The sequence below is a fragment of the Caloenas nicobarica genome, chromosome 18, assembly GCF_036013445.1.
Source record: "Caloenas nicobarica isolate bCalNic1 chromosome 18, bCalNic1.hap1, whole genome shotgun sequence".
Lineage (NCBI taxonomy): Eukaryota > Metazoa > Chordata > Aves > Columbiformes > Columbidae > Caloenas > Caloenas nicobarica.
The window spans coordinates 6874670-6945883 of record NC_088262.1 but is presented as its reverse complement, the minus strand read 5'-3'; the positions used below and the strand labels follow the sequence as shown (position 1 = coordinate 6945883).

General features: G+C 44.7%; 2 protein-coding genes across 2 annotated transcripts; both read left to right on the top strand.

Annotated features, from left to right (window-relative positions):
* The first annotated feature begins 27884 nt into the window (after nt 1-27884).
* On the top strand, nt 27885-28214 carry SMIM36 (small integral membrane protein 36). The gene has a single exon (XM_065647528.1). It carries the CDS (start codon nt 27885-27887, stop codon nt 28212-28214), a length of 330 nt encoding a protein of 109 aa, XP_065503600.1.
* A 20868-nt stretch (nt 28215-49082) lies between these two features.
* MMD (monocyte to macrophage differentiation associated) lies at nt 49083-67141 on the top strand. The gene is made up of 7 exons (XM_065647794.1): nt 49083-49310; nt 55486-55567; nt 61869-62029; nt 62338-62412; nt 62819-62920; nt 63736-63805; nt 64898-67141. The coding sequence occupies exons 1-7, from the start codon at nt 49282-49284 to the stop codon at nt 65096-65098; spliced, it is 720 nt and encodes a 239-aa protein (XP_065503866.1). The 5' UTR covers nt 49083-49281; the 3' UTR covers nt 65099-67141.
* The last annotated feature ends 4073 nt before the right edge of the window (nt 67142-71214 follow it).

Below are 71214 nucleotides of genomic sequence, written 5' to 3'. Positions count from 1 at the left end.
GCAGGAGCAGTGAAGTGCTGCCATCTCACATCCCGCTTCTGAGTGCTGGCAGGATTATGTCCTAAACCCCGCAGGATGACTGCTAGCCCCGGAATACTGTTTGTTGTGGGGTTGCTACTGGAGTCTGTGGTATAAGGGAGTTTCTCAGGCATGTTGGTGAGTCATCTGAGACAGGAGCTACACGTTGCCCCTTTGCCCAGCAGCCGATCCTGGACAGTGGCTGCTATTTAAATCGACAGCAGAAGTGTCAATGTATCTGTGACATTTTTTTAAAGATGGCTGAGGAGACCAGGAGCTGACAAATGATTCTTCCACTTCTCCTGGCTAATTTTGGATTAGCTACGTTTACAAACAGGTGCTGGTATGTCCCAAAATTCCCGAGTGTGTCTCTTTGGGGTTTCCAACACCCATACCTGTGGAGTGGAGGGCGGTGAGCTCAGGTGTGTTGGTGTTCCAGCCTTTGCAGTGTATGCAGGTGTGTCATGCATCATCAGGCTTGGTTTTAAACGCCTCCTTGGTTGATCTCTTAGAAGGAAGCTAAGAATCTTCCTACCAGCTGCTCTCTTCTGCCCATGTTTTTGGTGTAAACTGTGGGTTTTGTTCAGTTGTGGCTCAGAGCTTCATGTAAAGGTGCCCAAGATAGCCCGGAGCCTGATCCAGCAGGGAATTGTACTGATCGCAGCAGAGCCTGCGATGACGGAGAGATGACCGTGAGCTCAGCCTGTGCACTGCTCTGTCAAGCTAGTGGGAAGTTGGACGTGGTGAAAAGGCTTTTACCACAGCAAGGCAGTAGAAAATGTTACAGGTGAGGATGTGGATAAGAACTCAGAACTTGGGGGAAAATACGATGCCCTTGACTAGCTTGTTTTCCGTGCTCCTTTACTGGATATTGGTTGAAGGACTCTGAAGAAAAACAGTGCTTTAAATCAACATGCTATCAAGTAACAACACTGCAGAAAACAGAGCTCCTCAGAGCTGCTGTGAGCTGAGCTGCCTTGGGAACTGCACAAGCCTAAGTCAAAAGCACTGACCTGAATTAGAATGAGACCATTTTGGGCAGCTGAAATTTAATGTGGAGCCTGAATAAATGGCCTTCCAGTTCACTGGGAGTAAATGTGAATAACTCACTGTTTCTTGGCCGAAATTGTGGTGTTAAGAGCAGACAGCAGCATTACACAGCGCGCTTTTCATTACTGATGTCAATTTTGATACAGTCCCAGTGGGACTATAGAAAACTCTGCCACATTATGTTTCAGAACAATAGGATCACTGCAAAAGAAAGATACCAAGTGAGAACATGCCAAGCTGATTCCTTTCCAGCTTCAGCTTGAGCAAAAAACCTTCAGGAACGATCCCCCTCAGATCCTGAGGTGGACAGAATCAATATTCAGCTCTGTGTGATGTGGCTTTTTATGGCCTTGCTTTGTTTGTACCCTAGTTTTTGCAAGGATGATGCATCACTTTCCTGCTCTTCTGAAAGGCCATTCCGTGTGTGCGGTGGAGCCCTGGTGCCGTGTGAGGGCTGGGTGCCAGCAGCACGTTAGGAAGGGCTTTTGTGGGCTATGACACCGATCCACTGCGTCCCGTCTCCAGTAGTGGTTGTGATGTGAAGATATAAGGTCGATTTTTAGTGATGTTTGGATGAAGATGTTCATTCATAGCGTACATCTCCATGGACTGCTTTCTAGGATGGCACGGTTGTCAAGGAAGTGCTGATGTCTTATTGACCTGACTTCAAAGACGCATTGGGGCTTCACTAATTTAATGGCTGCTTTAGAATTAAAGTCAGACTACTCTTCCTGTACCCAGTTTCACAGAGAAGTTAACAGTAAATGATCAGGACACTATTAAAGGTGTTTAACAACTCTGTAAATGGTGAGTTGATCCTGAACAGGCAGTTGTTGCCAAGCTGCTGACTTGGGGTGGGCCACCAGGTGTAGTGGGCATTGCATTTGTCCCCTTTTTTTTTTTTTTGTATGCCATTGGACAAGAACTTGCAGCGTCTGTCAATAAGAAAGTAACCAATGGGAAAGATATAAAAGCTTTCTGAATACAAGCAGTCCTCATTTAACTATATCAGGAGGGTAATAACTACATCAGAAGGGTAAGCACCAGAGAGGAAGAAGAGCTATTTAAACAGGACAATGTTGGCAAAAGAACAAATGAGTGGAGGCTGGCCATAAATTTATTTGGGGTGGAATTTGGAAGAAGGTCTCTAGCCATCAGAGAGAATTTCTTTCAGTTAAAGGAGTGTGGGAGAGAAACTGATTATTTTTTTTTCTTCCCCCTAAGATGAAGCTTACTAATTGTATATGAGCAATTACATGACACAACTGCCGTCTGCAATTCTGCAGATCCCTTCCTGATCTGTGCTCCTGTTTCAAAGAATAAAGGCAGATTTCCATTGCCCTACTTCAGTTATTTTTTGTAAAGAAGGACTTCCTGTGCAGTTCCTTGAAAACACAAGCAGTTGTAATACCAGCTTTGGACAAAATATTCAGATTTCCAATGACTTTTTGAGCCTATTCAGAACAACTGAGAGCACCAGCTGAAGAGCGATGTGAAGAACAGCCCACAGAGCTCACTGGCACCATTCTGCACTTGACTCTTCCAGTGCTACGAACAGCAAGTCATTGGAAACTGCAATTTGCGAGAAAACCTTGTCAATAGATAATAGACTGCAGGCAGAAGGTAGTAAATCTATCATGTCTCATCTCTATAAACCAAATGATGAAACCCTCAACTATTCTGAAGGCTGTGTGTTTTATAGTCAGAGCTGGTATGCTGAAAGGTAGAATTTCATTGCATGATGCGATGCAACTCTGTCCATGTCCTCCTGTTTGCTCTGTTGGACTGGAATGACTTGCTGGGGGGACATGCAAGAAGCAGCTGCCTCTGTTTGCTCTTCTCTGTCTTCTCTTCTATGTCCTTGGTGTTTGCAGTGTTTGTTCCTCCCTCAGCATCACCCAAGAGCTCCTTTTCTCCCCAGGAACAGGACCAAATTCAGTAGAGGTATTCCAGAAGTTCATGACTCAGTATGTCTAGGTCAGGTCTCAAACACATCTTGTGCTTCACAGGCTCCTAGTTCAGACCCAGAGGCAGGTCCATGTCTCCATGTGGCTCATAGCACCCCACAAGTTGCTTCCAGGCCTTTGGCAGACTAGTTGCTAAAGGGGTCCCCCAATGGTCCCTATGAGTCTTATCCTGTCAGTCCAGACAACAGTCCCAACACGTCTTGCACTTTGATTTTTCTCCAAAATAATGCCTTCGGACTGAACCTACCCTAGAACAGGCCAGAAATTTGACAAAGCTAGATTTTCGGTGGGGGCGAGGGGAGAGTTTCCCCGCTTGCCGAAGCTGAAGTTCTGCAGAAAAATGCTGTTTCCAACTAAACTTTCACTGTAGTTCTTTGATCTGGTGTGGAATTTCTGGGCAAAATTGAAGTTCAAGTGAGGCCAATTCTTTTGTTTTCTTTCCTCAAGATATTTGGCTCCTTCGAACTCTTTGTTGCATCCTAAGGGCACAACTGTGTGTCTGTGGATCACCCCTTCAACCTGCTCACAGCTGCTTTTTCCTCTTCTCTGGCTGGCAGTTGTCATACTTCTAGTTGGAATGAGCCTTCCTGTTAGTCCAAAATTATCTTCCTACTCACCACTTCTAATCTCAGCTTTAGAAACTACCTGGTTTAAGACAGAGTAGACAAATGGTGTGGAATAGAGGCTTGTAGGAGCTAAAAAGTCTGCCTCTGGCCCCAGTTTGTGGACCTTAAGGTGAAATCATTGATTATGGACTTCCACCCCAAAAAAACCCCTTTGTTCCATTCTAAACAACTGAGTTTCAGAAGTTGGTGTTTGTGTTTTGTTTTACTTACCCCAATAACATATTTGGAACTGCTATTAAAATTAGGTAGTTATGCTGCTAAGGTAAGCTCAGAGAAGCTATAATAATGTCACCTGACAATCTATACTAATAATACCAGAGGTATAGAAACAATTGTAAACAAGCAGTTTTAAATTGTTTTAAACAGCCTGCTACAGAGAACTGAATGTACAAGCCATGGCAAGCCATTAGGAAAGCTGATAGATTAGAAGATATTTTGGTGTGCTTTTACAATCAGATTTCCTCCCACGATATAACCTGATTTTCCTTCAACTCCTGCCTTTTTGTATGATTTCTCGTAATGATAAATTACCCAGCCTTCAAGAAGTTTATAGTTCTCGGTCATTAAGGGTGGAACAGATGCCAGCGCTCACATCTTCCAGTTGTTCTCCAAAGATGCTGTTACTGGCCATGGGGAAACATTGTCAGAAGGTGATTTGTGCTAATAAATATTTGTAGGTGCCCCTAAGCAATGGGAGATCTGAGCACAGCCTCTGAGATGGATTTTAATGATTTCACATAGTCAATTTTTCTTGCCCTTTTCCCTCCCACCCCCTCTCCCAAATGTACTGTAGGAATAAACTGAAAAGCAGTGTATATGTTATAAGCCCACAAGGAAAGGAGCCAGAGAGTGGTAGGGTAAGTCTGAGTTATTAAAGTCGGGTCATGCCCTGAAGGAGATTACAGTAAGACAAGCCAATATAAATATACAGTATATTTCTGTCATCCGTCTTTGTTACCCTGGGTGGCCTGCAGTCAATTAACAGGGCAAGGGGAGAAAAGTAGAATACATGAGTATTACAGGATCTACTCTAGCTGGTTGGAATCCACTTCTCATTAACTAATTTATATTCCTTCTCTGGACCAGAGTTTGATATTAGTCTGGTGTAAATCTGGAGAAATTACTCTATTGATGTGTTTTACTGAATTCAAGTCCCACAGCTGTCAGAATCTGCCTCTTTTCCTTTTTTCTTGTTGAATGTTCCTAATCCCCTAAATAACAAATGGAGGTTTTTAGTCAAGCAAGAGTGCCTAGTGATAAGAAAACCCATGCTACACTAAATGCAAATCTTGCACAGCCAGTCTGTTTTACAGATTTTCAGACCTTGATCCCTGGATAACCTACAAGGGGAGGAGGCTCACAAAGGGTTTGGAGAAAGATGCACAATGCTGGAAAACATTAACATATTGGCCATGAGTACAGAGAGTCTTATCTCTTAAGATGTAGAGCCAAATTCTGGTTTTCATTAAACTGGTGCAAATCTGGAAAACACTGCTTGCAGTGCTGTCACTCAAGAGTTGCTCTTGGTGTAATAAGAAACAGAGAATTGTTCCAACCATTAAGACACCAGCCCAGACAGAGTTAAATTCTGCTGTTTAATCTGGGTATATGCAGGTGTAAGCCTGAACCTGAGCTGTTTATGTCAAACACAAGACTTCTAAGTGGTGCATGGGGAAGAGGTGCTGGAGACACCCATGCGAGACGGGGCTGGGAGCTGCAGTGCATGGGACAACCCTTGGATGAGCAGGAATTGCACCCGCGCTGGGAGGTGGAGGCTTCTTCCATTGGAAACCACCATGTGTTGGCACCACGGTTTCCTGCTTGAATCCTGGCACACCTTAATGAGCTCAGTCAAGACAAATATGAGTTTTGGGCCACCATGAGCCTTGTGCACAAGGTGCAGCACTGTCCCTTGTCCTTGCAGGGAACCCGCGTGGATGCCCACCAGTGCTATGTGGCTGGGATGGGTGGGCAAGGGGAGGTTCTGCACTCGCCCTGCTCCATCCTATGGCTGTAAAAATAAACACACATGGTGGGGGAAAAACCCTCCAAAAACGTCACTCGTTTTCTTTGCCTATCTTAAATCTAAACACAATATTTTCTCATTCTTGGGCCTGTATCAATTTCTGACAGTACAATTGGAGGCCAGCGCCCAGAGCGTATTGTCTTGAGGAGCTTACCAAGGAAATCGAGAGTTTGGTCAGCAATTGTAAATATCCTCCTGTAACTGAGTTTGTTTGTTCTGCAGTGTGCTCCGGCGTCATGGGCTGTGGGACACCCTGGCACCAGGTTACTGGTGGGAAAGATCCACTGCTCAGATAAGGATGGGAATAAACTCCACCCACAGAAGTGCCACAGAAAAACCCCTGATTTATCCATTAATTGCTTTAAGGGGTGGTGAGTGCAAGAACAACAATGGGGTATTGACAAATCCTCCTTGGCAGGAAAAGGGCTTTCCCCTTGCTCTGTGGCTTTAATGCGCTCATTCTTGGAATTATTAAACATTTGCAAATCCTGCACTGGCTCAGGAATGCAAAATGAAAGACAAGTACCCAGCAAAGAAACCGCATGTTGGAACGGCTGTTTTCTGCTTGGGATGAAGCAAAACGCTCCTCTCATTGTGAAATACCCCCATTGCTGCAGGCTGGGAGTCCACTTGTGATGGAGTTTGTCTCAAGGGATTATCAGTTTTCTTTTTGTGACCTGATCCTTTTTTGTAGTTCATATTGCAGATGGTGTCCTGGGTTCTCAGTAAGTATGAAGGAATCTGTTTGTGAGAGAATGGTTTACAAAACCCAGACATGTTCTACAAGACTGCATGTGGACATTAGCAGGAACTGGGTTTCGGGCACCAAGGGCTGTGGGGACAGTGAGCCTGGCTGCTCCACGTTGGGGTGGCAGAGAGCAAAGGAGCAAGCAGGGAGCTTGACCCCTCAGGGACCTGAGACACTAACTGCTGGGGTTCAAATGAGAAAAAGTGCTAAAAAGGTATTGACCAAACCTCTTCTAAGTCTTTAGGGAGAGCCAGCCCTAGGTCAGTGTTCACACACCAATGTGATGCAGTACATTGGCTGCCTGCGGAGGCTGGGAAACTGAGGCACAGCTCGTCATTGAACCCTCTTGAAAGATGATAAAGATGCCAAAGGATCGAAATCCTCAGCGTGGCCAGGCCTTTGGATATGAGTGATATTCAGCCAGTTAGGACTCTATTGGCTGTATCTGACTGGGGAGACGAGGAGCTATTTTCTGTGCTGCTTGTCTTCATGTGCTTGTAAAAGATGTGAATGCTGCTGGGAAGGGCACACCAGGGGCCACCGCTGGCCAGAAAGGAGCCACCTGGCCCTGTGTACAGCTGACCCACAGTAGCATGTTCCTCCATTAAGGGTTTTCTTCCCAAACCACAGTATAAACAGTCTCTGCTCTGATGAATGCATTAATAAATCAAATCCAGCTTCAGTGGACTTATTAGGGAGGAACTAGGTATGGTACACAAAAAATATCCCTGGGACTCTTGAGATTCATCACTGCGCGCTGCTTGGTGCTGTCGCATCACCTCGGACTAGTCTGCTTAAGGTGCACATACTCCACAGGCAGGATTTTGGGGCTTTTCTTTATGTCTGAAATGGCTTCTAAAGAGACATTCTCTGTTTCACTCTGTCAAGCAGTTGAAAACCTTTCCAATGCCATAGAAGTGGCCTGTTGCAGGCAGCGGGTATCAGGCCACAGTTCAGTGGCAAGTCATGCTGTTTTCACAACAAAGGAAAAAAAATGGGCTTAAGAGGTGTTTACCTACTGGGAACTTAATTTCAATGTATGTTCCCTTGGTAATGAGTCAGAGGTTCAAGTCTGTTCCCTATTATGCAGCATGAATCTAGAAAGCACACCAGATCCTGCTCTCTGTTAAATTAGGTTATGCTGTGAAAGTCAGTGGAGTTGTTCCAAACTTGTATTGACATAATTGAGAGCAGAATAGGGCCCAGCATCCCAACTGACAGCAGCTGAGTCAGTGCAACTTAACGTGATCAAACCAGTGAGACCATGAACAACTGGCTCTTACACTTGCTATTTTATGGCCAGCCTGGACTGCTGTAAATATTCCTTGTCCACCTGGTGCATAAGGTGACTAGAAGATGCTTCAGTCCAGCAGTTTCTTTAAAGCTCTCATGAAAGGCTTGGGCATGATGTTGTGTATATCTGCATATGGCTTGGTCCCAAAACACTGATTGGCATTTATGGAAGTGAGTTGCATGGAGGTCTCCGTAGCTGTTGTCATGGGTAAGATGTTTGGTTTGTCGTGTCATTTGAGCACTGGGAGAAGAACAAACTCAGTGTACAAAAGTACAAACACCTGAGGTCTCCAAACCCACAGCATCCAAAGGGGTGGGCAGAGGTGCCTGACCAGAGCCCACTCTGCTCTTTTTAACAGTGGTGGGAACTGCTCACAAATGGCAGGAAATAAACGATGCTGTAGATGTGACATTGCGGTGCCGACTGCTGAGCGGATAGCGGATAGATATCCGAGGTTTGTAGGGAGGAGAGGTTGGGCACGTTGTGTATCTTTTAAAATGCCTACGGCTCTATTGTTTGCATGTTGTGCGGAGGCTGTTCCCTGGAGGAAATCCTGTCCGAAACAACCCTGTGCCCGTCTGCTCCGTGCCTGTGGAGGGGCTGGATGGTCAGCGTGAAAAGAATTAAATACCACCTCGTAAATGCAGTGATTTATCTGCAGGAGTGAAGTGGGCAAAGAAAGCCCGAGACTTTATCCCTCTTGCTGGGTTTTTAATTGGTGCGGACATGACAGTTTTGCTCCTGCTGGTGTCTTCCAGTGATGGTTTCAGGGATGTGCTCGGGGTCACAGACCCACCAAGCACTTCCTTCCAAGAGAGCGGCCGGTGGGGCTGCAGGCACAGTTTGGGCTTTTTGCCCACTCTGTAACTTGCCCCTTCAATGCCAGCACTGCCAGTTGCACCAGCAGAGCTCTGCATGCGGGGACATGGGGTGTTCCCAGTTTGGGGGGATGGTTGGGAGGTTGGGATGGGAACGGGCCCCGGGGGGCTGGCAGCAGCCACTCTGTTCCCATCGTTTCTCTGTAAACACAGGCAAACGGTTCTCATGCAGCTTTTTCCAGTGAAAAATACAGATTGGGTGACATCAGGATGTTTTCTGAGCCTATGTTGTGTTTGCTGAAGCTTTTGTTTAGATTTTTAGTTTTTTCTCTAAAAATACCTTCAATGTCCTCTTCTAACATTCTCAAAACTAAGGTGGTGCCCCATTTCAGGACAGGGTGCTGGAAACATCTTCAGCATTTCCTTCAATTGAGTAATTGAAAAAAATAAAATTTGAGGGAGGACACGGCGAGATACGAGCCCTTGCAGTTACAGTTTAAGCCCCATTTTGCGAGTGAGGCCACCGGGACATGATTGTGCCCATCATTTTGTCCTGGCCAGCGACTGTGAAGCCGCAGCCCACAGTGATTTAGCTTGGCCCCGAGGGCAGCAATTTATCTGGCCTTGCTTTCCTGGTCAAATTGGTCATCGTTAAACTCGCCTGACCTTAGCTTGCTCTGTTAGCTGGATGCTGGTTCCTGAGCAACGCCAGGGCAATTGGAGAGGATTTGTTGTATTAACAGTTATAAATCACAGCCCCGAGCTGAACTGCCTCACCAGAACTTTCCTAGCGGCTCTTTTGCTCTCCCACCCAGAAAAACAGATGGTTGTCGTCCTCCCCTGTGTCTGCAGAAATGCATCACAAATTACACAGGGTGTGTTTTCGGATGTGTGTGTGTGTGTGTGTGTGTGTAAAAGTCAAGCTTGCTCAGCTTTCAAATTTTACAAGAATCGGCAAGAATTCAGATTATACTTTCCACGGAAGGGGAAAAGAATTCTGTTATTTGCTGCTGTTTGGCAAATGCAAGAGGGTGAGGGGCACTCAAGCCAGCGCTGTGATCCTTCCCTTTGGCTGCACCAGCAGGAACATTGCTTCCGCAGAAGTTTTAAAAGAAATAACTTGTTTCAGCACTTCATTTGGCTACAAGTTCCTTTGGAATGGCTCAAGTCTGGCTTTTAATGAGCTGAGAAGACTTGAAGTCTTCTGCACCCAGGCTTGATATTCACCAGAAGTCCGCTCTTTTTTGCTATGTACTTCCCATGAGCAAACTACAGATGTGAGCAAGGCAAGGTTTAAAATTCCTCGTCGGAGAGTTTGTCTGTGATGGTGCAGAGATGCAGGTCCCACGGGGACGAGGAAGGACCACCGCTGTGTGCTATGGTTCAGGGACTGATGGGACATGTGGGGCTCATCTCCTTCTGCCAGGCACGGACACAGTACCACAGGTCCTCGGTTTTGGCGGTGTATTGTGATGAGGTTGCTGCAAACGCTGACTCATTTGGCAGCTGGACACAGCCCGTGAGTCACCATGAACCGCATCCGTTGCATCTCGGGGTGCACCGTTCCTCTTGAACTCTTTGATGTGAGCTATACGTATGATTCCTTGGAAACAGCTTCCCTTAATTAAATCAAAGGAAAAGCATTACTGGAGTTCAGAGCCTCACTTAGCAGGAAAAGCAAACTCCAAACTTAAGCATTTAAACCCATTTCTGGCAGGACACTCTGAGCTCTGCTTCATGCAGCCAGGAGTTTCCAAATGGCAATGAGTGTTGCAACTGACACGATGAAGCTGATCCCAAAAATTGCTTCAATACAGCTTAGAGATGACCAGAGACAAGCAGCCAGGCTCAGCCTTTCCTCCCACGGCAGGTCCGCAGGGCAGGGCTGCTGCTGGCTCTGGAGGTGTGATCGGGGAGGGTAACTTGGAACCTGTGGTCTGTTCCAGAGGCTGTCAAAAGCATTCAGCAAAATCCCAGTGCTTTCAGTTGAATTTTGCAAAGATTGCAGGCAAATAAATATTCTAATCAACTAATTCAGCAAAGCACTTAAGCACATACTTGGAGCTAGACAACTGTTTAAGTGCCTTTATGAGTGGGAGCCAAGACAACCAGGGAACACAGAAGATAATTCTTCCCTGGCCTAAAATCAACAGCAACTTCAGCACGTCTAATACAACAACCACCTTCAAATCCCATTTCTTCCTCCCCGTCCCGTGCGAACCAGTGAGCTCAGTTCAGAGCCACCAAACTCACCGCAGTTGTCACCTCTACGCTGGAGCTGGAGGCACCTTCCTGCCAGCCTGGCCCCAAAGTGGCCCTGTCACTATTCATCATCCCCCAAAACACGCTTTAACCCTCATTTTATCCATGCTATTGACCCACTCTTTTTTCTCCTCCATGTCTTTCCGATTGCTTGAGGCTAGAGGTCTTTGGCAGGCTTTTCAGATGAGCAGGGCTTGAGATGCTGGGACAGCAACGCCACTCGGGTTGGACCAGGGCAAGAGAAGCCACATTATTCTTTGTGGCTCCCGCTTTTTGAGCTTTGATAAACACCCTGTTCGCTTTCTTTCCTCCATGTTTTTCTTAGTTTACTCCTCTGGATCAGCCCTAGCAGGATCGGGAGAGTTGGGTAAATCCTTTACCAAAAGTCTGTGCCCTGGACAAGCATGGTGGCTGCCCAGTGTTTCTCCTGTGTGTGCATGCATTCATGAATACAAGAAAGAGGGAGCTACACATCTCATCTCAATGAGAAAATGGAAAATAAGTTTTCCTCTTGGATATTTTATTATCAATGATTAGTTTCATTAGTAAGTGCCTGCACTTTTTCCTCTCAGGCAGTGTGTTCTTGACTCAGTGATTTTTTTTTGTTTGTTTGTTTGTTTTGGGTGGTGGTTTATTTTGCACAACAGCTTCTAGGAGGCAGCAAAGGCTGTAAACCAGCCATAAATCCAGACTGTCAGTCCCCTGTGCCCAGTTGTGAAAAGAGAAGAAAAAAAAAAAAAAATGCTGTCTGCTTTGTTGGCTCCATTTTTCCTTCACTTGAGGCAATTTCCTTTTGCAGTTGAGTTAAGCCATCCAAGGAGATGGTTGCTGCAAGAGAAGCTGTTCATTAACTGGGATCAGTGCATCTCTGATCTTGACTCTTCTGGTATTACGAGTTATTGCTTTTAGTGTTTTTTTAATCAGAGGAAAAAAGTACATAAACTGGGGAAAGCCAGTTGGTCTCCAAACAGTGCACACCAGGTGATACTCAAATTATCTTCTCCAACCCACTGTGTCAGTCCATGCCACGGCTGACTTTTTAAAGAGGAGCTTCTCAGGGACAGAGCCTTTCCCTTGTTAAGTGATTTTGCTCAGAAGGGGAAGCCAGAATTCCCTTTTAGCTTCTTGTCCTTGCAGTACAAATCCTTACACAGTGAGCACCTACGAGATCGTGGTCAATGGGGCAGAGTCTGGTTGGAGGCCTGTATCTAGTGGAGTGCCTCAAGGGTCAGTTCTGCGACCAATACTATTCAATATATTCATCAATGACTTGGATGAGGGAATTGAGTGCACTATCAGCAAGTTTGCTGATGACACCAAGCTGGGAGGAGTGGCTGACACGCCAGAGGGCTGTGCTGCCATCCAGCGAGATCTGGACAGGCTGGAGAGTTGGGCGGGGAAAAAATTAATGAAATATAACAAGGGAAAATGTAGAGTCTTGCATCTGGGCAGGAACAACCCCAGGTTCCAGTGTAGGCTGGGGAATGACCTATTAGAGAGCAGTGCAGGGGAAAGGGACCTGGGGGTCCTGGTGGACAGCAGGATGACCATGAGCCAGCACTGTGCCCTTGTGGCCAAGAAGGCCAATGGCATCCTGGGGTGGATTAGAAGCGGGGTGGTTAGTAGGTCAAGAGAGGTTCTGCTCCCCCTCTACTCTGCCCTGGTGAGACCTCATCTGGAACATTGTGTCCAGTTCTGGGCCCCTCAGTTCAAGAAGGACAGGGAACTGCTGGAGAGAGTCCAGCGTAGCCACGAAGATGCTGAAGGGAGTGGAGCATCTCCCATGTGAGGAAAGGCTGAGGGAGCTGGGGCTCTTTAGCTTGGAGAAGAGGAGACTGAGGGGTGACCTCATCAATGTTTATAAATATATAAAGGGTGGGTGTCAGGAGGATGGAGCCAGGCTCTTCTCGGTGACAACCAACAGCAAGACAAGGGGTAATGGGTTCAAGCCGGAACACAAGAGGTTCCACTTAAATTTGAGAAGAAACTTCTTCTCAGTGAGGGTGACAGAGCACTGGAACAGGCTGCCCAGGGAGGTTGTGGATTCTCCTTCTCTGGAGACATTCAAAACCCGCCTGGACGCCTTCCTGTGTAACCTCACCTAGGTGTTCCTGCCCTGGCAGGGGGATTGGACTAGATGATCTTTCGAGGTCCCTTCCAATCCCTGACATTCTGTGATGCTGTGAGATGCGTCAGTCCTTTCCCTCTCACTGGGGCGAATGGCTGGTGGAAAATCCGTGTGTAGGAAGGCAGGATCCTGGTGGGAAAGCCTGGCTGATGCAGGGTCCACGTCTTCCAGCACAGGTCTGTCCCTCGAGGGTGGGCTGGGATCGGGAGCTGAAACTGGACTTCTAAGAAGTGACTCTAAATAACCCCTGCGCCACATATTAGCTTTGGTGCGTGATCTGGCGAGCCCAGACAGAGTCTTCCATCAATCCTGTCACAACAATTGAGCAAACAAACAAAAAAAACCCCCACAATATAAAGAAAAGTGTTTTGTGAGCAAGAGAAAATGAGACAATTTGTTGCCAGTAAGTAAAGGAAAATCAAACCAAATGGGCTTAAGGGATACCAGAAAAACAACTCTCCGCGTTGTTCTTACCAGAGAGGCAGACACGTTGTAGGGGACGGAGGTGTGGGATTCCTACCAGAGCTGGTGTGGGTTGTGTGGCTGTCTCCTGGCTGGCTGTAAAAATCACTTCCAAGATGTATGTCTGTGGGGATGTGTAAATTATGGCAGGGAACACAACCCAGTCGAGTTTGCAGCCCTGATCCAAATTAAGACGTTATTTCCTACTCTGCTTGAATCCCTCTTGTTGCCACTGGTAAAATACTCCTAACTGTTGATGCTCAGGTTGTATTTACTGTGAATCTGGGAACTCAGAGGAGACCCTCTGCCCACCTTGCGGCCAAGAGTGGCCCTACCTGCTGTTTTTATCGGATTGCAATTATGTTAACGTCTTGATGGTTGGATTTAGGATTTCCTGCTAATAAAAGTGTGGTGGTGCTAATGGGCTGGTGATCAGGAGAGAGGATTAAGGGGCATTGCCGCAGTGGCCGTGCAGGGCTGGGACACTGTGCACACCCCGCAGCGAGCCCTGGGCGCCTTGGCTGCGAACCTGCGGGCAGAACATCTGCTTTCTGTAGTGTGGTTTGAGTTACTCGATAATTCCCCCTTCTTTTTGCAACTTCTGGGAAGAAAACCCAGGGCTGGTGGTGCCTTGGGGCAGCAGGGAGATTTCCTTTGCAATTAGATGGGGCTGAGAGGCAGCCGTGACTTTCAAGAACATAATCAACACTTTAGACTTAACTAAACATGAACATATTTTTGGGTTACAGCAAGGTGTGCTTTGCAGGTAGGGCAGCTCTGCTGGTCTGGCTCCATATGTGGCTGTTTTCTCCCAGGGTCAGGAGACCCTGGGCACCACTTTGATCCAACCCACTGAACTGCGTTTGCAGGATCAACGTTGAAGTGAAACATGAGCAGGTCTGAGGTTGCCACGTTAACAGCCACTGTCATCTGCTGAGGGACAAATGCAAACTGTTTGGTCACAGAATACATACTTTTGATACGTGTGCATGTAATTACTAAAATCAAAACCATCAATTTTTGTTTCCTAACATTTCCAAACGTTTTTAATGTCCAATCTGTTGCAAAGTGCTGGTGCTGCAAGTTCAGTCTTTCCTGGGTTAAGAGGAATGAATGCCTTGCACAGGCTTTCAGATGTTCCGTCTCTGTGGTTGTCGAGTTCAGCATTTTTGGTGTGTGTTTTAAGGAGTTATTAACTTATTTTTGCTCAGGGCTAGCTCAGTTTCAGCTAGGAGCAGGCCAAGGAGGATATGGGTTTGGTTTTGCAAAACCTCATCAGTGACTTTCAATTTGCTAATCCAAAGCCGGAACTAAAGGGTGGCTTGCGTCCAAGCTTCCAATTTATCTAAAATGAAGTGACTGAAGACCAAAGCTGAGCCTTGGGAAGATGGATCTCCTTTTAACCCCCTCTAGCTCCATCATTTTTTCTTCTCTTTGCAGAAAGAATGAGCAGGAGACTTTCTAAATGAGCATCAAATGCCAGATGACTTTTGATGGCATCTTTTTTGATGATGTGCTTCTTTCCTGATTGTGACTTTATGTTCCTGCATAGGCAGGCAGTGCTAAATACAACCCTTTTGGCCTCTTTTTCCCTGCCTCCCCAGGGTATGCTCCTGCATAAGCAAGAGCAGAACCCTCTGCGCAGCTCATGGCAGGGAGCAGCTCAAACAAAAGATTTCGTGTCAGAGGATTTTATTTTCACTTCAGCATTTCAGATTTCCGAGAGCCTCCAAAACACAGCGCTGCAGTGTCTGCGAGTGAGCGTGGACTGCACATCTGGTAAAGGTTAGGGTCAAACATATAAATGGGGGAAGCATAGCACATTTCATTAAAATACTGAATCTGTGACGTCAATTGAACCGATCAAGCCCTTCTGCGTTGCAGTCAGGGAACCATTAACTTTATCCAGTGGAGTGTGTTTATATGGAAAATATGAGGCCAGGAAGTTTCTCCTGATTGTGATATTAAGGCTATCAAAGGAGCTCACTTTCCCCCTGCTTTTTTTTATCTCTACGTGTTGCTTTTCCACCCCATTACTGTAACTCCAGCCTCTCCCTTGGCCCCTCTGGGTGCCACTCGCCCTCCCCTGCCAGCCACGCTGTTCCTGCTCCCTTCTGCTTCTCGTGGGCTTGGATGCCACAGGGACCCGTGGAGCCGCTCTCAGTTGTCCCGTTCTGCAGGGAGCCGTGCGAGGCGGCTTCTTACCACACGTGCACCGATTGGCCACTGTCCAAAGTATACTTGAGAGAATTAAGATTAGGTTTAGGAGTATAATAAAAAATAGCTTCCATGGGGGGAAAAAAAAAGGTGCTCTTGCAGTTGTTTAAAAATCAAGACGGTATGTCTACAATGATGTAAAATATCAGGGGATCAATGTATGACACCCTGATGTGCCCACAGAGCACTTACCATTGTTGGTCTGCTGCACAAAACATGAAAGGCTCTATGTTTTTCTCCAGTAATTCTGATTCCTTCAAAGCGTGTTCTCTTCCTGCCAGGCAAGTAAGGGTCTTGATTTCTGTGCTCCAGGAAAAAAAATAAAAAGCTGCCATTGAATGACTTGATTACAGTGTCCGGTTCTTGGAAACCTGACCAGCGGTAACAGTGGAAGTGTTCATTATGTGTCTGGAGAAACTGTTCTCCTCGTTGCGCTGCAGCCCGGCCGTGCTGGGGAGATGTCAGCCCCTGTATTTCACTTGTGGCTGCTCACAGTTGAGCTGCTTAAGTTCCTGTGGTAGCATCCTTTTTCTCATGTCTGTCTATTGGGAAGAGAATTTGATCTCTTGTCTTAAATCCTGGGTATATATTTCTGTTGCTGAAATATTTTCCTGAAATTCTCTTACCTAAAATATATAGTCAGATCTCACCCACCGCACACACCTTGGCAATGTTAGTCATGGGCCAGTTCAGCCTTGGATTTCTTGCAGAGGTCTCCAAAGCAAATTCTTCCTCCTTGGAGAAAGGGGCTCCCTGCAGGTGGGCTTTTTTTGTTTGTTTGTTTTCTCCTTTTTAAACTTGAAAGAGCTTTTGTTTAATTTCTGAGAAAGCCCTTTGCTTTCAGTGAGCTGATCTCAGGCTCACAAACCAGCTGGGAAAACAAGCGAGCTGTGAAAGCAGCAGTCCAGCAAAGACATGGCCAAAACCATGATAAAAATAGGGTTTTTGCCATGCAGCTGGGTGGTCTGCATGGACCCTGAGCATCGCACTGAGTCTTGTGAAACTTAACACATCTCTGAGCACAAATATCTGCTCTCAGGATCAGGCATCTCGTTTACCTCCCGTTACATCCCAAGGTTTTCCGACAGCCATGCGCTGCTGCTTTAAAACTCTGCCCTTTGTGAAGCTGAAGGACAAGGGACAAGCGCTGGGGGATCGATTTCCACCTGAGCCATGAAGATTTGTGGCTTCTTAGGAGGTTTCAGCCTTGGACCTGAAACACAACGTTTGGTGAGAACCCAGCCCAAAAGGAGGGCTTTGTTGCGTCAGGCTCCAATGGCAGCAGATTTTGCCACGGAAGACCTGGGGATGTAACACACCCGGGTGTCGCAGAGCACAGCCCCTTGTGATGGCCCGAGCTTTTGATGGCCTTCAGCACAGCAGATGTGGCCCTCTGCCCTTGCGGCCTGGGTCGGGTCACCCAGATAAACCCACCACCCACGGAGCTGCGCACCCCTTCCTTGCTGTCCTGTGCTCACCTTGCCTCCAAGCGCTCAGATGCAGATCAGTCCCAGCACACGGTGGCTCAGCCCTTCTCCTTCCCTGCTCCTCCAACAGCAGGGGTAAGGCAGGCTCGTCGGTGGGGGACTGACCCCTGCCCTTGGAAACAGCCACCTCAGACACGTACTCAACAGGAAGGAGAGAAGATCTCAAGAAAGTGGTGGGATGTATGGAAAGCCCTAAACCAAAATTGCCGTATCTGCGAAAAAGATAAATCCTCCACGCTTTTTCCACATTAATCTGGCTTTTAAATCCGTACGCTTACAGACACGCACAGTCATCCAAGTGTCACTGAAAAACTGTCCATGTCTGCTCTGGAGCTTCTTGTACGCTGCTTGGTGGTTCAGGGCCATGCAGTTGGGGTTGGGACAACACACCAGTGTGGGTCATTCTAGGCATCTGTTTGTCTCCCTTGAAACGGTGTCACGGGTTGAATGGGCAACTCCTCTCTCCTTACTGCAGCTGTGAAGCTTGAGCATCTGTCTGATGAGGCGAGGCATGAACCTTATTTTCAAGAATATGCATGTGAAGCTCTTGAGGTCGTGGTCCAGGATGGGTCAGCCAATGTGCCGCTTAAAAAGCATTACAGTATTCAAAATGAAATTATTTTCCTCCTTTGAATCACGACAGTCAACCAAAGTGCTTCCAGACAAGAGCCAACTGTTTGAAATCGAATATTTAGTTTGTTTTGTGTAGTTTAGCACTAAGTCTCCATATTGTCTGGCCATAAATAAATAAATAAATAAATCTTTCAAAGCCAAAAGTAGTTGCCAAGCATGAGAATATTATTTTGCACTCTAATTAGCAGATCTTCCAGAATAAGAATGAAAACAACACTTGGCTGCACTTAGTTTTTTGAGGTACTGCCCAAACTAGGACAATACTGATGGTGGAGTTCAGACTTTTCACCATCAGGATCTTGAGCCATCACTGCCCAGATGTAGCCCCCATGCAACTGAAGTGTGATCAGGGAAGTGACACCAAAGAAGTGCTTGGTGTGTACCAGTCTCACATCGCACCAAGTTTTCCTTTGGTTTGGTTATGTCTCTGCACCGAGTTTGTGTGCAATGCATCATGAACTCACAGTCAGAGACAGCACAGAGCTAACAATTTGACTAGAGCATCTCTGTTCCAAGCATTTATTGATTATCTGAGGAAAATTGTGATCAAGAGCTGCAAAACATTAGACAAAAGACAGGGTAATATTAAATTGAAAGTAGACGTCATTCTCAGCCCAAGAGCATAAATTGCTTTATCATCCTCCCTTTTCACAGGATGACCCACCTCTGGCACAAATGGTGGATTTAATGTCTGGAGGATTTAAAGCTTAAGCTCTCGAAATTTCCTCTTTGACCATCTTTGCTACATGAAGATTAAGTGTGTTGCTAATCAAAAGAAGTTGCTGAGCAATTGGCTAAAATTATTGAAGCCGTTCTCAGAAAATCATGTATTTGTGTCAGTTTTGCTCTTGATTTCTCCCCACTGAATGACCCAATACACAGCTAAGTGCTACTGGGTAGTTAAGTGCTTACTTGAAAGCATGAAGAGAAATGTAATTTTATTCACATGCGCACCAAGTTGGCCGTCTGACAGGAGATCTGGCAAACCAGGACCTCAGCAGTCACTTGGAGACAGGAAACGCGATTGTGTTTCCATACAAGGTTTTCTACAGCAGTAAAGCAGAAGTAAATACCAGCAAAAGCAGACGTGAGCATCTGGCTGCTATCAGGGCAGCCTCGAGACCTTGGAGACAAGGATGTACACACCTGCAGGGCTCTGGCCGTATGTGCTCCCCCTTTGGAACCAGTTTATTGACGAATGCGCTGATGTAGACATCTGGCGATATTTTTGTGGGGTCATAACTTATTTCGATGTCTACATTTCAACTTCAGTTCCAGACTGGAGTGGATCTCATTTGTATCCTACCAATATAGAAAAGCGTTAATATAGCCGTTTCTAGGGAAAAGCAACCTGAAGTATCAATGTAGAGCACAACTAGAACTATGGCTATTGAAGTGATTTTTTTAACAAATCCTATAAAACTCTAAGCAGTGCTGGATTTCAAAATAGAATAGTATTTTGGCAGGAGTTCACACAAATGGCTCTGTAGTAGAGCATCACGGGGGTTTCATCCAGCTAGGCTCTGGGGAAAGCTCAGGGCAAACAAGTCCTCATTTCATGTCGTGCTTGTGAACATTTTCATGGTTACCTTCCCACCACCTGAATTTCTACTTCAGCTCGAGGCTTTTTGGTCAGTTGAAGAAAACATTTGACTTGAGTTCAGCTGAGTTTTCACTGAGAGAGGTTGAAACACATTGACAGGAACAGAGCGAAAACAGAACTTTATGAATTAGCAGTAATGACATCAATGATGATGAATGACATCAAATCTTGACTGAAGCTAAGGCGATGGTGATACACAAAGAGCAGAAGACAGATAGAAACCACAGAGGAAGCCAAAAAGGAACAATGCAGCAACGATAAGATAGTGGCCTGGAGAGAACAATGCAAAAATGATTGGGGCTAAATTTGCAGCAGAGAACGGTGCCTGGTGCCAAGAAAGAAACCCGAGGAACGTGGGAGGACTGACTGCAGTATGACTGATGGGTCTAGACACGAGAGAGAGCCCAAGTGTCAGGAGCAAGGCTGGAAGGAGGAGATCAGAGGCCCAGGACTCCCGACAGCATGGGGACGTGGTTCCCTCCTTGTCAGAGATTAAAAACGCCCAGGAAAAGCCCCTTGCTGCAGACTGGAGTCTTGGGAATACAAAATAAAAAGGTGGAAGAAGCAGGGAAAAAAAAGAAGCTCGGTGGTAAACAGAGTGGAAGTGGGTGAGGCAGGGGAACAGGAATCAGTTCAGACAGACACATCAGTTATTTATTACTGTTTGTATCCCGATATCTTACATCTCAGAAGGAAGGCAAAGGCTTTGTCCTCAAGGGCCGGTTATCTGCGCCCGAGGGCGGCTGGCACTAGCGTGGTTCCCATGACGTGGGACCATGTCCCCGCGATGGAGGCGACGCCAGGCTGACCTTGAGGTGCGGTGACGGGAATGGGAGCTCGGGGCAGCGGGGTGGTGACAGGCTGCGGTCACGTTTAATCTTGCCCTGTGGGCAAATGAACTAACTGAAAGAAACGTGGGTTGCGGTGAAGGGGGGGAAAAGAGAGGTGACAACGCGGATTAGGTCTGAACATAGTGTGAATGGCACAGTTCAAGGAGTCCATCTCTACTCAGCGAAACATAGAATCATAGAATAGCTTGGGTTGGAAGAGACCTTTAAAGGTCATCTGATCCAGCCCCCATGCAGGCATGTGCCTCGCTGCAGGCATCAAACAAGTCCTGCAGCCTCGACTGAGGATTAGGTGTAAGCCTTTTCTGTTTTTCTAAATTAAACTGATGCTTTAAAAACTTTGTGAACTTGAAATCAGGGACAGCAAAGCCAGTCTTGCTCTATTTTTTCGTATTTGTTTCCAGAAGCTTGTTGGCAAACTTGTACTCTGTGTACTTTTACAAAAGAAATCTAGGACATAATTATTTGAATAGAGAGCTATATGTGATAAAAATCTGTTTATACCACAACATCTCCAGCCAAATGATTGACGTATATGTTTCTGTCCTTCCATTGATGTAACTTTTCAATTTCCTGTTGATGTCTAAGCTTGATTTATTTTTCCATTTATTTGGGTTTTACAAAGAGCACTAAAGAGCTTGGCACTTGGGTCTATTTTTTTTCATCGGTTCAACCCTCTTAGTCCTCGATCACTTCATTGTTTCTGCAAACAATGAAGAAGAGAGATGGAAAGAACAGCTGTGAATAGCTGGTTTGTTCACCAGGTGTCTGACTGGTATTCAAGTGTCCTCTTTTGAGGGAGGCCTGTATTCCCTGAAAAAGCTAAATTCAGAGTTCAGTTTATTTGCTGCCTTCACACATGATGTGACACAGATTTGCAGAGATACTAGCGAGGAGCCTGAAAAATCAAAACAAACAAGAAAATCTGCTTCAGGAAACCTCGGGGCTTTTTTTCTCTCTGGTTGCATCCCAGCTGAATCAAGCAGAGAGCTCTGCAAGAGCTTCTCAGGCAGATTTTAGAGAATCCTTCTTCTTCTCATCATCCAAATCCTCTCTGTTATCTTCGCCCACCGTTGTGTTCAAGAAAGCAGCGGTCAGGAGGCGGAGCTGGAGACCACTGGTTTTGCGGAGACATGACCATGGTGACTCGTGTTTTATTCTGCCTGCAAACCTGCACGCTTGGGCGAAGAGCCTCCAACGTTCCCAGCTCTAAAAAGTCCCCCGGTTCCTTGAAAAGTAGCTACGTGTTGCCAGTTGTCCCAAGGTAGCAGGGTCTTGAAAGAGAATCAAGAAAAAGCAGATTGAATTCAGAAGCAAAGCTGATTTATTGCCTGCAGATTTGTAACACGATCACAGCAGCGCTCAGACATGCCCCAGGAATAGTGATGTATTCCTTACATCCCGCCCCACTGAGGTTTATTCAAGGCAAACAGAAAGAGAGGCAAAGACCCGCATGTCACCCTAAGGACAGACGTACAGATTTTGTGCCAAACAGAACCAGGGAACCGTTCAGCAGCTCCAGCAGCATTGGCAGAAATCGGTGTGCAGCGTTGCCAAAACTTGGAGCCTTCGGTTCCTCACCTTCCCTCTCCCAGCCTGGGCACTGGAGTTTCTCCTGGATGTCTTTAGCACCTGGCTTTTCTGGAAGGTCACCGAAGGGATCCAGTGCCTGTTCTCCTCTTCCAGGCTGCAGTTGTGTCAGTGAAGAAGTTTCTGTCCCCAGCGCACCCCCAGCTCTTGTGCACCAAGTGCCTCTTTCTAACATGCTCCAGCTGCTCCGGTCACAGTGAGCCAGATCTGCAAAATCCCAATTTACTGGGCACGAGGAGAGAAAGAATATAGCCCTTAATCTTCATAAGCAATAATACAAGAAGCCGTGGTGCTCTAAAACAAGAAGCTATAGCTCTCACTTTGTGATTTTTCATGTTAAGTGCTTTACAACCTATGATAATAATTGTGTTTCTGGCAGCCACAATGTAGTTAATAGCCCAAGTCCAGCTAAACACATATGCCTGAGCTGAACGCTGTGTGTGCCTAAATCCATCCCAATTCAGCAAAGCATATTAGCATGTACTTCAGTGCCAGGGAAATCAGGGAAGTGTTTCCTTAAAGACTTGGCTAAAGTTGTCTGTGCAGCAACCCAGAACAGTGGAAAGGATGGAGAGCTTACAGAGCATAACTTTAAGTTTCATAGTAAACTCAGATGGGAGGTTCACTGAATTCAATGCAACCATGTCTATGTCATTCTGATTTCATATCCACATTATCTTGATTAGCTCTTGCAGAAGATGTTACGGGGCAGAAGACAAGCCAAGCGAGCAGCACAGCTCCAGCAGAATCAAACCCAATTTGAGTCTGCTTTACCCATGCGTGTCCTATTCCAGGAGACTTGCATTCAATATCAAACATTTTCGTTTTCTTCCTTCTGTTAAGTCATTTCACCTTAATAATGAGAAGGTATTTACATGTGCATATGTTTCTCAAGCAGCTGAGGACAAGTGGACTGACTAAATATTGACTGTTGACATCAGCCTAGTTATATTGATGAAGATATAGTGATAATGGATTTTAGTTTTCACATCAAATCTGTCTTCCTGTTTAACAAAAAAGTCGATTACATTTTAAAGTATTCTGTATGAACATTCCACATAATTTGCATTACATCCTACTGGAGATCGCAAAAAGGAGTGCTGCCTGTCACACCTCATGAACCCACTGGCTGGGGTCATAGAATCATAGAGGTCAAGCTTTCTCACCCCCCAGTCTGTTTGTCACGCATCATCCTGGACTTGTGCACACTTCTTTAACTTTTTGCTTGCAAAATCCAAAGCAAATGTCACAGCACAAAATCAGATCCTTTGGGGTTTTGCTTCTTGCAGCACCAAACAGAGCCAGCCCTGATGCCAGCAGGGAGCTCCAGTAGGAGTGAACATTGGCACCCCATTTCTGTTTGATACATCCCAGCTGGGCCATGGGTTTGAGAGATATATCTCACCTGGAGCCCTGAGACAAAGAAAAAGCAATCAGAAAAATAGCTGATCAGCATCTGCCACCTCATGGCGACTGGCTTCCTTTTACTGAGGACCAAATCCTCTCCAGCTGAGACTTTTCTGGTAAGACGATTTGCAGATAGAGGAAATTGGATTTCAGTCAGTGTGTTGTCCTGCTGGCTACAAAGGGCTGTAGCTGAGAAGTGTTTTCATGCAGGTGGTAGCAGCAGTGTCTAAGCTTTTAGGGAATGGAGCTGAGGATGTGCAGGGAATATTCATGAGCAATGCTTAATATGGTAAGACTTCAGCCTTTGTTTTGAGCTTCTGACTTTTTTTTCATCATGGTTCAGGATGTGTTTAACCTCAAGTTCTGGCTGTCTCTGTCAGCTCTGTAGGATTTTCATAGACCCAGACATTTCACTGACTCATATATCTGTGAGTTTGGGGTCCCAGGAGGGAGCTGCAACACAAACAGCTAAGTAGACTAGTTCTGTATCGTAAAGGCTATTTTGTATTTTTCCTTTTCATCTTGTGTTTCTATTGCTTTCTCAAAACCAGTATTTTAATAGTTGTTCTCTAATGCTGTAGAGATTAAACAGACCTCTAAAGCAGAAAATGGTTTAACTGCTGCATTCAAGTCCTGCCTGAGAAAGAGCAGCAGATAAACCCTGAAAAATAGCAGTGGAAACTCCTTTCTCGCTTCAGATGCCGGCAAAAGTGTGACACCACTGACCAAAAGAGCTCAAAAAAGTAGAGCTCTACTACCTAGTGAGTGGGGTTCTATCTCGCACAGGGGAATTTGCTTGAGATCTGGGGTCCTGTGCCGGGCACAGGGCTGAGGCTGCTCTGGGGTTTCATTAGGAAAGCAACAGCTCCGGCGTGTGGTCAGCCTGGGGAGCGCTCTGCTGAGGAGCGAACAAAACCTGAGCTCAAAGGGGCCTGCAGGAAAAACCGGAGGTGTAAGTCATGCTACTACCTTGTTCGGTTTGCTTTGGGTGCTGCAAAGTGGGGCGTGCGCCGCTGGGCTCCTGCCTGTCCCTTGTCCCTCGTTATTTTTAGTGGCACTGGTCAATCCAGCACTGTGCCCTTGTGGCCAAGAAGGCCAATGGCATCCTGGGGTGTATTAGAAGGGGGGTGGTCAGTAGGTCGAGAGAGGTTCTCCTTCCCCTCTACTCCGCCCTGGTGAGACCTCATCTGGAATATTGTGTCCAGTTCTGGGCCCCTCAGTTCCAGAAGGACAGGGAACTGCTGGAGAGAGTCCAGCGCAGGGCCACAAAGATGATTAAGGGAGTGGAGCATCTCCCTTATGAGGAAAGGCTGAGGGAGCTGGGTCTCTTTAGCTTGGAGAAGAGGAGACTGAGGGGTGACCTCATTAATGTTTATAAATATATAAAGGGTGGGTGTCACGAGGATGGAGCCAGGCTCTTCTCGGTGACAACCAACAGTAAGACAAGGGGTAATGGGTTCAAGCTGGAACACAAGAGGTTCCACTTAAATGTGAGAAGAAACTTCTTCTCAGTGAGAGTGACGGAACACTGGAACAGGCTGCCCAGGGAGGTTGTGGAGTCTCCTTCTCTGGAGACATTCAAAACCCGCCTGGACGCCTTCCTGTGTAACCTCACCTAGGGGTTCCTGCTCTGGCAGGGGGATTGGACTAGATGATCTTCGAGGTCCCTTCCAATCCCTAACATTCTGTGATTCTGTGAATCCCAGTCCTGTTTCACTGAAGTCCTCAAATGTATTAAATTGCTTCCTGCACTGTGGAAAATAGGCAATAGGGGACCTGGGGGGAACGGATTCTTGCAGGACAGACCGCTTTTGTACACAGAGCAAGGGGGGGGTCTGAGCCCTCTTGCACCCCAGCGGAGCTTGTGCTGGGGGGAGACAAGACCCAAAAGCCACACGCTAAACATGCTTCTGTGTGTACCCCTTACAAACACCAAACACTGTTCAAGCAGGTGTTTGTAGCACCCCAGAGGTGTCCCCAAGGAGGAGCTCAGTGACCGTGTTTCTGCCACTGGTATCCGCACACGATGTGCATAGCAAATCTGCTTTCATTGGGTTTGCTCTGAGCATTTAAGATTTTAACATGTAGGTGTTGGAGTAACTGCAGTTTGGTTCCTGATCGCACCAGATTTCTCGCCAGTGCTCTTAAATCTCTGCAGTTTCTCTCTTAAGTTGACTTCTTGTATGAGGAAGGCGAAGGATGTGGGCAGCTGCCCGTGGGCTGTGAGCGCCCACCTTCGCTGTCCCCAGCTGGGGGACAGGGCACACAAAGCGCTACCCAGGAGGTAGGTCTGTCGTTTCAAATACCCTGTCTCAGTCCATTCATTATTCTGTCTGAAACGTGCTGGGGCTGCTGTCATCCATATTCCCCTCTTTCTCACTGCGCCAGGACTGAGGAGGTTTATTTCCCGGGGGCTATTTTTAGCCACAACACCACAATTAAGCCAATCAAGCCCGGCAGTTTGCAGCGCGCTGGCTCCAGACACAGGCTGCTGTGAGCAGCCCCAGCCCCTGGGAACACGATAAAAGCATAAATGCGAGATCTTCTTGCTGTAGACCAGGCCCTGGGTGCAGCCTTCAGGAGGTGTTTTGAAAGCAGAATATGTTTTCCCTCCAGCGTTTTGGGAAGCTGTGGAGATGTAGAAAGGTGGAGGCTTTTCTCTCTCCTAGAGACCATGTCAGCAGCAGCACAGAAGGTGGTGCAGTAATCTAGCCCCTGATTTTACCTTTTGAAAAGTCCCGCTAAAACCTGGCATGATGCCTATCTAAATTAAACACTTAATGACATGTATCTCCCAGCTGCAATATTAGACAGAAATCTGAAACCAAGCTACTGGAGTGGAGGACTTTAGAGGAGACAATTCAGGTTTGGCAAACTTGCTGGTACTCAATAAAGGCAAGGGAGAAAAATCCCCTAAACCTTCTTTTGCAAGCACAGTGCTGAGTTCTCAGAATCCAGGACTAGTTTAAAATCCCATATCTCTCTCAACACGTGAACTACATAGTATTTATTACTTTGGTACTGATTTTTTGTAGTGGAACATGATTGAATTTACGACCATAAACACTATCGCCTTTCGAAGGTGTTTATGTGTTCGAGGCATTTTGGAGGGATTTTGAAAAGACTTCCAGTTCCTAGCGAGCACTGAAATGAGGTCCCAGCTCCAGTTGTCATTGCTTTGGAGGGGAAGTGCGTCATCAGAAGCCTTAGCCTGTGTTGAAAAATCTCAGCCTCATCTCAACCACACTGAACAGCCAAATGCTCGCTCTGTTCAGATGCGGCACGTGATGTGCAACAGATGCACAACATGAGGGTCGCGTAAATGTGCGTCCTTGGTTCTGTGGGTTCCCTCCTCCCTGCCAAGCTCCCGCAGCGCCAGCCTTGGGATTGCTTCTGAATACAAACTTCTCGGCTCAAGAGAGCCGGGAGGGCAGACAGTGGAGGATGCAGATGATGTTGGCCTTAAAACAAGTGGCATGTGTTGGGGATGGCCCCATGACATATTTCTTACTCACAGCTTAGACGTGCCGGATTGGATTCCCGCTGACACGTAAAGCCCTTTTCCACAGCTCTGGCAGTGCTAAGAGCTGGGACAGCCTAATCTCTTCCTAAAACCCTCCTGCGCTGTAATGCTGACCATAACCTTAGAGTTTTGCGTGGAAGCGGCAAGGATGCTGATGTAGGGTCTGCGGTGCTCATCAGCATCACCTCCTGCCCTTCCCACCATCTGCCTTCCCGGTATCTTACACACGGGCACGTCTTTTTTTTTTTTTTTTTTTTTTTTTTAGGACGGGTGGTGTCTCTAGCACAGTTTTCTAGGGAAACAAGCAAGCGCTGTATTGGCAATGTGTGGCAGCTATATGTGTGTCCCTCCTTGTGCATCAGCTTCAGGGATGTAAATCTGGAAGATGCAAAAAGTACTTACAGTTTTATGGCTGGTCAGCCACAGGCAGGGGACAGCCACATCACAAATATCACCTTTTTTTTTTTTTTAGCAAGCAGAGGATCCACATAGGAAAAAGAAATTGGTGGTGCCAAGGCTACAGAAATGCTTCAGTCGTGTTGCACCTTCTTATATGCAGGAGACTCAAAGGGGACAGAGCAGCCGGTGGGAAGCGGGTTCCTACAGCTCATTTGTGCAAGAACTGGCTGGGCAGCCTGTGATACAGTGGTGTGACCTGTACCAGTAATCAACACATGGAACTGGGTAATAAAAGTCTTTAATTCACTTTAAAAACCCTTCTATAGCACTGGGGCAGTGCAAAAACTTCTTAGTTGAGATCAGAACCAGGCTTATTAGATTTTGATAAAAGTTACCTTGCAAATGACTTTCTCCCTAATTTATTTCTGCATTCATTTACTAATTACGCAGCGCGCTTTTTTTTTTTTCCCCCCACCTATGAGCCAAAAACTGCTTGCAGAAAGGAGGTTCTGCAAAATGCCCTTAGAGGAAACTTGTCCATCACAGAAAGAGTCCCTGAGCAAGGGGGATGTTTTCCTGTCAATATAGCATTCAAATTTAGCTTCTGCCACTGTAGGCAATGTGGCATTAAAAGAAGGCGCTTAAGTTATTAAACTGAGCTGCTTTAATCATCCAGTTCAGGGAAATCCATTGCTACAGGAGACCTGAGGATTAATGTATTTTTACCGCAAAGCCAATACATCTATTCTGATCAGTTAGCAGTCACTCACTCGTGCATATGAAACTTCATTCTCTGGGTTTGCACTCAATAGTATGGGACCAAATGGAGTTTTATTTGGAGATTGACCCTGTTACCTTGAATCTCATCATCCTGGTAGCTAGTTATGTTATTTTGCTTCTGGTTTTCCTGATCTCCTGCGTGCTTTATGACTGCAGGGGGAAGGATCCCAGCAAGGAGTATGCTCCCGAGGTCCCCGCGGACACCCAGCCTCCGATCCGGCTGGTGGTGATGCAGCAGGGCTCCCCCGGCACCCGCTGGGCAAAGGGGCTCGTCTCTGCCTACGAAAACTCCTCCGACCTGCCGGGGAAAAGGACTACTGTTGTGTAAGGGGACCCTGCCTCGGAGCTCCGGTTTCTGCTGATCACCTTGCCTCGTCTGCTATGTTTACTCTCCGTTTGCAAAAGGATATCGCATTCACTAGGTAAGTTGAGATGCCAATTTATTTGATATGACGCCATTGCCAAGGGGGTCATTTTATGTTCAGCGGTGATCTGCATCGATGCAAGCTTGCAGCCCTGCCTGCCATCCATAAAGGGGCTGATTTCCATTTATGCTGCTGCTGCCTTGCAGCCCACTGGCAGTCAGAGGCAGTGAGGCTGTTATCTACTCCGGCACTGAAGAAGGGCCTTGGTTTAATCTTGCGTTGTGCTCAGCACTGTTATTTTTGCAGGAACACAGTGTTGTTCAAAGCATTCCACCCTAATGGGCCGAGCTGTGCTGCCCTGCAGCCTCGGCACATCTTCCTCAGCCAGCAGAGTGCAAATGACCTTGGCAGGCTGTTTATCTCTCCAGTGAGGAAAGAAACGCTAAGGATTTTAAAAGGATAGAGATAGTGCCTTTCTGATAGAAGCCAGCTGCTGCTCCCATCAGAATTTAATACTTTCCATGTTGTCTGTAAGCTCCCCAGAGGGCAGTGCCAAGCGTGTCTGGGCACTTACTTTCTGTAGGAAAAACACGAGCTCTGCTATTACAAGGCAGAGCACCCTTTGCCCCGCACAAATCCCCTGACAGGATACAATATGCTTCCTGGAAAAGCTGGGTACAATGCCTTCTGCCCAAGGGAAAGCGTGAACTGGGGTAGATTTACCAGTAATGTGATATACGTGAGTCATCGCCGCCGTCCGCCCCACTGAAACAGGAATTTCTGACCCTCTGCAGCAAGTGCGACCTACGTCCCGCCCTTCAATGTGCACCTCCACGTGTCTGACCCTGCCTCCCGCCCCTGAGCCGTCCTTCAGCTCTACCGTGTTCCACCTGGGCCACACAAAGGCTGTTATTGTATCTCCAGTAAATCTAACGTTATCTGCAACAGCTCTTGTTGTTCTTCACATAACTTGGGAAGCTATGACCTAAAGGCCTTTTTGGCTAACAAGTTTCTTCCACATCTCGCTGGCTTTCTCCCTCTTAGTGTTAGATGGAGATATCTGGAGCATCTTGCAAGCTCTGGTCCAAGCTGGCAGCGTGGGAAGGCGCTGGGACATTCCGCTGTTGAGTGAAACTGCACTCGTGCAGGTCTTTGCACGTACTCTGCGTCTGGCTCTTCCATCGCTGGTCCATCACAGTTTTGTGCCTTGCTTCATCTTGGCTGTGCCTCTGTTGACGTGTTTTCCTAGAGGATTAGGCAGTATTTTAAGGCCTGGATATCTAGCATAGAAACACTGTTTTGAAATAGGTGCCGTTTGCAACTGAATAAGATGTCGGTAAAAATTGTGTTAATGTGTATTCAGCAGCAGTATGAGTTGGAGAGCGTTGGATGGTAGACAAGGATTTAGGAAATACGCCCTGTTCCCTATTCTGCCCTTGGCTTATGGGGCACCTCGGGCAGCCCATGTTCCCTCTGTGCTTTGCTCCATGTGTCTCTGCTTCACGTTAATTTTCTCTGCTGTTCTGCCCTCTGCACTGAGATTTCTCTCTTAGACATTTGTGCGGTTCATGAGGGGGTTACTACAAAACTGGCACTTGAATTACATCCTATGAACTAACCCCAGTAGGTTCAAAGAGAGCAAACTAAAATACGCTCCAACAAAGAGAGGCTGGAGCGGAGAAATAGAACACTGGGGAAACCATGGACATAGAGCCTTAAGGCACTTGCTTTGGGTGAGCTATGGTCGTCGTGGCTGTGTGATGATCTGTAGCTCTTTGGTTTGAAGGGAACTGAGTGGTAGCAGGAGGATTTATTGCTGTTCTGCAGGAAGCAGGGATTCAGTCTGCACTGGCTTGGTTTCAATTGGCTTCAGTGCCCTTTTAAAGTTATGTATTGCTGCTTCTGTAAAGCCTTTATTAAAGGGTTTCACAGAAACAACAGAAAAAACAAACAAACAAAACACAACCAACCAACCAAACACCGGATTTCTAGATTTCTCCAACATTAATTCAAGTCAAACGTGTCATTAAATTGACTGAAAAATATATCTTTCATTTGAGCCTGTTCCACTGTAAATATACTGTCTAAGCCTTGAGGTTGTTTTTTTTTTTTTAATCCCTAATAAGCCACCACATATGAGTAGAGGATTAGTCCAGACAGATTAACCCATATTCAGAAGGGAAAATTCCTTCCCATGTAGTGATGATTTTTTTTTTTTTTTTTAATTTGAAAGGGAATAAATCTTCTATCACTTTTTTTTTTAAATCACATTGTTCTTATTTTCAAATGCTTATCCTCTGATACTGCTAAGTATAGAAGCACAATAGCATGTCCAAGTCAAACCCCTTGGCTCTAAGAAGAGCTTAAGAATATTTTTTTACTGCCTAGAACTGCATCACCTTGTGTTACCAGCTATTCAGCTTGCACGATGTTGCCACTTTAGTGGGAATGCCAGGAGGTAGGAATTTTTATTGGGTGTTTAATTGGAAATACTGTTCATCCAGCCATGAACCAATACTATTATACTTTGTGCTCAGGGGAGCTCTACAGCCCAGCGTGCCATCTTTTAGAGGGGTTAAAAATAAATGCCGGCCCACGTCTCTCAAGCTGCTTTTGTGTTTTTTATAAGGCAAAGCATTGACCTGTGTCTCCTGGTCCTACTCCAGTCCAAAAGACGTTGTGACTCTCCCAAGGGCTTGGCTCCCTGTGCTGTATCTGTCCCGTCACGCAGGGTCTGGGTGTTGAAAGCAAACGCGTGTGTGCTGGTGATGATCCCGAGGGGACTCCTGCAGCATGAACCCAAAATAGCTGCGTTTCAGCGCTGGGTGAAATGACAGCCAGAGCAAGGACACACACGAGGGAGGTGTGAAGGAAGGATGGGGGATGTTCGCTGGAGTCTGCTGGTGGCTGTGCTGCCCAGGAGGACTCTGAGGTAGGGATCTGGTCCTTCACACTTGAGGGTTGGAAAGCCAAATTAATTGTTTATAAATACATTCATAGCAGAAAGCTAGCTACCTTAACAAGCAAAAACCATACCACAAATGTTAAAAAAATGGGAAAATGAGAACAGCTGCCACCTCTAGCTTCTGTTCCAATTCCTGGTTTTGTCTTCTCGCTCCCTCCTTCTCACATGTGCTGGTTTCCTTGGAGATGCTGCTGCTTAGTTTCCCTCTCTAAGAATGATGCCGTTTGACATTACCCTTTCAAAGAGGCGTTTCTACCCTAATGTGACAATCTGGTTGCAGTTTTTTGGGGCAGATACTTGTCAGGAGGCATCAGAATCCAGCATCTGGTCGCTCAACCCAGGCTGTGGACAGGTCGGTCTCTTCCCAGCTCTGCAGCAGATGCTCTGTGTGGGCAAGGAAACTGTGCCCTAGTTTCTCCATCTGTTAATGGCAGCAATAATTGTTACACAACTGGGGTGCTGGCTTGATTTCATTAATGTTTATGAAGGAACACGAGATCCTTTCATGGGCAGAGATATCAAGATATTGTTAATTAATAATGATTATATATTTACGTCTCTTCCTGAGCACACAGGAGACTTGGACATATAGTTTGAGCACCCACATTTTGCACTCTTTCAGTACTAAAACTTATTTGGCCCACAGTATAGCTCTTCATTACCCTAAAAATACGCTGAGTTTGAACTTAACTGCTATTGACTTCAGCATGAGGAAAGGATACAGGCTCAGCATCCACCTCTATTTGTATTAATGATATTGCCTAAATCATCAAGATTTTTGTATAACTTCATTAGGTTATATTTTTCATGTTCTTTTTTTTTTTTTTTTTTTAGCCCAACCGCTTATTTTAAATAAAATAAATGTACACATCTGGGCTAATTCTAGGTCTAAACCTTTCAAGAAAGGTGGGGGGAGGCAGGAATCGGGCACATCCTTCACCCGATGCCACCTTCAAATGGCACAACAAAGCCCCGACATTCAGAGGAGTTAATGTGAGCTGCTGCAAGCTTATTGCTGGAAACTGGGTGTTCATAAATCCAACAAGCATAAAGGTGGATTGAAAAAATATCTCTGAGTAGCGGCACTTGATTTAATGTCTGCATGTGCCGTGTACATTTGGTGTAGCCCTGTGCTGCTTACCCTCCCCAGCAACGATGAAAAAAGCCTGTACTTGATAGAAGCAAATTAATAGTGCTTATTACAGGAGATTTCTTTCCTATTCTCTGCATGTTCTTCCCCTCTCAGGTGCATATTTAGCACAGACTTGACATGTCACATGCTTGTTTCCTCAAAAAGAGGAAACCTACTTGTTTTCCTTGCTTCCCAAAGAAGGCTGCTGTTGTCGTCTTTTGGCTTGCTGGAGCACAGACGCTTCACCTGTCCTGAGCCTGAAGGACACGTCCCTTAGCAGAGAGAAAGGTTCTGTCTGAATTTCAGTCTGTTCCCTGCTCAGAGCATCGCAGGGATGTGGTTTGCTGCCTAGAGGGCTCACAGCAATGTTTCCATTGAATCATTTCTCATCAGCCACCAGCAGCTCCGCAATTTCCAGCCCTCCAGGTAAAGCACGCAGGTTACAATGGCAGATAAGGTGTGAACCCAGGGACACTGGAGGGAAAGAAAAGCTTTTCACTGAGATGGGAAAAGTGTTTTCTCACTTTGCAGGGCAATAGTTTTAGACCAGGTTCACACTGGAACCAGCGTGGTTCAATAACGGGTGGGTGTTTTTATTAGTAGCAAAAACTCTGATGCAGACACGATTACACCAGGAAAAAGTAATTTGACAATAAGCCTTATTTTGCTTGCTGAAACTATGTGTACTAACTTGGCAAATAACCTCCTTAATTAATTGAAGCTCTATTTAGAGTTAGTGGAGAAGACAGTTTGTAGGGACATGCCATCAAGTCTTTCCTAGTGTGGACAAGGCTCTATAAAGCTGCATTTTTACTTATATACATCTGCAGAATTGAAAATCAGGGCAGCGCTGGTAAAGCCAAGTGTTTTGTCCCAGGGGTACTGAATAGAAGGCAAAGCTTTGGCATCAGGAGGCTCCATGTTTGTTTTGGGAAGGAGAGCTGGCAGAGATCCCAACACTAACTCTGAACATCTGAGGAAAAGGCTGGCTGGAAAGAATTATGTCGTGACGCAGACAGGGGAAAGCCAGGAAATTCAAAGCCAGGACAGGCTCCCACCTTAACTCATTCTGGCATGGACAAAATAATGGCAAAGTGTTAACACCACATCCTTGGGACACTTATTCACGAAACATGCTGGTGTTTAAGAGCTTCTTGGGAGGATGGAGGTTTTTATGAATTTGTTGTGATAGAGGTTAGAACTGCTTAGACAAGTGGGAGCTTTAAGCCATAACTGGAGGAGAAGATACAGCTCATCATTGTCATGTCTGTGTGTTTTAGCAACTGTCTTGGCAGGGTTATTTGGCCTGGGAGGACACATGCTGCTCCCCTGTTTTTATCTCTGTAAAGTTGAAAGGACAAAGGACCCGTTTTCTTTCCCTCCAACTTACTTTGTCTTGCCAGCTTTGCAATGTGGCAGATCCCAGGGGTTCCCTCCTGATTTTGTGTTCTCAGTGTTACAGAAGTCCATCTGCTTCTAGGGGTGACAGTTCAACTGCCATTAGGAGGATGTAATATACTGTCGCGGGCTGGTTAGTGGCAAATGGTTTTGCAGATGGCCTTGCTGCCCTTCCCCTTTTGCAAACAGAAAATACTGTGTCTGCTTCATCTGCTTAGGGTGAATTTAAGGTTTTTTTTTTTTATGTTATTGTGGCAAGAGGGCAAAGAAAGGTCCCAGCAGCGGGGGGGCTGAGCGGAGCCTGTTAGAGCTTCCCCCAGGGGTTACTGCAGCATGTCCCGCAGGGCAGAGCTTCAAAGCCGGGTCAGGCTGTGGGGCGGCTCTTTCCTGTTGTGTTCAACAGCTGCTCGGGAGGAGGTGGGTTGTGACTGCGGTTTTTCTGTGCCCTTTCTGCTGGGAAGCTTATGGGGTAACCTGGAGTAACAGACCTTAGAGAAGCCAGATCATTTCAATTTCTTCAGAGCAGAAGTCAAGGCATACTTACTAGATGAGGAGGATGAAGGAAAATAGCTTCAGGCCAGGCTGTGCCCTCATCACACACCTCTCTTTGTTTCTATGCTTAGCAAAGCCTTGCTCCTACCTGGACTGGACTAGGTCCAGCCTTTTGCTATTGCTTCCTCTGCAGGCAGGGGTACAGCTGCACTCTCGCCGGTCTGCGATGCAGAGAGCACCTTTGATCTCCAGCTACTTCCCATCCTGCGCAGACGGGTGGGCTGAAAGCTGGGGCTCAGCAGCCGCCTGCGTGTGCTCAGAGGCCGGACCCCGCGGATGCGCAGCCCGACCTTGCTGGGATCCGTGCTGCAAGCATGGGGCGGCTTCTTGCCACCGCATCCTGTTCAGTGCAGGGCTCGAAAGCGTCCTCTTGGGTCAGAAGCGTTTTACCGCTCTCGTTTGATGTGCTACCCCGTCAGATTAGCTCTGCTCCTACAAGGCAGCAGCTTTTCTGTCTTAATGGATAAACCTCCATCAGTCAGATCACGTCCATCTCAAACTCGCAGAATAACCCACAAGAAGGCAACAAGGGCTCAAATAAGCTTGGAGTTCAAGGGGCCGCTTTGGGCTTAAAACTCACTGTGTGCCTGGTTGTGACTTTAACCTGGGGTGGGGACAGCAAGTGCCCGAGATGACTGGAGCAGGGCAGGGCTGCCAGGTTTCAGAGAGAGGAATAGGTTTGTAGGCACAGCCCTGGCTGCTGGCACGGCGCAGGCTCCTGCAAGGGGCATGTGGGGAAGTCAGAAAATGCTTTAATGTTTTGCCATGGATTTCAAAAATTGAAACAATCATAATGCGTATCTCCTAATAATAGAGAAAGAAAAGCAACTATATCATCTTCTTTGGTTGTCATACCCATATTAATGTGTAATGCATGCATATACCTACACACTGGGAGACATGTGTCTTTGTGCACATAATTACAGGTTGTTATATAAAGATTGCAGGTGCTTCTATTTTAACTCTGTGTTACAGTATCTTTAATTCAATGCAGAAGTCACCCCAGCTTGATTCTCATTCTTCACCTTACCTCGGATCACCCTCTTTCTAGTCTCCAGAAGCTCACAGATAGGGCAGGTGATTTCACAGCCAACTGCATAAAGCAACTCGTGTCATCTTTCCACAAAGCATGTTCTGGGATACAGGTACAGCCTACTGTGTGCACTTTGCGTCTCCCCACAAATCATTGGTCTCTCCATGCTCCAGTTTTCGGATTTGCAGGGGCCAGATTCTGCTGCTTGGGCCTGGGGCGTGAACGTGGACCAGCTCCAAAGCCGGCGGGCTGTGCTCTGCTCCCCCTTTCCCCTCGGCAGGCGGGAGGTTACATGAGGTAATTCAATGGGATTTCAGTGGAAATACCCAGGGGTGACATGAGTGCAAGTGCAATGCAGGAGAGAAGGTCCAAATTTGCATGGGTACAACCACGATTAATATTTGGCTGCCACGCTTCAGAGCCCGTGTCAAGACACGATTTGGCTGCTGGATGTGCTGCCTGTTTCTGCAATCCGTTTCTGGTTTCAAGCCCAGCGGCTCTCTGGCTGTTGGTTTGCACGCTCCCTTTGTTGCTCTTTGTACAACAACACGACCACTAATTGCTCCAGCTAATTAACTATTAAAACACAGTGTCTTGGTCCTCAGACTGACCCGTGGATTTGAGGAAAGCTTTTCTGAGAAGCAAAGGCAGTTGCAGTTCTGCACGCCCTAAAAGCATGTCTTTGGAGCGTGCACCTGGGAGACACAGCATTTTGCTTTGTTTTCCTTTGGAGGGCCTCGAGCGATGTTTTTTCTTAGTCATCAGTCAGGACGCTTCAAGTGGACAGATGGCATTTTTCAAGCGGAAATGGGAGGAATGAAATCAAATAGTCGTTTCAGTTTGAGCTAAGATAATTTGTCTAATCAGACTGTCTTCCTCTGACGTCTGTCCATGAAATACGAAGTGGCCAGCAACAGCTCTGGCCTTCAAACTCGAGTCCCTCCTTAAGAGACCGAGTGTCCTGTTCGGCAGAGATTTCACTGCATTCCCAGGGCTTTCCTGTGTTATTTAAGCTTTGATACAATAGCAAAAATAGCTGCTTTGCTTCTTTTGAAGACTTCAGTATCTGGCAAAGCACCTCATTCTCTGGGTAGCTTTTGGATGAAGCCCCTGCCAGCCCCAGCTGCTGGGAACAAGACCCTTGTTTCGGTCGACCAGAGCTCCCATTTCTGGCAGATCTGTACAATGACCACGCACCACAGAAGGCAGACTTGTACACAAGCTATAAATCATCAGGTCTTTTCTTTCCCCACCTTCTGCATATAAGGTAATAGCAGTCCTACTTTCTTTTGACAGTGCAGGAATTTATCGTTTGACAGTGGCTTAATGAAAACACTGCTGTTCTCGCTGTAATTTGAGAATTGACATTATAAAGAAGTCCTTCCTTGACTTTTCCCTCTTGGCCACTCCTGGAAATTAGTATCTTCATTTTAATGAGCTCAGAGGATTGGAGAGTTGCAAAGAAAAAAAAAAAATCTGCTTCAAAAAATACCTTGCCTCTTCTTGCGAATATGTCAGGACATGTTTTTAGGTACAGAGCTCTCTTACCTGATCAGGCTTGTGCTCTCCTTATTCTGTGACTTCTCCAGCTGAGCTATTTCTTGGCTCCAGCCTATGGTTTATGATGCAAGGTCATGTTTACTTTGTGTGAGGTACGTTGCAACATATAGACCAGATCTTCAGCTGGTACAAATCATCCAACTCTTTGCTCCCCTCTCTATCGTTTCCACAGTCAAATCTAGATGGCAAACCATAGGTCACTTGTTTGTGTGTGTGTGTGTATATATATACATATATACAAACACACACGTTTGCAATATATATACAGCTTTGCAAGGCTTCCCTTCCAGGAGCTGTATCTGAACTGACAATGCAATTGTATAAGCAAAATGGAAGAAAATGCACTAAATGGAAATGACAGAACAGAACCTTTTTTGTTGGGTGGGACGACGATGTCTTCCAGAACTGGTGTTATGTGCTCAATCAGATTTCAAGCCCAAGCTCCTGGCTATGGAAATACTCCTGCTCTCTTTTACCAGCCTGAGTGTCTGATTAGAAATCCAGTCGGCTTTCCCAGCCCAGGGAGAGGGATGGTTACCTACAGGGAAATTCAGATCTTAGTTGAATTTGGTTTGTTCTGAAAGCCGAAGATGATGAGGCACTTTATTTGGATGCTTAAGGTTCAGCGGGAAGAACGCAGGTTTGGTCTGTACTGTACGTTTTGGGTTTCTGGTCCTGGAGGTGGTGTGAGCGCAGCTGGATAAAAGAACCAGTTCTGTGTCTTAGAATATATTTGCTCTGTGAATTAGAATCATATGGGTTTGGATGTTGCGTAAATAATAGTCTTTTGTAGTAATACATGCATGCTATCTTGCATACATATTTATTTAGCAGCAAGACGGAAAGCTTGGAAGAGAACTGTGTTTGCAAAGGGCTGTAATGGCAAATGTTTCCTTCTCATGTCAATGTGCAGAACATAACAGAAGCCAAAATATAATTGAGAATCTGTAGGAAAGGTAATTTATTCTATCAATGTCAAGTACACATACAAACCAGTATGGCTCTATATTTATATTTGCAGAGATTATTAGCACAAATAATGGTGGAGTGAACAAAAATAAACCATAGTGAACATAAAACACACCGTACTGAAATACGGTAGAAGTGTCAGTAAACCTTTCCTTGCTGCTGCTTCTTCAGCGCATGGATCTACCACTAATGCCGAGCGCTCCCAACCGGGACCGAACAGTTCAGCTACGGGAGAGCCAAGGAGGAAAGGAGATTGATTACTGTTTATGAAATCAGGGTGAAAATCTAGATGGAGCAGCCGTATGTAAACGTGGACATTGCTTTATGAAGGGATGAATGTGCATATACAAAATGCCCTTAGGCCTTAAATCACAACAAGTGTCCTGTGGTGATGCTGCCTCAGGATGGGGTTGTTCTGCACAGAGCAGGACCTGCCATCAGCCAAGGGTTAAGGACAGCTTTAGCCTATGCTGGTTTTAGCCCATTTTTAGTAAAAAACCCAAGAGTTTCACTACCTCACCTGCAGTGCAGCAGAACACAGGGCTTGCTCCTTCAATGCTGCATGAAGTCCCAGCCAAAGAAAAGCAATTGCAAATTCCTTGATCACGTCAAAAAAAATTTCCCATAGCTGACAGTTTCTGACTATGACTTCTCTGGGGAAATGGGTGTTATTTTTCCAGGTGGGATGGTTAATAGATACCAGCTTTGCCACTACAAAATGAGGAAAACAGCTGCAGTTTTCACAGGTAGCTAAGCACGGTCATCCCCGAGTAGGAATATTGTGTTACGCTCACCTGGCTGTAGCGCAGTAAAAATTATACACGCCTCATCTCCCCGGGGATTTTACAGCTATGGAGCTGAGGCACATTAATTATCTCGCCATCAAAACAAACCGTTCTCCTGTGCTGAGGATGGAGCTGCGGCTCGGAGCTGGAACACCAGGGGTTAGGCCAGGTCAGGGCTGGAGGTGAGTGGCACGGCCGCCTGTGTTCCATCACACTTAGCTCGGGCTCAGGCTACGTCCCCTGCTATCCTGCCCGTTTTTGACAACAGAACAGAACAGCTTCACCATCTCCTCTCTGTGAACACTGGAGGATGGCTGGGCACCGTCCCGTTCCCCTCCGAGCTGGGAATTCTCTCCAGCGTGCAAAACTTCCCCGCTGGTGTAGACACATCACAGCCCACGCTGCCGCCAGCCCTTTTGTGACAACCAGCTGCACGGTGTTTGTGCGTGGGGGTCCCCAGCTGGGGGCCCATCCTCACAGAGCTTTAAAACCAGTAGCAGATGACTGTGATGCAATCCCACATGGACTGGTTGGTCCTTCACGGGTGCCAAGACTGAGATGGTGATGAGCAGAGCTGGTGTCTTCATGATGCTGTCCTCCATCCCCCTTTCATCAAACTCTCGTTGCAGTGGGTAAATTGTGACCGAAACAGAGACTCTGAACTGCTTGGTTTGTGTTTTCGCATTTCAGTACAAAAGGCAGGATTTGGGATGCAAAGTTGTGCAGCTAATCAGCCAGAAGAAAGGCACATGAATCACCCACAGCAACATTTAATAGAGCACCAACCTTTTTGGCAGCTGTTTGTTGTAGGGAGGGGAGACAGTTGATGTGAACTGGATTTGTGAAGGTGGTTGTACAAATATTTGTTCTCTGCTACTTAGCAGCAAAGGGATGACTACAAACAACATCTCCATTTAAGGTCCCACTCGTTACAAATGACTTAATCCAATTTTGGTTTTGTTACGGACCTCCGGCTTGTTCTGTAGGTTGTGTAACGTGTAGCTCAGCTCCCACCCCACAGCACTGAATACAGACACGAGCCTCGACAGAGCGATGCTGCAATGACAGAAATCCCCCAGCACAGGGAAGAGCTTTGGGCTGGGTAGTGCCTGTAAAAAGGGCACCTTTGGGATCCCCAGTCACTAAGACAATCCTGCCTACATCTAGTTATTGCAAGCACCCATCTGCACCCCATGACTGCAGGATCCAGCCACAAACCACCAAGCAACCACAAACCCAGTGCAGGTGGTTATATACCCAAGGAGACCTGGCTGCTCCAGGCAGTTCCCTCTCCTGCAGTCGCTGCATCAAAATACACTGTTCTTACTGTAGGAAAAAAATAATAATAATTATAAAGACAAAAAAATTCACAGGAAAAATTTTAGTATGCAGATTCAGTGCACAAGTTAGATTAGCACTGATCTGTAAACAATGCAGAATCAGATCAGATTATCAAGACTGCAGTTTATAAGACCTCCCCCTCCCAGCTTGGATTAAACCGTAGGCCACCTATTGAAAAGTAAAGAGAAAATGCAATATTGAATAGGTGTTCCCAAAGTGAATGTAGTCTATCCAGTGTGTGATTTTTTCCTATAGGAAAAATACTGTTTGATTGGGGCATTAAATACTGTGCCATATTAGAAATATACAGAAAGAGTAAGCCAGAGTTGACTTTAATTCTGGTGCTCCCTAATGTTAATGCCTTTGATTTTGCAACTTTAGTACTATTCTTTTATGCTGCAGGTGGAGAGATTTTGTGCTTAAAAATGTTAAACCACCCCTTGTGTGGTGGAGCACAGGTCTCTGCTGTGCCTGTGGGAAAACTGTGATAAAAATAACCGTTGGAATATATTGTCTTGGATGATTCCAAATCCAAAAGCATTTAGCCTTAATTTCCTTCAGTGATTTCCTATCAGACTTATATCATCACTGTAATTTGATACTGATATTTTTGAAGTTTAAATACAGGAACATTTCTGGCAGTTGTTTTTAGTCAGTTCCCCATTAATGACTACTTAACTGGAGACAGAAAGAGTCGAACAAACATTTAATTACGGAGATGTCTGCATGACAGCATAGAATCTCAAATGGAAAAGAAACACTCTTTTAATATGAATAATTTGGAGACTTAAAAGTATCGGTCATCTTTAAATAGCAGTATTATTGATGACTAAAGCAGCACTAATATTGATTGCACTACACAGCCTGCAGTTTAGGGACCATTTATTTTAACCAAGGTTGCAGGCACAAGAGTGGAGCCCCAGTGTATCCCTTGGTTTGGGTGGGATTGATGCAACCGTCCAAAGGTTGGGTCTCTGCTCCCCAAAATTCCAGAATAAAAGCAGACACACAAGCTCCTCCAGTGTCCCTGTCCTCTGCTGAGGGGCACCTCTTCTCGAAGGAGATTCCCTCCTTTTGGTCTTGAAAGATACTAAAGATCTTTTATATAGTTAACATTAGTTCAAATGTACCAAATAGAGCTCTACTGCCAAAATATGGGAATTTGGATTTCCACTGAAAAACTGAAACGTGCCTTTAAAAAATTCTGATTGAAACTTTTGTCATTTTCACTGAAACCTCCACAGAGTTTTTCCCAGTGCCAAAGGAATTAATAGCTTTGGGTTTCTTTTCTACAATTTAAAAAGCTGGTATTTAAGTAAAGTACTATTACAAGACTCCAGTAAAATTACGAGGAATTGGGAGCAATTAAAAACCCAACATTCCTACTTATATTAGATGTGAGGCTGTTTGAAATGAGTCACGAAGAGCCGATAACAGCAGGGGCCAGGGAGGGCAGGGGCAGATGCCACCGTGGTTGTCACCTGTGTGACATCCACCACGATGGGCCAGCAGCAGCAATTCCCCATCCTCGCCCTCGCACCGGGGCTGTATCTCACCCTGTAATTTAGAAAATGGATCCTGCTGAAACCAAGCAGCAAGGAGGAGAGTGGTGTGACCTCAGCCGGGAGGAATGGTCCCAGCACCATGCAGGAATTCCTGGGCTTTGATCTGCAGCCAGCGCTGGGGAAGCTGCTGAGGAAACAGGTTTTGAAAGCGTGGCCTTCCTCCAAGGCTCTGGGTCCCGTTCCCAAAAATGTGGCCTTGCAATTTTGCGTCCACAAGCTACAGATAAGAAGGCTGTAACGTCTCGTGCAGCAGAACAAAGTGAGGTTCCTGCTCCTCTCCTTGGATAACCAGGAGCAGCTCAGAAATGACAACCCCAGGGGAGGAGCAGCTTCTGAAAAGCCACGCTCTGTACACACAGACATCTCTGTTTCGGCTCTTCATCAGGGATGCTGTCTGTTTTTTTCTTGGTTTTGTTAAGCCAATTTATCTTTGTAAATATTGCTAGCTGAGCCTCAAGACCCAAGAATCCAGAGGATGGGAATTTGCTGTCTGATGGTCTAATCTTGAAAAACAGCTTGAGGGACACCTGTGCCCCTCTGGATTGTTGTTTACCCACTCAGTGTCCAACTGGCTCCTAAAAACCTCCCGGTAATTAGGTTTTTTTTTTCCTGTAGGCCTTCCAGCAGTTACCCAATGGGTCAGAGTCTCATCGGTGTAAGCCAAATCACTCGGTTACATCACCAGAATGCCATAGACTTCCATCCACCACAACACAGAAGTCAGGTCAGAGTCTGTCTGAAAACTTATCCCTTCCACCAAAGACAACACAATTTATAACTCTATCTCAAGGGCAGGGTGAAAATTAACTGGATGCTGGAGGCAAGGCCTCACAAAGGTTGCTAATAGCAGCAACATTCGTTTTGCAATCACTGTTTGCCAGCCGAGCAGATGAATTTGTGCTGGAATCAAACCTCTTGATGCCACGGCCTCCTGCGAGTCCTCTGACCTCTCAGCAACTTGGCCTGTCCACCAGTAATTAAACGGTAAATACCAATAGTTTCCTATCATCCCAAAGGGACATTGTGAAATGGAACCCCTCTTTACAACATACCACAACCAAGAGAAAGTTTTTGGATTTTTGTCCTCGAATGCCCTAAGTTACTTCTGCAGAAACACTGGAAAACAACATCTCTCAACATATCAGGGGAATTTAAAGTCAAATAATCTCCCGGCTCTTCCCCCAGTCAGCCCTTCTGCCTCCTTTTTCCAAGGCTAACGAGCATTACTTAGATTAGGAGATATGGTAGGGACGGTGTGTCTGATGTTTGTTGGACTCTAGTAAAGAACCTATTCATTTTGCTCCTGTTTGTAAATATTTGCAAGCAATAGAGAAAAATGGATTAATATTTCATTGTTTGTTTACAAAACCTAGAAGACCTGAGAGAATGCCGTGCATTGGAGTATAGATGTTTTCTCCCTTTCCAGATGTATTTAAAGAACCTGGAAAAAAAAAAAAAATGAACAAGCTGTCAGCAAATGCTTTGTGAGAAAGCCCCAGGGTTGCTGCAGGAAGGGCACAGTGAGTTCACAGCCAGGGTTCCAGGACCCAGCAGGGCAGGCAAGCACCCCATAATTCTGCTGACTTCCACTCATCTTGATCTTCATCTCATGCATTTGTTGTTCTCTAAACTGTTGAGAAAAGTAGGCACCATTTTGAGCTCAAATACCATCATAAAAAATAGTATCATTCAAGCAAATTTATCTAAAAAAATCTCAAAATGAGAGCCTATCCAAACAGAGTGAAATTTCAACCATTTAACCACTGGGAAAAAATCAATTTGTTTTATTTTGCTAAATATATTTAAAATCTCTAAGCAATCCAAATGGGATGTGGAAATCATTTCCTCTCACATGACAATGGGGTAAATTCCACCCCCTCTGTTCACTTTAGGCTTGACCTAGAGCTGATCGGAAACAATAGGAGTCTTTCCGTTAACTTAAATGGATTTTATGTCATATCCATTAAGTAACAGCTTATTTCACTTCATTGATTGTGATGTCAAAAACGAGGTATTAAGAGCGATTATAGATGGCAGACACATTCACAGAGCAGAAACCCAGTGGTGGGCAGCAAAAAGTAGGGTAAGAGTTTTTGCATGTCGGTGTCATAAACATCGATTAAAGATGGTCTGCTTTGCTTGTGGGAAGGGATTTAGCCATGGAACTGGTTTATTGTGGCTTTGGTATGAGCATGAGCGTTTTTCATTTACTTTTGACAAGGCAAAAATTTGTGGATATATAAAATACTGGGAACAAAGAGAAATTAATTGTTCTGCATGGGTCACATGTTGCAAAAAAAAAAAAAATTTCTTCAAAAGCCTCCACTTTTTGAGACTCAGCATGAATGCCAAAATCCAACATCTGCAAGAAGGTAATTCATGCTCTTTTTTTTTTTTTCTTTTTCTTTTTTTTCTTAGAGTGGGGTGCAGCTTGTGGTGATGCTTTTCTTTGCAGGTCACAATAATGAGACTCCACCAGTGTAACCAGAGGAGTCTCAGTCTCCTATTATCTGCTGACTCTGAAAGTATATATTGTTATAGTGCAGTTAGAGTAATTCTTTATTCTCTGTCGTAGACCTCCTAAAGGCAGGCTACAACACAGAGTCTCATGACTCTGTTATCCCTTTGGTTTAAGAACCTGAGCTGTGATTTTTCAGGCGTTCTTGACAGTACGGTCCAAACTGAACCTGAAGGTGATGGCAGCTGCTCGGCTCACAAGTCAGGTTGTCCTGATTTGGCCTTTTGTATAAAATTCTCTTTATGAGTGAATTTTACCTTTATATCGCCTTTTAATAATCTCCTATTTGCCTGTTAGCTTAAATTACACACGGATTTCTGTTGGAGGAAGTGACAACTATTGCAAGGGGTATGGGCTACTGAGCCATAACCAGCAGGTTAAAATCCCTGATCATCTTTTTTGTGGTGCAAATACTAAAAGCCAAAAACCCCTGACATTTGTTATTTCTAAACAAGTCTGGAATTCTGGCAGCTTTATGACTAAAGCTTCCCAAAGGAAATACTACAGAATCAATATCTGAAAGCAGGATATTTCTGTATTTTTTGAAGTAAAAGGTCTCTGCAGTCATTACCAGACTTGATTCATCTGATGACTCAGAATTCGTGTGGCTGGTCCAAGGCCAGTTCGGAGTGTGACAAGTGCTGCTTTTCTGTCCTTCTCCAAAGATGCATCTTGTCTTGGTTACACAAAGCGCCTCCCGCCCTTGTGTCAACTCCATCTCAGGAGAAAGTTGAATGAGTAACATGCAACAAGGAGGAATTTGATTTTTCACTCCAACAGAAAGTTCTCTTTGTAACAAATAAACCAGTGGGATCCTCCTAGAAAAATGTTACTGGTTGAAATACATTCAAGGTACATTGTGAATCCAGATGAACCCAAGTTTGCTAATCAAAACAAGGAAAAATAGCAGTTTTTGAAACAGTCTCAACAACTGGTATATTAGATGTCCTTTTAGGATCAAGTATGGCATGGGATCTTAGCCCCTTTCAAAAAAAAGACCGGTTCATATTTTCCTTTTTTTGAAAAGGTAGATTATTACCAAATTTTATCTTCATTAGTATTCTCAATATGCATTTTGAAATCTATGTAATTTTTTTTACTACGGGAAATGCAATACATGGCAGGACTGTTATTTGAAACACAGACCAAATGACTGCAAAATATTTCTCAATTATTTTCCTGATGATGCAATTAAACTTCATTAGTCACATGGATAAACATATTCTAATTTCAAGTCTGTCTCTTGTTTAGGAGCTTAACTCTCATTGATTGGAAGTCCCTAAATCAGTGAACAACCAACGTATATTCTTTATGCATTTTGGTTTAAGTTTTCTAAACAATCTGAGCTTACATTTTCTGTGGCGTCAATTCTTATTCCTATTGACTTGAAGTACCTTTGTATTATTTCCCAGGGTAACTGTTTATTGTGCCCACAAAATCTGGTGGGTTTGTGGCCATGAAAAATACGCTTTTCTCAGAAATACTGACAAAAGAAGACCTTCAGCAGAATTTGAAATGTTCTTAACTAGCTTAATCTAATCTAATAGAAGGCACATCCCTCTAAAATCACTTGTTTTCCTTGCAGTAAATCTTCTCAATTAAATTACTATGTAACACTGTAATCCCATTTCATATTTAATGCTGGCAGCAAGGGCGCGATGACATCAGGGAAAAGTTCACGTGCAACCATTTCCACTGCAAGTGGCTGGATGTGCCAAGGAGCCAGCCCTTCTGAGGCACCTGTGTCACCCTGCAAAAGCTGTCCAGGCCAGAACTAATTCCATTAGTGTTTGGAAAGCTATTTATAACCCTGTCTTCAGTGGGATGACCTTATTAATTAGATTGGGGGAAGGCTGAGGGAGGGAGAGGTGCTCGTTTCACAAGACCGTCGACATGCATTTCAGCGAGAGAGGCTTCTCCTTTACACTGTGCTCAAAAAAGGCTGTTAGATAAAGCAGAAATCTGGGTCAGTTTGCAGCAAGGGAGGAAAAAAAAAAAAAAGAAAAAGCTGTATCCGTGCTGCCTGCAGGACCCTTGTCCTGGTTCAGACCCACATGGCATTTGGTAGCGCTGCTGCTGTGCGTCCTCAGAGCTGCTACAGGAGCCCAAGTGCTCTCTGAAGGGCTCTGTTTGCTTTGCCCACTTGGTCTGTGCTGCAGAGAGGTGTCCGAGGACACACACAACCCCAGCCTCATCCCCCCGTGCTCCGGAGCATCCCACGGCTCCCACTCCCACGTGAGCTTGTGGCCAAAGCGGAGCACAAGGTGCTTCATCTTGGGCTCGCCCGAGACCTATGGCTGTCCTGCTCTTACAGCCCACACTATAGCAAAACTCATTTTTGTATTAGAAGTTTAAAGAAGAGATATAATTTCCTTCAAAAATTGCACCAGTTATGTTTTACCAGCCAAGAAGATCTTCTTAGAATGTATTTCTACTGTAGGCACACACACGTATGAAGCAGGCACTCAGTTACAGCCATGCCTTCCTCAGAATTCGCTCTCAAATTTAAGGATGGGAAAGAGCTTTACCTCTAAAGTTTCTAAACCAAACCTTAGTGAAACCATCTCCTTCCCCCATTATGATGTACACCCCTAAGAGAAGAAGGCAAGATCCTCTTATTCGGCTTGTTACTAAGTCAAAAGAAGACAGAAGGGTATTTTTCTCCACCCTTAATTTAACAGAAATGCTTGATTTATTCTCCCGTGCAGACTGGGAGAGGAGTTTCACCTGTCAGACTGGTTTCCCGTGGCTCACCGCGGGCCGGGTGCTGCTCCGCTTCCTTCCCCGCTGCCTTTTGTTTATGAGGAGCTTCCCGAGCTGCAGCGTGCTGCCTCCAGAGCCAGCCTGTCACCGCTGGCAACTCCAAAAATCAGTACCTGGGACCATCGGCACGGTCTTGTCACCCATACATCCGTTTTGGCAACCGTGGAGCTGCTTACGAATGTTTGCTTCTCTGTTATCTGTTTTGCAAATCAGGAGATTAGTTGCTGTGCAGGCGTATAATGAGAACTCATCCGTGCCAAACGGCTAGAAGAAATTCAGCTTTTGTGTGAGATGTTTAGTTTTATTGATATAACCTCCCAATAGAATTTCATTCACCACTGGCACCTCACATGGCACTTAATTTCTCATCACGGGTGGGAAAAGGAAGCTTTCAGCAAGTCCTGCCTATTAATTTGATATTCATTTGATAGATTTGTGCAACCCGAGACAATTTTACGATGCAGTGAAAACTACAGACCCCACTTTTGTGTCCTTACTTGCATAATCCTATGAAATCATTTGATGTCTGATTCAGAAATTATGTATGTCTGTGTGTGCCGAACGAATAGTCCAGGAGTACAAATTCTTCCATCCCTAGACAAGCAGACAGTGGCTGTGAAGGACCAGCAGGAAATTCTGCATGGGCAAAATTTGACCTAGAAATAATCCTTTTGGACTAACAGATAACATAAGCACTATGAAACTTTATTAGCAGCGACACTGTTAAATCAGATGACAGATTGTACCAACTTATTAACAGTGATACCTCACTGAGATTAATGGAAGCTTTTCTCAGGAACTCGCTTGGCTCTGCATTTCAGGAGCTCTCCTTTCCAGGAAAAAATCTCTACCCTTCCCTTTGTGCAAAGCTGAGCAACTGACTGTCTGCAGTGGCCTTCTGGCTCAGCCCCAGCTGTGCAGCAAACCCTTGCTGGAGACCAAAATCTGCAATTTGTACCAGAAGAGCTTATTCCATCCTGATGCTAGAGAAATCAAGGGGCAAGTCTTGCTGTGGCAGTTTACAAAGCTGTTACCACCTAATCGTTTGCTCTACTCCTGGCATGCAAGAAGAGTTTGTAAAAAGGACTGAGGGCCGTGAAAAGTCCCATTTAGCCTCCCTGATAGCCAAGTCGTGGTGCTCACGCTTCCTTCTGCTGTGGTGGACGTGGTTGTCCGTTTGGCTGGGGAGGTGACTTACAAACCACGGCAGCAGCGGCCAGCAGATCTCAGTCCTACCATAAAAAGATGTTGATGCCGGGTATAGTTTATTTGTCTAAACCGGTGGTTTGCTTTGGTGTGCCTATGCTAATCACTTTTGTTGAGGGCTGGGACCATTCAAAATCCCATTGTAAACAATATCCTAGATTAGAAGACAGATGATGCTTGAATAGAACTTAATATTATCCTAATTCATGACTGATTTGTGCTATACAAGGCAACGCCACATTCATCTTATGGAAACATGCCTGACAATCTTTTCACTCATGCAAAACAACCCCTGCTTGGAAAAGCTTGGTTTGAGTAGATAAGGTTATGGCTCAGGGCTGCGGGAAAGAGGAAGACAGCTAGCCAGGTTATCACGAGCAGTCTAGCCACTGTGACCTTGATTTAGAGCCAAGTAAATCGTTCCACGTGCAGCGTCGTGCGACAGCAGAGCCCTGGCTTTGCCGGAGCGCTGTGCGGTGCTGCCCTGGGCCACGCTGGGCAGGGCCACGGGTGAGGGCACCCAGGGTTGCAGCCTCTCTCAGCCCACGCCAAGTCCCTTGTGGAGGGGCTCTTTCAGCTTCTACAAGTTAAAAATCAGGCGTGTTGAAATCGCCAAGTCCTCGGCTATCTGCTTATTGGGGGGGAATGTGTTGAGGTGATGGCAACTCAACCACCGCGCCCTGGCGCTCGGTGCTGTTAAATCGCGGCCGCCCCTCCCAGGGCTGCGGGCAGAAGCTGGAGCTGCAGCCCCGGCCCTCGGGGAGCCCCCTCGGCGCCCCACATCGCTGCTGCTCCTGCTGTTTTTCTGCAAGCCCAGCTCGGCGCTTCCACCCCGAGCCCCCGGGAGAACCGTGGCCGCGGGGGCCCGGCCTCCGCCAGCGGCGGCTGCCGCCCCTCGCCCAGGGGTTCCGCACCGCCGGGCCGCCTCCCCGCCGCCACCCTCCGCTCCCTCCCGCCATTGCCGCGGCGGGGGCGGGCCCGGCCGCTGTGGGCGGGCAGGGGCGGAGGGACGCGCGGGCCGGGAGCCGCCGAGAAGCCGGTTAAAGCGGCCGCCCGCAGCCGCCCGCCCGGCTCCTGCGCCTCACCGACCGGCCGACGGACGGCGGCGGCCGTCGCTCCGCGCCGCGGCGGCTCGCACGCCAATGAGGGCCCGGACTCCGGCCCTCGCCGCCTCAGGAGCCGCCCGCAGCCTGCCGTCCCGACCCCCCGCCCGCAGCCCGGCCGGGGCGGGCGGCCCGGACCCATGCGGCGGCTCCCGGAGAGGTTCAGGAGGTGAGCTCGCTCCCGCCCCCGCCGCGGGTCCCCGTTTTCTTGGCGGCGGGGCCGCGCTGCTCCGCTCCCCGCGGCCGCCCGGAGGGATGGGACCTCCCGCCCGCCTCCGCGCTCCCCTCGCCGCGGTGCGGGCGCGCTGGGGCTGGGGCGGCCGAGCTCGGGGTCGGGCCGGGCTGGGGGTAGCCGAGATCAAATCGTTCCCCGCTGCTGAGGCGCCGGTCGCCATCGCCGGTGCCGAGCCGGGGGGGGTTGCAAAACCATCCGGCCGGGTTGTGAGGCGGGGTGGGGGGGGGACACTCTGCGTGTCTTTATTTATTTTGTTTGGTTGGTTCTTTCTTTCTTTTCCCCCCGTTTAAATGGGTGAAGGGTCACGCATCCGGCCGCGCTGCCTGCCCCGGCCCCGGCCGCGCCTCCCGACCTGTGGCTGCGGGGCCGGGCGGGCCGCGCCGGCTGTGCTGCGGCCCCGCGGCGCCGGGGCTCTTTGTTCGGGCGTCGTTCAGGGCGGGTCGAAGATGCTGCTCGTATTCACGGGGGGTCGGTTGGGTGGCGGTGCGGTCGAGGTTCCTGGGTAAACGTGTGCGTGTGGGTTTCAGGTACTTCATTGCTCCAAGTGCCGAGCAAGGCCGGTGACTGTTGAGTGAGGGTCTGTCTCCCAGGTGGGACCAGTTCCTGCCGTGGTTTCCCTCAGCAGGTACGCTGCTGTGGGGCCGCCATGCTCTCGTTTCACCAACTTGACCAAGAAACCAAAGTCTAGGTACTAAAAGGGACATAAAATTGAAAAAGAGAAAAACATGAGTGTGGTCAGCCCTGGTTCGTGTGGCGGCCCACGCCGCGGCTGGTGACCTGGCCCCGAGCTCAGGTGAGCTGCAGCACCGGCTGCGACTTCTGCTCCCTCCCCACGCCTCCCTTGAAATTTCGCCTTCCGTGCTTGCCAGAAGGTTGAGGCATCTTTTGGAAGGTCAGTGGGATGCACAGATGCTTTGTTTCCATCACCTAATCTATATATGATACCACAATTGTTAGTGGGTTCTCGGAGTATTGCAGATTTAATTTTATCTTTAGGGTCGTGCTGTAAGTACGTAAACCTTTACACAGCCTGTGATTTCACTGATATTTCCAAATAAGTGGTCTGCTTCGGATCTGAATTATTTCTGTGACTCAGTTGTTCGGCAATAGTAAAGGTTACGTGAACAGTTACAAACCATAACAAGATATTTTCTAATCCAGGAAGGAAGGTGCCTAGTCCAGAGGTATATGGCTCTATTTTGAACTGAATGGACTGAATTAATAAAGAAGTGTCTGCCGATTTGGTCAAAGAAAGCAAGCTTTTTATAAACCTATTTGTTTCTCTCCAAATCTTACCTAAGTGGTCATCATGAAAACGTAGTGCTGTTCTGGTTTGACCTGCTTGTGATTGTTGTGGTTTTGTTTTTCCTGTTGAAAACAAAGAGCATAGATCACATAAAAATTGCTTCCGTATCTGAATACGTAACCCCATTTAATGTGTGCTGCTGCTGGTTTAGTGGAGTTATCCTCACCTTGTTGCAGTTTCTCATATACTGTTATTGTGGCTTATTAGGTCTAAATGGTCTCTCCTGCTGCTGGAAAGCACAGGAAAAAAAGAAGATGCAAAAGGAGTGATGTGTTTTTTAAGCTGGTAAAAGGAAGTATGAGGCCTTTTGAGCTGAATAAAGGAAATGTACTTCCTGAAAAGACTAAAGAAGTCCAAATCTTTGAAGCTATTGTCAGTGCTTGCTGTTTGTATTGACATTTTACTTCATGCTTAAAAGAATAATTAATTCAGTTGATGGGAATCAAGACTAAGGCAAGATTTGAAAAGTGCTTTTCTCCTCTGTAGGTTGGGTTATAAGCTCTCTGTGATACCAGACAAATGGCACACAGATATGTGTAATCGATTTGGGATTTTATAGTTTATTTTTCTAAGTTGGGTTTGCATGCAAAGACAAAGCATGAAGAACCCTTGGATTTTTCTCCTCCTTTCTCTCCCAAATACTATGATCTCTTAATTCTGGAATCACTGTGAAACATACAGCATCTACTCCTTGGCAATGAATGGGAACTTAAGATCAGAGGTCTCTCACAAAGAATGGATTAATCCATATGTTTAAAATTTAAAATATTTGAAGTGTTTCAAGATTCAAGTTCAATTAGTACAAAGGGAGGGGTAAGAGTTTCTTCTCTCTGGGTTTAAATTGTCATTTCTCAATACCCCTTTTCCACTTACATTGGGAGTGTGGTCACCAAAGAAGGTTGTTTGCCTGCTGTGGAATTATGAAGCTTGGACTTCCTTGGCCTCAAGTAATTCCTGATCTTTAAGAACGTGTTTAAATTGTGAAAACGAACTGCTAACTCAGTTCAATGCGAAAGCATTCTGCTCGCATGGCTGCTTGCAAGTGGGTATTAGTCTGTTAATTTCAGAAATTTCACATTCTAATATTGAAGGAGTTAATATTTTATATTCTAGATCATGGATTGTCAGTATCTTAAATGGAGAAGTATTTATACATTCTTGTGAGATAATGCTGCACATCCTCTCACGAAATGACTCTGGTTTCACTAGAGTCCCTATTAAAGAACACGTTAGAGATTTGTTAGAGAATCGAAAGGTTTCACTTAAAGATGTTTCCTGTAAGTTGTGGTTCCTGTTCAGTGGGACCTTATCAGACTGTCCTGCGTTCGATAATAACCTTACTGGTTGTGTTATAGAGAGCATTTGCTTCGGCGTAAACAGCCTCTGAATGCTGTACAGGGTGTTTCTCAAAGATGGACCCAATTTCAAAGCAGTATATGATTCAGATTTCGTCCATCTTTTTGAAACACTGTGTATGTGAAGTTTCCACTTTCAGGAAAGTGAGATTGTATTTCACACAATTATCGTTTTCAGAAGAGGCAAACTTGACCCGCAGATAGGAGGAAAAACAATGGCCCTGTGTTGCAGTACTCACGTGGCAGAAAACAGAAAGCATTTGTTGGTGCTGCTGGTGTGGGTTTATTTATTTATTTATCTTTAAGAAAGAACAGAACAGGTTTTTGCCTCTAGACTGTCAATAAGTCTGCAACCAGATTCTTTTGCCTTTATAGTGCAATGTCATATATATATATATATATATATATATATAAAAATATATATTTTTAATATATATATATATAAAAATAAAACTATGGGAGTGTATGACTGTTTTAACTGTATGTCTCAAAATAATTTCTCCTGGTTTTGCTAAATACTTCAGTGCAGCTTCCCAAAGCAGCTGTTTTCAGACTTCAGGTCTGTTTCTGAAGGCATTAAACACGACCTGTTAAACTGAAAATTAAACAAACTCAAGGGAAGCATCGGTTGGAATTATTGCACTATTTGGCCACTTTTGAAATGATCCTTCCTCTAAAGTTCTTCCTGATAACACTTACGAATAGCGTTATATAAAGGCAAAGGGAAATAACCGAAGCTTTGCTGAGAATGTTGTGTGTGAGTGACCCGAGCAAACGTCTCCAGCGTTTGCTGCCTGGCTCTTGGTGCAGGTGCGTCAGATGGACAGAAAAATTAAATACTGGGGTGTTTTGAGATCCTTTTCTCTAAGGCAAAGTGTAACTCTGGCTCTTCTGCCAAAACACATTGGTGGTGGTGGTGTTAGTACAAACACCAGTCAAGCTTTCTGTTCACCAGCCATGTTACTAACCATTTTGTTGTTGTTTTAAATTAAATAATCAGAATTGAAACATTTATTAACAACAAAAAAGTTTGAGATGTTTTGTAAGTGTGAAGTTGTCTGAAACCCAATGCTTGTCGTTTTGCCAGCCTGAAGTTACCACACAGGTGAATATTTGCATCATTCCTGTGCTGACACAAACTAAGGGGAAAAAACCCTGACTCTTTGTGTAGATAACAGAAAGGATAGCTTTGTTAATGTCTTTATGTTCTCTCTTACTGCTAGTAATGGAGTCTTTAAATTAGTGAGAATAAGAAGCCCCAATAATAAATGGACTTTTCTGAAGTGTTTGTTCATAATTCTGTCTAAAATCTAACATTATTCCACATTCTGTTGTGACTGCTTTAGAAAGATCTAGGGTATTTTCTACCAAATAAATATAAGTGAAAATGGAAAAAAAAAAAAAGTAATCCTCTAATGGATCATAGAAAGTCCCATTAACAGGCTCCCTTAAACTATTTATAGGTTTTTAGATGATGGTAGTGTCTTATATTGAAATTTGGAACAACAGAAATTATAGAGCTAATACTGTGTATAAACTTATTCCTTTGAGTTCTTTAGTTTGGGGTGTTTGGGGGTTTTTTTAATTGCCTACTTCTTGTGAGGCTCCCAAGATACCACCATGGCCTTTGGGGAAATGTAATAATATTCTAGATGTCATCGGTGAAAGGTTTCCCATGACTTTGAATTGATGGAGTTGAGCAAGGACAGTCTAATCCTGGTCACCCAGCTGAGCCAACAGGTGCTTTTATTTTTAAACGTTTTCCTAACTTGGAAGCAGAACTGAGTAACTGAGTCTTCCATCTGGAGAGGATGCTGAGATGGTCTCTAGCAGCTGTACGGACCCATACAGACTGGGCGACAAAATAACATTCCAAACGTTCTGCGAGCCTGTGTGCAGGACTACAATGTCCTTATCCTCTTGGAGATGACAGCAAGGTGTCGTTTGTCACTGAGAAAAGAACTACGATTTTTAAACAATATATTAACTCCACTGTGTCATTCATTTGCTAACAACCATTTATACATGACGTCTGTGAATGGAATGCACATTTTTCATATCCTTTGTATTAGTAACAGTTGAAACTGGTTTTTGAAATTGCCACAATTTGGAGAGAGATCATGACGCTAGTTTTATCAATGCTGTTAAAAAAAATGGTTTTCTTGTCTGATTTAGTGAGTGATTTCTAAAGAAAGTGTCTTACATGCCAGAAATCTGGAACTGCTTACTCAAACTGTAAGGTTCTGTTTGGGGTTTTTGTTGTTTGTTTTTCCCTGGTTTGAGATAGGCCAATATTTTAGGGGTGTCATAAAATTAGGTCTGGTTTTGACTTAAACCAGGATGGACGTGTAGGTTTATATACAGGTGCCTTCTATAAATCCAGCTAACAAAGCTGCTCTCAGTTCTGAACATACAGACGTGCTCTGTATTTGTTGTGAAGCTGCTTCTGGCTTGTCAGATACCTGACTAATTGTCAGTGCATAGTTTTATAATAGTCTGGAGGAAACAGGAATTTATTAGTGAAAGAGAATCACTTTTGTGTGCTGGTGTAATGTACATGGTACCACACCTGGAGTAGTTCATAATTTTGGTTTGACTGGTTGCATATAAATGTGTGCTGTCTTTTAGAGGTTTGTATACACAGACTTAAATTGTGTAATTTCACAGAAACAACTCAAGTGCTTGGGTTTTTTTAGACTAGTTAAATGCAACATTTGTATTGGCAAGTTCTTCCAAAACCTTCTGAAGTTTCATCATACTTGGTTTGATTTGCATGGACTGTGTTTGCTGTGATTGTTTGTTTCTGAGGTAATGTTTGAAAATTCTTAGAGAAAAAGGTGGAATGTCTATCATAAGTCTGTTGAAATTTTTCCTCTTTGGGGTTAACCATTGGGGTCGCCTTCATCCCTGTGTAGCTTTGCTCATAGTTACAGACAGAAGATCGGATTAGCCTCAAAGGAAAATCAAACCATCTAATACTCCAAATATTGCTTGCAGTAGGAACTGAAAAGTCAATGTTCAAATTGGCTTATTCTGAGGTGTTATAGAACTGGAATATTGCTGTAGTTTCAGGAACTTAAGAGTAACCCTGGGCAGATATGATGAAGTCTATAATTCAAGGACAATTTGAGTCCATATTATGTAATTTAAATAGGAAATATCTCATTCTTCATCTGACCAAGCTGTTGGCAAAGAGGAGATCTGACTTCTGTATACAAGGTTTGGATGAAAAGATAACAAATACATGTTAAATAAATTTCTGTGAATGCCTGTCACAGTGGATGGTTAAGAGAACTTATCTGGGAGAACTTACAATTTAAGTAACAGTTACTTTTAACATATCTGTACTTACGATTTTTAACACTATTAGGTTGGATGTATTCCTTTGTGGCACTTTAAAGAGATTGTTTATTAACTTTCCTAAAAATACCTCTTTATTATTCAACAGGTTCATGAACCACCCAGCTCCAGCAAACAGCCGCTACAAACCCACTTGTTATGAACATGCTGCAAACTGTTATACACATGCAGTAAGTACATTTCCTTTTTTTTAATTAAATTTTTAAAATTAATTTAATTAAATTTTAATTTTTAAAAAAAGATGGTTTGGCAAATGTTTGTGCGTTTGGCTAGCACAATCTTTACCTTTGTCTGAGTATATTCCTATTTACAGCCTCTCTGGTTTTGTTATATAAGCTTCAGCTGTAACAGTCCAGAAAACCTAATGTTAATTAGGTGGCTGGTAATCACTAGTCCCTGTTCTGAATCTCTAGGAGCTCCAGATTCCTTTTCACCCCAGTAAGTTACATGTCTTAGATGTTTTTCTTCTCTCCCAGTCAAAAGATGGCTATGGTGAAATGAATATAGGTCTGTACTAGTTAGTCTTGCAAGGCAGTTTCCCAGTACTGTGCTCACATGGCATTGTGCAAATCATATACTGGATGTATATGAAAGATTTATTCATGTTAGAAGTGGAAGGCTTCATAAGACCGTGGGTATTAGCTAGAAGAGCTATAGTAGCTTAGTTCTGATACTGAATATCTGTGAATTAATTCTTTGAGAAATCTGCTATTTAGAAAGAGGCACTAATAATGTAGACAGCCCTACTAAAACTCCCAGTCTGTCCTTACTTCTGTTAGGTATGAATCCATACTAGATTTGAATAGACAGTATATGCAAAATAAGTAAAGCAGTCTTTTTTTTTTTAAATAATTGGGAAGTTTAATTTGCTGTCTGGCACTTTGAAAAGGACTTAAAAATGTGTTTGTTTGGTTTTTTAAGATAGCATTTGCCCTCTGATAAAAGCAGCCTGTGCCTCTCCTCAGTCCCTTGTTTAACTCCAAACATCTGAAGTATGTTTGACTTTGTCCTCAGTCTCTTATCTCCAGTGTGTCTGAGTGAGCTACAGGTACAAGTGATCAAGGTGGTGCACAGAACCCTTCAGTTCTGGAAAGAGCTCTGTTCTTAAAAATCCTTCTTGTATGTTTTATAAATACCCAGCGTACAGCTCGGTGTTGCTGGTAAAAACAGAATCACCTTGGTTTCCATATAGAAAAGCTGACTGAAGGGATGTGTTTTTAAGCTGGGGTCTCATATACAGCACTATGTAAATAAATGCTTATTTGTCTGGAGAATGAAGCAACATTCTGTTAGCACAAATATGTAGTTTATCTCATAATCCTTGTACAAATCCTGTTTACTCTGGCCACGAAGTCAGATTTCAAAATATCTGGCAGAAGTTGCTGTACTCCTTAGCAGTTCTGGCCTTCGTCTGGTTGAAAAACAGGCGTGTGGTATTGCTGCCTGTCAGCAGTGGGTTCCAGCCAAGGTGTCGTATCAGTATTTTCTGGTATGTTGCTGTTTGCTGGTGAAGCTACTTATTTCTGAACAGTCGAGCTATGTGCTAAAACCTACCATGAACTGCTGACAATTTGGGAATATGCAATGTTAACATACATTGTGGAAGAAAATGAAGTGTAGTGTAATAGAGGGATTGTCTCTCCTTAATTGAAACTGTATACAATAAATAACTTTCAATCAGAATTTAAAGCCTTGGAATAGGAATCTATTCTGGGAAAGCACGGTGGATTATACAGAAAAAGCTGAGAGGGATTCTTGGCTCTCCTTCATGTTACAGACTCTTGTACTAAATGATAGAAGATCAAGCAGTTGAGTCTTTACATTCTGAGATTACAGTCTGAGTTTTCAGTTAGACATTTATCTGATTTCTACAAAGCAGAGTTTAGCAATGGTTCTCCATATATTTTTTTTTTCAAAGCTTTATTCATAATTCAGAAAGTAGTCAGCCTGTGTTTTACGAGTGTGGCTGTATTGTAGGTATCCTATCTGGTTTTTGACTTAAAAATACACAGTCTGCTTATGCAGATGCTAAAATAAATAAATAAACCGAACGCCACCAAAACAATAAATGGGGTTACAGAGTCCCACGCATGTTTTGTTACAATACCTGAAAGCTAACTTGGTGTAGCATAGTAAGTTATCTTCCAATTTCTAACGAGCAAGGCTGTGTCTTGATCTTTTTAGCTTTAAATGAAGTGTTGAGTTTAGGTGCTGGGAGACAGGAAGGGCAGCTGAGCTGTTAAGTACAGCGACAGAAAAGACTGTTGTCTGTGTTCAGAACAGGAAGGAAACAGTGTATGAGAAAAGCAGGAGGCACAAGAATTTGAGTTCTAAGGTGAGCTAAATATAAGGCAGAGGTGGTGATTTTAGCATCGTGAAACTTTCTAGTGTACATAAAGTTAATCAGACAAAAGATATGCTCTGTTGCATTGAAACCTCAGAATTTAGGCATGGTGTGCTTTATCCTGCTCTAAAAGTTTCTTCCAACTGCCTTAAAAGGAGGAGCTATTCCTAAAATAAGTTACAGTCTCTCTATTCCAGACTTGGGTTGTGCAGTGCATGGAAAAAAGAAGAATAAATATTTTACAAATGAGGCTCGGAGCATTTACCAGGCCATTCGAGCATGGAAGAAGGAGTCATCAAAATTTCAGAAGGGTTCTTAGGATGAAAACGTTTCCATTCTCCCTGACCGACACTCGCGGTTTCTCCGCTCTGTGTGCGGCGCAGCCCGAGCTGGAGCCGGTCGCTGCACCTGCTTGTGTCCCTGTGCGAGGGGAGAATCGCGGACAGGGACGCGGGCCTTCGTGTTCCTTCTAAGTGCCACATGTCGTTTCGGCAGCTTTGTTGCTTTTTCCATTGTCTTCCTTCCCAAAGAGGAAGCGTAGGGACCATTTTTATGTTGCTCGTGCTTCCCTCTCTGTGAGATCATGACAATAACACCGTGCTTGGCTGCGGCGGCTTGTGCATCAAAGGTCATTGTTGCTGACTACATGACGTGCATCGCCTGGTGTGCAAAGAAAATAATTTAGTTTGGCGTGAGCGTTATACACAGAAGCAGATTTTTAAACCCACATATGGGAAGGATTTTCTACAGATAAAATACCAGCGTACCAGGATGCTAAGTAACCCCAGATAGATGGGGGAATCCCAGATCCTTTGCTGTAAGTTAGGAACCAGAGTGAGATTCCCTGCAGTGTGCCTGGGGTCACAGCTGGTTCAGCATCTTTATTTGTCCCTTATGGTGTTTTGCAGTGGCTGCAAAGTGGGGGTTGTGGTGGTCTCCTCTTAAAGATTCCTGCCTATAGCTGTAAATGAACACATTTTAATCCTTTGTCTTCCTCCTTATTGCAATGGGGTTTGTAACTTCATGCTCTCATTTTGTTCTGGCATTTCTCTACAAAACTTGGTGAAACTGTTGCCTAGTTTCCTGTTCTGTAAATCTCTCTACGAACCCCATTTGTGATTTTTAGCGCCTTCATTAATACTTGCTAAATCAGTAAATCAGAGTGTCATGGTTCTGGGTTTGTTCACATTATCTTAAGTTGCTGCTTTTGACGATATTTATTTGGAAGAGTTGCACTTCATGAGGAAATAAGCAAAACTTTTTGTGACTTGAAGCTATTTTTTTTTTTTTAATAGGAAAGCTGGCTCCTTGGAAATGCTCTGTCGTTGCTATAAATGACACAGCACAATCACACTCATTCTATTAGTTCTGATTCTTCGACTACTTTTTTGGTAAATAACCCCTCCTTTGAAAAGACTGATTGATTTCTTCTCCATTCTGAAGATTAAAATGCAGTTCTTGAGCTAGACATTTTTTAAAATGAACATGGGAAAATCTGCCTTGTTTTGTTGACTACAGTGTTATATTTCTTTCGTAAGATGGTTGTTAGATATAATGAAGTCCATTGTGTCATATGTTATCTGCCATGGCATTAGCATCTAAAGAACTTTTATCCAGTTGGCTTGGAACAGCAGGGTATCATTTCTGGATTTTGTCCGTAATCTAGCTATTTTTGGTCAGAAAAAGAGTAATAAAACATCTCTTGTTTAGTCTAACTGTTCCCATGATGCATATCAGGCACAGAGGGAAAGTGTTTCCAAATAGAATACTTAGGAAAAACAATAAATCCTTCTCAAATTAATATTAATATACTTCCCTGCGAGAAGAACAACCGTTCTTCAGAGCCAGGACAAGGCAGAAAAGAGATTAATTCAGGTCTTCATCCATGCACTCATCTGTAGCTGTATTCTTCATTCTGAAGGTGCAAAGGAAGAGGTGATAAGAAAATTTCTTATTTGTTTGAACCATATTACTTTATATACAATAATTACTGGGAAAAGTGATTGGCATCAGACTCCATTGGCCCATTTGAGCATTGCACATCATTGCTTAATTTGTGAAATATTTATTTTAGTGAACTAGTAAACAGCTGGGATATCTGTGTAAGAAAGGTGAGTTGTTCCGCGTAATACCTAAATCTAGTTTCCAAAGAGGTCTTTCTTACTATCAGATGGTCTCAATCAGAACCTCTGAGCAGCTGGTGCCCAGGCATTTAGCTGGGAATTAGTAGGAATTTGCTACTTTACCTACTACTTGTGTTCCTGATACTTGTGGGTACATAATCTCTCTGAAACCTTTTAGTTCTCTGTCAGGTTTAGTCAAAACTGCAGCGTGCACTAGAAATTGGGAAGAAAACTGATGAAAGTGGAGACAACAGGAGTCCACAGCTTAAAGAAACGTGGCTAAAAAGCTATTTCTGGAGCTTGGGATCTTCCTGGCTCCTGCCAAAGCCAAATGAAACAACTGCCACATCTAATCAGATCCTCGCTGTCTCAAGGGCTTCGGCCGCGCTTTGAGCTGCGTGCAGCCTGTGGAAAACAGGAGGGACTCATCTCCTGAGCAGGGATGCGCTTCAGCCTTCTGGAATGTGGGAAATGTCCAGCATTTGTATATGGAAATTTATGGTTTGTGCTAAACGAGAAGCTGGACTGGCAGACTATTTTAGGCCTTAAGGTGCATGAGGTGGACTTCCATGGTCTCATTACAAAACTCAAAGTGTTTTCACCTCTGGTCCAGATGTTGTGGATACAGGAATGCCATACTCTTCATTTCCATGGCTCTATAGCTTTTGGCTTAAATGTACTAAATTTTGCAAAAAGGAAGAAAATATAATACTAATGAAGCTACAGTTGGTGGACTTCGAAAAGCAGAAGTTAAAGCCACTTTTATTTTTATCACTCCGGATTAACCTGCCCTGCAGCTGTGATCAGAGCCTCGATTTCTGCCGCTCCGGGAGCAGATCGGGGCAGACGGCGCAGGCCAGACCAGAACTTGGCGCTCTCAGCTATCAAACCTGTCATGCAGAGTTTCCAGATTTGTTTAATCATTACTTGTTTCTGCCTTTATTGTTTAGCATGCGAGACTTGGGTTGAACTATGAAAAATTCAACATATGAAGCTTATTTACAATTCGAGTGAACCAATTCACATGTTAAGACACATCATAGGGCTTGGGAGGGAACTTGTGTAGTGTTTTTAACTTAAAAAGCTGACAAAGATACACATTCATAGTGGAAGGAGATGGGTAGAAATGTCTGAGCCAGCAGGTTCTTCTCTTTAAATACTTGTTGGACATGCCTTTTTTTTTTTTCCTCCTTTTTCCTAGTTCGTGTGTTTTGGTTTTGTTTGTTTCTGAATGAGACAAAGGTACATGATGTAATTTATTCTGGAAAGGAATGTAGTTTTAAATTGTATGAAGCCTGCAGCCCACTTCTTAAGTACTTCATGTGAGCATGTGGATTCCATCATGACGTTCTAACAGTGGTTGTTTGGGAAGATCTGAATTAAAGCTGCTTGAGAGGGAGGTGGTAAGGAAAACAGATTTGGATATGCTGCATTAAAAGAACATCATCTTTGTGCATTAAGAATCTATTCATAGAAGAAGTTTGCGGCTAATTTATTTATGATATCTAAAACCCAAGTTCTGCAAAGTCTTTGTGTAATTTTCTTGTGTTCTACTTAACTGCATACTTCTAAATCCAAAATGAAAAAATAAAGAATTTGGATTTATTTTGGTCTGTCCTGTGTTCTGCCTCTATGCACAAGAGGTGGTTTAGATCCAAGCTCCCCCAGGTGGTTTAGATCCAAGCCTAGAGTAAGATCAAAACCTTTTTTAAAACACAAAGCATGATGTGAAAGGAAAGACACTACTAAGACTTAGCAAATTCTTTTGTCTGATTTTGTGTCATGGCTGCAGGAGCTAATAACTGAGCTCACTGTCCATGCGAGGAGAGATTTATCACAAACAGGTATAAACTAGATGCCAGATATTGTCAAAATCTTGGTGCTTTTGTGTCAACGTAGACCTACATGCCATCAAATATCATACATATGGTCTTACGTGGTGTACAGAGTGTTGCCTGCCCTCCTGTTGCTTAAAGACTGAACAATGGCCTTTTGTTTTCGTAGCTCCTCATTGTTCCCGCGATCGTGGGCAGTGCCCTTCTCCACCGGCTCTCTGATGATCGATGGGAAAAGATAACGGCGTGGATGTACGGCATGGGGCTCTGCGCGCTCTTCATTGTCTCCACAGTATTTCATATCATTTCTTGGAAAAAGAGTCATCTAAGGTATCACTATAGCTCTTGTATGAGACATTTTATTGTAATGTCCTGTGATGTTTTCCCGTTGTTTCTCAACTGGTAAAAAACATGATTTTGTGGAAGGCTGGAGTGGTACCTTGTTCCGAATCATCAAAAACCACCTTTGACTCTGTTGGTACAAATAGCAAGCCAAGCTCTGCTGCCTTTCTGCAGGGAAAATATGTTTGTTTTTTTCTGTAGGCCCTGGTGGCTTTTAGTCCAAAGTGTGTCAGGAAACTGAGATGATACAAGAATCTTTCCAAAATCTGACTTGGTGACTTGTTCTCTCTCACTAGGACAATGGAACATTGCTTTCACATGTGTGACAGAATGATGATCTATGTCTTTATTGCGGCATCGTATGCACCATGGTAAGAAATCTGAAACGCAGCTTCAGAATCAAAGCGTTTTCCCATGTAAACATTTTAGCGTTGCAGCTTTCCAAAACCTGCAGGTATCTTCTCAGAGGCAATTGACCACATTCTGCATTGTGCAATGCAACAGAATGTAATCTCCTGGGATTTGCTGAACAGAAAGTAATAACAGAAAACAGCAGAAAGTAGTTTGTTTATATTCCATATACACCAGTTTATTCTTCCCTCACATCAATGCAAATGTGCCTTCTGCTTTTCTGTATATAGAATGTCCAAGCGTCTTCTCTCCTGTCATGCCTAAGTTGTAGCTCTGAAAATTTATTTTTGTCAAGCCCCACTACTCTTGTGGCAGTACAGTCCATTCATTGAGCGCTTTTGTCTTTTGAAACCTTTGTACCACCAGGTTAAATCTGCGTGAGCTGGGACCTCTGGCATCTCACATGCGTTGGTTTATCTGGCTGATGGCAGCTGGAGGGACCATTTATGTATTTCTATACCACGAAAAGTAAGAATTATTATTTGCATTTAACTTTAAATTGAAATTAAAAGGTGGGGGCTTTCTTGCATTCTGAGTGTTCCTATCCAGCCTTTCACACATTGAAATAAGAGCTTTGAAACAGCGGAAATATATGATGAGAATGATGCAAACTTACATCTTGTCAGAAGGTAATTGTATTCATGCTGTCATAACGTGTCTTTAGGCTACTTTATTGTCTTTTCATAAGGAGGTGGGAAGGAAAAGAGGGAAAAGTTTAAAAAAATTTAACTTCTGCTACAAGGAAGCAGGGGTGAAAGTGGGTAAGGTAAGAAGCTAGTTGAAATAATGACTTTCTTATGCCCTAATTTAATTGTAGCATCGTGTAAACTGCAACATTAAATTGGTTCTATATACTGATGTGTGTTGACTCCTGCTGCCTTTTTGTTTTTGTTGAGAGATGTGAGCCCTTGAGTTCCAGATCTGGATTCTTGAGTCTGTTTTCATTACTTATCTTCAGTGGTTTTTATTTTGGAGATGAGCTACTGAGGTTCTTGTCAAATAAGAAAATACAACTTGTCTCAATGTTTTATTCTCACTAGTACTTAATATAAATGAATGCATCTAGGCAGTGTTTACAGAAGGTATTGCTTGCAACTGTAGCATGCAAAGATAAATGCTACCTTTATTTTTGTTGTAAAACATTAGTTGTCTATCTGCATAGAGAGCTTTTTGAATAGTTTAATGGACCCATGCTAACATGAAATTTAAAATATTTTCTTTACTGTTGAAGGAAATGTTCTTTCTCTCATACACCTTAAATGACTCAAATTGTTCCTTTTTAGGTATAAGATTGTTGAGCTCTTTTTCTATTTAGCAATGGGATTTTCTCCTGCTCTGGTAGTGACATCCATGGTAAGGAATGTGACTATTAACATTACAAACACAAACTCTCCTTTTAGAACTTGCTTAAGTTCCAGTGCAATGTTCTTTCTTCTGAAAAGATGTTAATTTTAGTCCACCATAATTTTAAATGTTCTCTGCAGAAAAACCATATATAGCCAGTTATATCTTGGGTTTATAGTTTATATTCAATGAAGTGCTACCTTGTTTTTGTTGAATCTGGGACACTTACAAATTGCGAAAGAAGCTTTTTATTTAGGAAAGTGGAATGGACTTCTGATAACATGTTGTCCTTTGTTCTGGAATATGTGAGAGCTCTCTGGAAAATTTAATCGATTGATTCTGTGGTCTGGACCTAGATGGGGGAAGTAAATTGACTCTTGCTTTTTCCAAAATTACTTAGGGGCAGCAAAGCTAGAAGATTTTGTCTCTTACTGGAGGCTTCTTTTATCCTTGAAGCAGGGCAAAATTGAAAAGTTGACGAGTAGTTGAACTGTAGTAAACTGGTACACTTAATCTCTCAGCAGTTGGCATTTTTTTTTTTAAAAAAATGCCGTTTCTTGGTGCATCTGTAAAGCATCCTACTCCATCTTGTCCACCTCAAAACTATGACATTTATTTATACTTAGGCATTTAAAATAACTTTGAATAACCCTCTCTGCTGCTGATACAAATCTGCCACCTGTACAAGTGATGCCAGTTACAGCCCTTGACTGTTCCACGTGAATGTCGGGCTGCACCAAACCCTTGCTGGGTGCTTCCTCCAGCTCGTAGGAGTAGCATTAAACTCACGCTTAGACACAGTGATGTGGTTTGGTTTGGTTTGGTTTCCTCTGTGTTTGTCTCCTCTGTTAACGAGCATGAAGCAAAACATGAGAAATTCTTGAGTCATCACTTCTGTAGTGCTGTTGGGACATATAAATATATTATGACCTGTTTCACAAAGTGTAATATAAATATATAGGTATTGTCACTTTTCCATCTGTCATATCCAGGATGTGCTGTGTGGCTGCTTTTTTTTTTCCGGGGCAGAAAGCGCTTTGCGTAAAACACCCTTTCCTTCCTTTACACCCCAACCCCTGATCTTCCCTTGTGACTTGGCAGAGCAACACGGACGGACTTCAGGAGGTGGCCTGGGGCGGCCTGATCTACTGTCTGGGGGTGGTTTTCTTCAAGAGCGACGGCGTCATCCCCTTCGCCCACGCCATCTGGCACCTCTTCGTGGCCACCGCGGCCGCCGTGCATTACTACGCCATCTGGAAGTACCTTTACAGGAGTCCTGCAGACATAATCCGTCACTTGTGAGATATATAGCGAGATATATATATATATATAAAAGATAATCTGCACTTGGCCTCTGTAACAGTATTATTTGACTTAAGGAATTCGGGGAAGTTGGAAAATTGCACAAAAAAACCCCTCTGCACTGACTTTGGTAGTTCTCTGAACATGGTTACTGTGAACTGATGTTGTGTGTGTCCCGCAACTGCCCGTTGTATGGCGAGTGCTGTAAATAACCGAGATACTGTACTGCAGTACCAAGAGTCCATTCCATGTTGGTAGAACTGGCGACCTGATGTTTACAAGCAAATTTTGTATTCTAGGTTAATTTTACAATTTTTAACTACGTGAATTTTTCTAAATTAGTGATCCAAATGGTGAAGTCAGTGCAATAGTGAAAATGTAACTCTTGGTTTGAAATTGGTTTCTATCACCTTTCCACTAGCCGTTTATTAAACATGAATCACGAATAATCTACTTTTACCACCCATTATCTTGGTGTAATGTGACTTTTCTATAAAACTTTCGTGTTTTTTGTAAACTTTAAAAGTACGTTTATTGAGCTGAAAACACACAACTGTCATCTATGCAGTTACTCCTGTTGCAAAATCTTGCAAGAAATGGTTACATTCCACATACTGTACTGACAAGCAAACATTTTTACCTCTTCCAAAGGTTGTATTACAGTGTAATTGTAATAACCACTTTTACTGATAAAAATCAAAATGTGATCCTGCTGAGTTTTAACGTGATAGCATTCTACTCATCTCTAGTACCACTTTTAAAACAGCACCTTGATTTGGCTTTATCCAAATTGATTGGATATGAATGTTGATTGGAATGAAGTGCTTTAAAAGAAATAGTTAACACGAGTTTCTCCTCAATATTCCCAGTTCAGTCCGTGTTGCCGGTCAGGCAGCGGCTGGAGAAAAGCCGATTTACCCTGGGTTGGCAGGATGGTGGGAGGTGGGCAGCTGGTCCCCCGCTACCCAAACCCCTCAGCCGTTCCTCCAGAATACGTACGTGGATATCGGTGCTGTTATATTCCAGCTCGGATTTTCAAAGGGATTTAGATCAGCCAACAGAACCAGTTCCCATCAGCTTTTGCTGGGCTGGTTCTGTTTGAAACCCTGGTCAGAGCGATTTCCGACCGCCTTGGTCGCTGGTTCTTCCCAAGCGCAGCATTTCGGGGGAGCTTGGAGAACTTGTCGCTCTGGGGCCTGACACAGAGTGAAACTGGTATTTTTTCTTTGATAAACCCAAACGTGGTAGCAAGTGGCGACTGTAGAACATGTGCGTTAAATGACCAGATGTAGAAGAGTCATTGTAATACTGTTTGTCCAATAATTGTCCCACTATATAACGAATGTCTTATATTAAGATTGACTTTATCCTTTTTCTAATTTACTCAGTTTTTCATGTCAGTATTTAAAAACAAAACCGAAACGTGTTGCCTTTTTCAGATTTTGTTCTGGATATTGCCTGTCTGCAGACAATAAGTACCACGATAGGGAAGTTTTTCAAGGTACCGTTTAATATTGCACCTAGATTTGCCAGCGGTTTGCATATTTTTGAATATATACATTTGTATACAGAATTTACAAGAGGGACAAACTTTAAATTCAAGGCGTTGAGGAGGAATTGTTGTGTGGTGTGAAGTGATGAGAGAAATGGCACCACTGCAGCAGAGTAGTGAACTGCCCCAAAGGGAACAGCTGGGCAGGTAATTCTTTACAACAGTCTCGCACATCTGGATGCCTCAGTTTTTTAACATTGTGTCTATTTTAATATTTTCCACTTTTTGTGAGTTCATATATTTTGTTTAAATGCAGTACTGTTAAAACCACTAAAATACATGTAAAGGTTTTCTGTAGTCAAAAGTGAAACTATTGCTTGAATATGTTTGTTTTAATTTTAAGTTAATTTTTCATGGCATTGCTTTTTGGAGTGTTTGAAATGGTTTTTAAAAAATTTCAATTCGCCAAAACTATTTTTAATTACTGTATTCTAGTCGATATGAAATTGAATGTACTAGACTTAACAATAAACATTTTGTGCAATTTGGAAGCTGTTGTGTTCTGGCTGGTTGGGTTTTCTTTCCCCTCTAGCCCTTCTGCAGGAAAGCGAGGGACTAACTTGCTCGTGACACAAGTGATCCAGAGCTGAACCTGATGACCCTCGTGCTTGCTCAGTCAACTTCTTTAAAAGAAACATGGTAGGAAAGATTGCAATCCAAATTATTCAGTTTGTGGTATGGAAAAAAAGTTTGTGTAAATGTTGGTCAGTATTGGGAACTTGCTATTTTCCCCTTTGCTGTTCCGGATCTGTTTTCTTATAGCATTATAAACTCTTGGGTGGAGGGTTTTTTTCCCCTCAATTATATAACACCAAAATACATAATTTTGCTCCTATCCTTATAGGGTTGACAATGCATTAATACAGACAAGCTGAACTAAAAATGCGTTTGTCTGGAAAAACAAGTATGTCAATTAGCCTTTTTTTTTTTTTCCCCTCTCTCTGTCTAATTGCAGCTCTCGGGCTGGTTCCTCCCAGCAGTAGCAGCAGTGCTTTTGCTGGTAATGGTTGTTGCGGTAGCAGAGATGGGATTTCTTTCTCATCCAAAGCAAATGTTTTTTAAAGCACTTGCTTCTGTATTTCCAGTGCTTCCAGGCTTTAGAAGTGCAAGAGGTACACAGAGTGTAACTGAAGCAGGGATAACATTTTTAGTTTTGCAGATGGATCTTTCCAGAGGATGTCAAGGATGCAACTGGTACTCTGAATACTGTATAATTGCACTCCTGTCACTTTCAGGTCATAGTTTTCTAGCACAGTATTGTGTGCACTAAAAAATAATTCAGTTATCTGATGGGGATTCATTTAAGGATTTTAGTGTGCAGTTTCTTTGTATTGTTCTTTAATCTGACACGCTCAGGACTCTGCCAGCTGGTTTGGAAACCTCTTCGAGTCACCTACACGATTCTTTCTTTAGGTCGGGTGTACGTGGCCACGTGCTGTCTCTGCAGGCTAAGCCGTCATGGCCACATCACATGCTTGACTAAGTCTTTTCTCCATGCTTTGCTATTTTTAAAAGAACGCAGGATGTCGGTCTCTGCTCACTAATTGCTTTCACCACCAATAGGTGTCATAAGATTAAAGCTAAAAATAGGTGCCAAGAGAACGAGCGGGCTGGGCAGGGGGGTGCGTGGACGCCTCCGTGGGTCGCTCGGCGTGGGGCACAGCGAGAGGCTGCGTCCTGCTGCCTGAAAGCGTTTCGTTCATCGCATGTCTGAGTAAATTCTCGAAGCGCCGTCATGGTCTGGAAAGGGAATGTACTTCAAGCAGCTGAAACGTTCGCTGGTGGCAGTTCAGAAGCGTTCGGATGCTTTTAGATGCGTTAGAGCAGCGCTGGGAGGACCAGTGGTGGGATGCGCTGGAGGCCGCGCGGTTCAGTCTTACAGGCCCAACCTCTAGGGAAAGCGGTGGTTTCGTTAAAAAAGAGTTTTCGGGTTCCTGTTTGGGTGGCATTTTGTGGTGGGCTGACGTTTTGCTACTGAGCTGGGTGTCTGTTTGCTGGCTTGTTCTCGCCAGGCACCTTCATGTTGGTGCCAAGAGTGGTCAGGCTGGCAAACGCTCATTCCCTTCGCAGAACCAGGGCGCTTGTTACTAAGGATAAGCCGGGGACCCCAAATCCTCTTCCAAAAGGCCGGCAGTGGAGCCAGCGCCGGTTTTATAACCAAAGTTACATCACGGACTCCAATGAAGCGAGCGGCTCTGCAAAGGGTCTGCTCAGATGTCTCTTGGTCAGCAGCACGAGCCCTGTCAGTGGTAGCTTTGTGCGCCCAAATCCTTCAGGTGCCTTCCAAAATATCCCTTAAATTTTCGCATAGGTGAAAAGCCATTAGCAGAGACCTACTGAGTCAGTGGTTTCAGCTCCAGCGGACGTCTCCAGGTTTTCTGGTGTGTCGCGTTTCCTCCCAGGAGCGCTCAGAGGTTGGTGCGCGGGCAGCGACCAGCCAGCTTGTGGTTCCTTGGCAGGACGCTAGAGCAGAGCACAGGATGCTTGGACGGAGAGCTGTCGTTATTCAGGGTGTGGAAACACCGAAACCCAACACACAAGACCTACAGAACTTCAGGAACCTGCGGTATGTTCGGCTTCAAACAACGAGGAGTTAGCAGCATCGTAAATGCCAAAGGGCTGAACATCATTGCTGTGGGGACTCAACCAGCTTCGCAAATTAAAAACCCTGCACTTAAGAAGCTAAGGATTAGTTTAGGAAGGGAATATGGAATTTATACTATCTTCATATATGAACATTGGAGTGAATGAAAATGGCTTTTGTCTTGCAGCTGATGGTGGTGCTGAGCAGCTTAATCAGCCTTCTGCTAAATCACTGAACATAAAGCTCGAAGGAAGGGATATTTTTAGCCCGTCCTGTGCCCGCAGGCGGGATGAACTCTGCCTGTCATTCCTGACGTGCTTGTCTGACCTGTTCTAAAAGCCTCTGACAATGGGGATTTCACAATCCTCCCAGGCAGTTTATTTCAGTGTTTCACCCTCTGCCCTCTCAGGCTCTTTGCTGCTGTCCAAGCGATATTTTCCTTGCTCTAACTTCAGCCTGTTACTCTTTGTCCTGGCTGCTGAGGGCTCAGCTGTTACACAGCTGGACACGGTCACTGCCTCCCGGCTTGCTTCTCCCCTACATTTAAACACTCAATCCCTTCAATCTTTCTTCATGGCCACCTCATTTAACCATTAGTGGGGTGTCCCAGGACGACTCCAGAAACAATTTTCCCAGCTGATAATGTGACATAAGGACACGAGAAACTGGTCACAGTGCACAAGGAGGGAGGGGTGGAAGCAAGAGCTGTAATTCCGTTTCGGGAGAAAGGCGGGGGGCCTGGGGCAGGTGATACCCAGAAACCAGCGGAGAGCCCAGAGGGAAATGCCGCAGAGGCAAAATCAGCCCCTCCTGGGCACGGCGCAGTCTTGGAAAGAGACTTTTTCCTTCTCCCGAGAGGTCTTGCTCTGGTTAGTGCTTTGTTTTACTGCTGTGTGAATGGGGGATTTGGGGTTTTTTTGTGGTTTTCTGTTTGTTTTTTTGTTGTGGTGTTTTTGTCTTCAAACTCACTCCGGTTTGCTGAGACACAGCGTCAGGGCTGAGCGGGTGAAGGTGTCTTTTCCAGAGGTGATGTTTCTGGCTGAAGGCTGCAAAAGCAGAGCCGTGAAACAGCGACTGAATACGGTTGAGAAGAATGAGGTCGCTTGACCAAAGTCTTTGTTAGAAGAAATTACCTCTGGCTGGTTTCATCAGTCCCAGGTGAAACTTGACTATTGTTTGCTCTCTAATAGCGTGGCCAGTTCTTGTATTTTGGCTAAAATTGAGTCTCCTAATATATAAAATAATTGATCATCATCCTCTTAGGATCAAGTATTATATGTACTGCAGCGGCACAGAAGGGAAAATGCATTCGGGAGGATACAGCCAGATACGAAGGAGGAAAAGCTGCTGCACAGCTCTTGCGTGACCTCTGCTGTCGGTGCTGCCGAGGGAGCTGGGCCTGGGCTGCGCACGGTGATGGGGACGGTGCGGGTACCGCACGGTGATGGGGACGGTGCGGGTACCGCACGGTGATGGGGACGGTGCGGGTACCGCACGGTGATGGGGACGGTGCGGGTACCGCACGGGGAGGACGGTGCGGGTACCGCACGGTGATGGGGACGGTGCGGGTACCGCACGGTGATGGGGACGGTGCGGGTACCGCACAGGGAGGACAGTGCGGGCACTGCAGCGGGTGTGCAGCAGAGCTGTGGGTGCTGCTGGAGAAATGCAGCTCTGCCCACACCCCCACGGAACATTTCTCTCCCCACAGTTATTTATAAGTACATGTGTATGCTAATGACTAATCATATGTGAAGATCTTCTGTCATACATCACTATATAAAATATAAAAATACAACTGTCTCTAAAAGCACGTATTATCTGTTGTATACATTATATAAAATAATAAACAGCTGGTAAATCTACACCTTATCTAAGAACACCTAACACGATACACATGCCCAGTGATCGAAATTTTTTTTCTAACATACACATTTTTATGTGTGTTTAATTAGCTATAATATAAATTATATTACATTA

Excerpts from the sequence above, each read along its gene's own strand:
- MMD (XM_065647794.1), top strand. The coding sequence starts at position 49,282 with ATGCGGCGGCTCCCGGAGAGGTTCAGGAG. Across the intron at positions 62,030-62,337 it reads TGGAAAAAGAGTCATCTAAG|GACAATGGAACATTGCTTTC; the intron begins GTATCACTATAG and ends CTCTCTCACTAG. Across the intron at positions 63,806-64,897 it reads CTCTGGTAGTGACATCCATG|AGCAACACGGACGGACTTCA; the intron begins GTAAGGAATGTG and ends GTGACTTGGCAG.
- SMIM36 (XM_065647528.1), top strand. The coding sequence starts at position 27,885 with ATGAAACTTCATTCTCTGGGTTTGCACTCAATAGTATGGGACCAAATG.